General features: G+C 41.9%; 2 protein-coding genes across 3 annotated transcripts in view; one reads left to right on the plus strand and one right to left on the minus strand.

The window, feature by feature from the left end:
- Positions 1 to 1,017: 1,017 nt before the first annotated feature.
- Positions 1,018 to 19,411, minus strand: SMIM3 (small integral membrane protein 3). 2 transcript variants are annotated; one of them, XM_027607120.2, is made up of 2 exons: positions 17,176 to 19,411; positions 1,018 to 2,384 (listed from the first exon to the last, which is right to left on the minus strand). In XM_027607120.2, the coding sequence occupies exon 2, from the start codon at positions 2,371 to 2,373 to the stop codon at positions 2,191 to 2,193; it is 183 nt and encodes a 60-aa protein (XP_027462921.1). In that variant the 5' UTR covers positions 2,374 to 2,384; positions 17,176 to 19,411; the 3' UTR covers positions 1,018 to 2,190. The 2 variants fall into 2 exon arrangements, with proteins under 2 accessions (XP_027462921.1, XP_027462922.1); XM_027607121.1 differs by lacking the exon at positions 17,176 to 19,411 and adding an exon at positions 16,722 to 16,951.
- Positions 19,412 to 40,162: 20,751 nt separating this feature from the next.
- Positions 40,163 to 72,089, plus strand: part of DCTN4 (dynactin subunit 4) — a 32,779-nt gene continuing 852 nt past the window's right edge. Inside the window, exons 1-13 of the mRNA XM_027606260.2 lie at positions 40,163 to 40,342; positions 42,776 to 42,846; positions 45,017 to 45,195; positions 53,017 to 53,060; positions 54,023 to 54,130; positions 55,691 to 55,764; positions 55,993 to 56,105; positions 56,401 to 56,510; positions 62,829 to 62,902; positions 64,866 to 64,920; positions 65,932 to 66,039; positions 67,505 to 67,602; positions 70,301 to 72,089. The exon at positions 70,301 to 72,089 is cut by the window's right edge and continues 852 nt beyond it. Coding sequence (XP_027462061.1) covers positions 40,208 to 40,342; positions 42,776 to 42,846; positions 45,017 to 45,195; positions 53,017 to 53,060; positions 54,023 to 54,130; positions 55,691 to 55,764; positions 55,993 to 56,105; positions 56,401 to 56,510; positions 62,829 to 62,902; positions 64,866 to 64,920; positions 65,932 to 66,039; positions 67,505 to 67,602; positions 70,301 to 70,514 — 1,383 coding nt within the window. The 5' untranslated portion in view covers positions 40,163 to 40,207 and the 3' untranslated portion in view covers positions 70,515 to 72,089. The remainder of the gene's footprint in view (positions 40,343 to 42,775; positions 42,847 to 45,016; positions 45,196 to 53,016; positions 53,061 to 54,022; positions 54,131 to 55,690; positions 55,765 to 55,992; positions 56,106 to 56,400; positions 56,511 to 62,828; positions 62,903 to 64,865; positions 64,921 to 65,931; positions 66,040 to 67,504; positions 67,603 to 70,300) is intronic.

Genomic DNA, 72,089 nt, shown 5'->3' on the forward strand with positions numbered 1-72,089 from the left:
GGATCGACAATGGGACCGTGGATGTTTCGCACTCTGTCCCAGGCCCTGCTAGGTCCCACACGGAAGCCTCACATGTGTGCCTCTGATTGGCAAAACCTAAATCACGTCTGAATCTCTGACTATAGTTCAGTTAGGGAAATGTGGTGTTCACATTCATTGTAAGTTTTCACTTTCTAGCCTCTGTCGCCTAGGAAGGCATATTAGGGGAAAAGAAAAGAAAGAAGAAAAGAAAGAAAAGAAAAAAAAGAAAAGAAAAGAAAAGAAGAAAAGGAAAGCAAAGCAAAGCAAAAGTTGGGCTGGATGCTGAGCAAACCAATCAGAATCTTATCACATGTATCTACCCCCCTTGACCATTCTTCCCAAACCCTCCTCCCTTACCTCTAGACCACAGTCCTGTTCCTGGAAAGAGGTGTCCCTTCTGTCTCTGCTTCCTCTCCTCTGACTCATTCCTTAACTCACACAGTGTGATCGCATCCCCCTCATATCACTTCTTAGCACATGACCTTTTCCACCTCCTTGCTTTTTCTCCCCCCGCCCCAACCCGTCCCCCTTCCACTCCTATGTAGCGTCTGCCAAGTTCTGCATTCAGCACCTCACTGCCTCAGTCTGTGTACTCTGCCTGGGTGGTCCTGTCCACTTGTGTGGCATATCTACCGTATGCAGATGATCCCCCGAAGCGTAACTCCAGCCATAAAATCTTTCCCAAAGAACACACCCAGGTTTCCAGTTGCACCCTCAGAGTGCCCGCCTAAAGATCACAACCACCTCAAACTTGACACGTCTAATACAAATTTCATCGCTTACTTAGAAAATTTGTTCTTCCTTCTGCATCCTATGTGTATGCAAACTGCCCAACTACCCACTTGCCGAAGATAGAACCCCAAAGTCGACTGGATTCTTCTCTTTCCCTTTCAGTTCTTACATTCAAACGGTCTCTAAGGCCCATAAATTCAGTGGAATCCTTTTACCCGAGTTTCTGAGCTTAATAAGTGCTCTCTAAAGACCTCAGATATGTTCATTCTAGCACTTTATTGGAAATTGGTTGTATACATCAAAGAAGTCAGACCGAAGTTAAAGCATCACTTCCACACAATATTCTGATATCTGTGCTATCTTTTTACATAATTTAATACATCCCAAGATACTCCTGATTTTGGTCAAGGAGCTTGAGTGGTCCAGAAATCTCTCTCTATAAATATAGAGCATAGCATCTAAAATAACCATTGTTTTTGAGACAGTTCCAAAAGTCCTGGGAATATCTCTTAAAATCTGTAGCTTAGACTGGCTGCAGTGCTTGCTGGTGGGAGGGAATGAAGGGCTTACACTCACACCATGGAGCTGGTTACAGCGGGTGCTGGGGCAGGGGGCACAGAGCTCCTCGAGTGTGGGGCACACAAGTGGGTGGGGGTGGGGGTTGGAGATCCTGAAAGCTGCCCAGGCCACTCAGCCACCCTGTGTTTTCCAACATTGCTTGAGTGTCAAAGTGAGGAGACGCCAATGTAGAAAGAAGCCCATCACCCCAGGTCCCTTGGCATTGCCAAGAAATGGCGGAGCCTCCTCTAGATGGTTATAGGGCTAGACATTCTGGCACAGAGAAGGTTCTGGGAAGTCCCACCCATCTCCCTCCCCCTGCCACGCTCAATTCCCTCCAAATTACAAAGTTGAGGGAGTGGCACTGCAAAGAAAATGACTTTGAGCCAAAGTGCTGCGGGCCCCTTGGAATGAGGACAGGGTGCCTTTGCTTCGTTTGACCTGGGGGGCACTGGCGAAGGCTGCTCTGCCCCCAGCATCTTCGTCGCCCCCTTGAAGGCCAACATCAGCAATTAGGTGCTTTGGTTCTTCTAAGCTTCTCAGCATTTAGCAATAACACCTGCGTAACTGCTCACAATCACCAACAGCTTTAACCTCCACCAAGTCATCGGTTCTTGCAACCCTCTGAGGTAGGAAGGGCAGGGATCATGATCCCCATTTAAAAGGGAAGGAACCTGGAACCCAGAGAATTAGGTCCCTTGCCTGAACTCACACAGCTGGCTGGCGGCAAAACCCAAACAAGAACCCCAATCTCCTCTCACATGGCAGGCTCCAGGGTCCACACTCCAAAGCCCCTCCTGCTGCTTTTCCGAGAAGGAAGAGGTTGGGGGAGGAGACACCGTCCACATCACTCCCTTGCCCCTCTTAGGAGATCTGATCTCAGACGGCTCCATGGAGGACGGGATGAGTCCGCATGCGATAGATAATGACCGCAGTGGCCGGGCACAGCAACAGGGAGGTCATGATGACAATGGTGGCCAGGATGATGAGGACAATGACCCAGATATCCAGGATGTGCTTGGGGAGCGTGGCTTCCATCGGGACCTGGCTGACGGCGTCCATGCTGCTTCACTCTGCGACAGACAGGAAAGAGGAAGTGACTATCTTGCACCCTCTCCGGGAGTCAGAAGCTTGGGTCACGTACCACCTCTGTGCTCTTCAGGTTACCTGACCAATACGAATAATGGGCTCACTTACCGAGGGCTTCCTCCGTGCCGGGCCCCATGCTAGGCACTTTCTGTGTATTAACTCACTTAGCCCTCCCTTCAACCACCACCTCCATGAGGCGGGGACTATTACTGTCAGCCTTTTGTATTTCTTGGACTTTATCTTCAGTTATTTCCATTTTACAGATGAGGACTCTAAAGCCTTTACAGATGTAGTTAATTTGCCCAAGGAAGTGAAGCCAGATGCATGGGACTCCAGAGCCTCCGTGTTTAACTATGGAACTATCACACTACCAGTCTGGCCCCTCATCTGTTAATTTGTCTTTGGTCCTGTTCCCTTCTCCCATTCTCCTGGCAACTAAACCTACTCTTTTCTGTGGAGAACCCACCTATTCTGTGTGGTTTAGCGAAGGCGCTCACCTGAGCACAAGGGTAGATATGTGCTCTAGGATTGGCCATCACCAATCATAGCCTCAATTCAGGGCTGGGCAAGTGAGCCCGGCCGAGGCAGCCCAAGTCCTCCCAGCGCTTTTATGCACAAGCTGTTGGTTAAGATGATTCTTTCTGCTGGGGACTGCTAAACCAAAAGGATGTGAGTCTGGAAAGGACAGGCAGGGTGCTGTCTCACCCACGTGTAGACAGCCCCTCTTAGAGATGGAAGGAGAAATGGAGGCTTCAGGACCCGAACCCCATGCGGTCTGACGCCATCTACAATCCTGGACACCCCAGACACAGAAACGAGTAATTCCCTGCCTTTAAGCCGGAGTCAGCGTGGCTTCTCCCACTTAACACCCAAGAGTTCTGATGGATAAGAGGTAAATCGGTTGTTCCCAAACTTTTTCAATTCACAGCACCCTTAGTGTTTTAGTAATTTTTTTCACAGCTCTGCGGGCCCAAAGAAATACTTGGCAGTTCCATTTATTATGGAGTTAGCTTCAAACAAGTCAGTAAGCATTTATGTCCTAACAGAGTAGTAGCTGCTTGAAAAAAAATCATACAAATTGAAAAAAAATATTTTTATTTCATTCTTCACCAGTTACTTACTAATGGGACGTGGGCAGTGGGCAGCCACTGCACCACTTTGCAGACTCTGGGGTCAGATTCGACAATGCCATGCCCACTGCCCACTGCCCGTTCATTTGTGCATAGCACCTGCTGCATCCTGGCAGCCACCAAAAACTCAGCTTCACGAAATAGAGCATCGCCAAAGGGAATGAAGTAAGGTTAACGTTAACCTGTAAACTTTCTCAAGCTAGTTGTTTGCACAGTGTCTGAGGGATGTCAAAAATGTTACAGATCCTGCAGCACCCATACACTTTTCCAATGAGTTCACTGTGGCTCCCAGGGCTCAGCGTACAACTTGGGAACCGAACCACAGACCTAACCCATTCCCTGCCCAGAGGGCACAAGGCTGGAACAAACACTCTCCTGTGGTTCCTTCTAGGTCTGAGATCTGAGATCTGTATTTCTGTGATTCTAGGTCCCAGACAAAATTTCCAACTCTAGTCCAATGCCTTGCTTTGTCCTAATCAACACCTTTTTCTTTCTAATGCCCTTAGCTCCATGCCCACTCTTGCCCCACTAAGTAAGCTGCTGACGGCCACATCCAAGGCAAAGCCCCCAAGATATACACACAAGGATGCTCATTTCTGCATTGTTTGTTACAGCAACCAATGCAACAAGTGTCCATAACAGTACTATAGCATATACCCATATATTGGTACACCATTCACTCATTTAACAAATATTTAGTGCTTGCTATTCACCAAGTATTGTTCCAAGTGTGTTACAAATATTAACGTATTTAATAGTTACTAAAAAGAATGATGATCTACAGTGAGTTCTGAACATTTTAAGTGGGGGAAAGAAGTACAGTACAGAATAATATGCATAGGATTATTCCTCTGGCTCAGATTTTGTAGAATTAAGTAGACAGATGGGGGACAGTACATAAATGTAAAATCATTTATGAGCAGAATCCAAAGAAAGTGTTAAATAGTGATTACCTGGGGGCCAGACTAGGAGTGGGAGAAGCCTTTGCTTCTCATTCTTCATGTTTTCCTGCTGTTTGAATTTTCTAAACATGAGCATGTCTCATTTAATTTTCTGAAGTCCACTGGATTGAGGGGAAAATGGTCCAATAAAATTCAAGTATGAGCCTGATCAAGTGGTCACCAAATGCCCTATATTGTGCCAAGTGAAAACCATCTTAGGACAGTATTAAAAAACACTAATTTCTGGGTCCCATTACAGACTTACTGAATTAGACTCAAGAGGGGACAGGAGGAGACCGTCTTTCCCAATATGCAGCCAGCTTTGGGAACCCCCAGACCCACAGATCTCTAAGGCTGCTACGACTCTCTCCAGCACTGTGATTTGGCAACTGATTCCCAGGTGCTCTGCAGCCAGTCTGGTCAGACCTAGGCAAGGCCCAGGATGAAGGAGAAGCCTCTGGCAAGGCTCCCAAAGAGACCGGGATTATCAGGCTGGGGCGTGCCGAAGAGGGAGATAGGCTGGCCCTGCCTCAGCCCTAGAAATGTGATCCCTTACTCCCAAGGCCAAGCCTCAGAAGCATGAGTCACAGGAGCCATGCACTGCTAAGGAAGGACAGAGGTGGCAGAAATCATTCTTTGTGGTCTCCTGATTACATCAACAGCTAGCTTGCCCTGGGCCAAAAGAACCCCACGAAAGCCCTTTCTGGTAAACCCATTAACATCAAACAGTTTCCGTGACTCCAAATGCCAGGAATAATTTCCCTGGCTGACTTTCACATGGAAAACCTGTCATTTACAGGAACTCAGGCTTCAGGGCTCATTCACCATCACGAACCACAGAAGCTACACCAGCCTTATTTCACAGAGAGCAAAACAGAGGTCCGGAGGTCTTTTCCCACCTTCAACCCCACCTTCTTCCAGAATAATCATTCAAAGACATAAATCCAATCAACTCACTGCCTAAGCAACACAAAACAGAATAGAGCAAGTAGATGAATAAATGAAACTTTTTCTGGGTACTGCAATGCACTCTAGATTGTACTCTTTTGCACACGGTGTTATTTAAAACCCTGATCACAAAAGCAGATAAACACAGAGCTGCTCTAGAATGCCAGGGAGGAGGCAAAGGAGGGGCTTGGGGTCCCAGCCAGCGAGGCTGGATAAATATCCTTAGAGGTCCTAAGCACTAGAGATTAGGATGCTCACCCCCTTCCCATGTACAATTCAAACTAAAAGCAATACTAAACCGTAACACATAAGACTAATTTTCCCAGGTGCTATTTTGGTGTCCCTGCTTAGCACAGCCTGTTCGCTTGGTATAGCACAGCTGTTCAGCTTTCCCTTAACCCCTTGGGCTCCTCAAAACACAGTCTGAAAACCACAGGTTGTGATGTTCTCCATGGGTCCTCTCAGCACCACTACTGTTCCAGGGCTCTAAGGCTGGCCATGAACGTGACCAGGTGTGCGAGCGCACAGGGAGCTCTCACTCCTTGTTTCAACCTTCTCAGTCTTCAAACGTGTCCCCTCCGACGGGCTGTTCCTTCCCATGGAATGCCTCTCCCCACCGTGAAAGGAAAGTTGTGTCCCCAAAATAAGAACTACGTAAAGCATATGTTCAGCATCTTCAATGGCACGGTGGAAAGTTTTCCTTGAAAAAAAGCAAGACTCAGGCTTCTGCTAGCTGACTTCTGTTCGACCTCTATCTGGCATCCGGGTGCATGGCTCCTTGTGAGTACATAAAACCCTGTTTCTTGGCACATCTAATTAATCACCACAGATCAAGCTGCTTGTCATTTGCTTTGCAGATACACTACTTATTGTTTCTGATTAATGGGTCATGTCAGACTGTGGCCCAAACCATTCATATCACAGATTTAACCTTATCACAGATAAAAGTGTGATGTTTTTATGACCACGGGAGGTAAAACAGCAGTCAGGCCTAAACTCCGGTTAATTTAAACTGGCATACTTTATCTCCTGATGACCTCGTTAAATGAATAAATAAATGCCGACATATGTTCTATATAAGTTTGTCTAAGAAGCTGTGTTAACACCACTCTGAGCTGACAAGCAAAAAAGCCACTGGTATCGTCAGCCACTGATGCCATGTGGGCCCTACACCACCAGCCCTGTGAGAGGCCAGTTTTCATAAGCAACTGAAAATCTTTTTAGGGAAAAAAAAAAAAAGAATCATTGTTCCAGCCAATTCTATCATATGGCAAATTTTCTAGCACCACCAAAAAACATATATAAATTTCAGAAGTTAAAATTTCCTGCAAGTCAATAGTTTTAGAATAATTGAATTCCAGGTGACCAATCTGTGCTACCTATCCGCCTTTCAATCATGAGAATCACTCCCTAGTAAGAGGCTTTCACCCTCTGACAAAGTAATCTTGGTTTTGGTTGAGCACCATCAGGACAAGTAACTCTCTCCAGGATGTTCGTTTGTTTGTTCGTTCGTTCATTCATTCAAGTACTTGCTATATACAAGATACTCCCTTAGGAATTACTGTTATTTACTCAGAAGATATAACTCACTTCCACGAAGCACAGAGAAGTACCCCTCCTCTTATTTCCTCAAAAACAGGATCACACAAGCCAGCATCTAACAAATACCAAGTGCTAAGTACTGTGCGAGGCCTCGTCCCACACATTAACTTACTTAACCTTCACAATAATCGTGGATTGGATATATTATTTTACAGGTGTGGAAATGAAAGCCAAGGGAGGTTAACTGGCTAGTGATTATAAAGCTAAGTAACTGACATTCAAACTCAGGTCTCCTGACCCTATGCTCATCTCCAAAGTCTCCACACAGACCCAGGAGTAAGATCATGGAATATGCCAGATCCATAGCTCTGTCCTAAGTCCAGGTCAGACTCATTGCTTTTGGCCAAAGGCACTCTGGATTTAGAGAATTAAGAAAAGATATGCAGTCTATAACTAGAGATACCAAAAGACAAAATGATTTTTAATTTTTCTGAACCGAATTTCAGAATTATAAGGAGAAATAGATGAAGCCACAGTTACAGTGGGGGAGTTCAACACAACTCTCTTAAATACTGATAGAACAAAAAGTGTTTTAAAATCAGCTAAGGACATAGAAGAGTTCTTAAATTAATAGTTTTCTATAATGTATGACTTCAAATAGAAAGTAGCAAAACTAATTAAATATAAAAAGTTAACATTTAAATTATTTCCTCTGGGAATAATTTTTATATATTAATATATATAATATTAAATTGAATATTTAATATATAATGGGAATATATATTGTGCTATATTTCACATATATATAGAATTCTCAATTATGTAGTAATATATATTCATTTAATGGTATTGGAAGAAAATAACTGAGGATAATTACATGAGAATAAAGGGAAGCACAATATACAGCATTTAAAAAACAAGTTCAGGGCGCCTGGGTGGCTCAGTCGTTAAGCATCTGCCTTCGGCTCAGGTCATGATCCCAGGGTCCTGGGATCGAGCCCTGCATCGGGCTCCCCACTCAGCGGGAAGCCTGCTTCTCCCTCTCCCACTCCCCCTGCTTGTGTTCCTGCTCTCGCTGTGTCTCTCTCTGTCAAATAAATAAATAAAATCTTAAAAAAAAACTTCAAAGCAGAATAGTTTTAGTGTAAGAACAAATAGTTTTTAGAACTGATTTCAAATGTTAAGTCATTTGACCTAACTCACAAAACAGAAAGTTGGCTCTAGTATGCTCCCGTCAGAACTATAAAGAGGATATTTCTATAAAGCAATTGTGGTAAGTAGTACTCTAAGATGACCCCCATAATCTCTGTTCCCTGGTGCTACCCCTGGGATTAGGTTAGGTCACATAACAAATGTGACGGGATTTTGCAGATGTAGTTAAGGTTCCAGATCCCCTGACTTTAAAGTAAACAAAAAGAGCATCCTGGGTGGGCCTGACCTAAGCAGGTGAAAGTTTTTTAAAAGAGGGCTGAAGCTTTCCCTGAGGTCAAAGACACTGCTCTGCTGGCCTTGAGTTGCAAGAAACAAACCTGCCAACAACCTGAATGAGCTTGCAGGCAGAGTCTTTCCTAATTGATCCTCCAGATGCAAATGTAACTTGGCTGATACCTTGACTGAAGTTTTGTAAGGACCCAGCGAGGTTGTGTTTGAACCCAGGGAAACTGTGAGATCAGTGAATGTATTTTTAAGCCAACAAATCTGTGCTAATTTCTTACGGCAGCAGCAGAAAACTAAATCAGCAATACTATTTCGTCCTGGGTTTGTTCTGTGGAGAAGAAATCCCTACAAAGTAACGGCATTCTAGACATCTACATAGAATTTAGACACTATCTAGCTTAAACCATACAGCCTCCCTCCCATTTTACAGGTGAAGGAAATGACTTGCCCAAGGTCACACAGCGGGTTAAGGGCAGGACTGAGGGGAGAACTCGAGCCTCCTGATCTGCACGCCCTTTTCAAATGCCATCACTCTCCTGTTTGAGATGGGAGCCGGGAGAAAGTAAGGAGTCCGGTTGGAGAAGGCAGCAGGAGGGACAGGCTTCTTGATTCTACCTATTTACTGTGTAAAAGCCACTGGGGGCCTTGAGGCCCAGAGCCCGAGGCCACATCACAGTAGGTGGGACAGGTGAGATGGTTTTCCAGGGCCACACACACACCCTTCAACCAAAAATAAGTCCTGTCAGAATCACTGGAGAATTCAGTTCCATCCCTTTGGCTCAAGGCCCGAATGCAAATGACTCTAGAGAAGAAGGTTAGTGGCGAAGACTGTAACTTAGCATCCCTCATCGTGAGACTGACAGGGAAGAGGAAGAGACACTGGCATCTGACTGGGTTGTGGGGGATCCCACAAGGTGGGGCAAAGCGCCACATGTCTGGGATGAAGGACTGGACACCGTGCCTGGCTTCCAGCTCTGCCGAGGCCTGGACTTTAGCCAGCACAGCGCCTTCTCCTCACAGAACGCACCCCCTCTCTACTCAGTGGCAGGGGCACTGAATACATGTTGCTTAACTCAAACCCCACCCTCCCTCCATCTCCCCCCCCCGCCCCGCCAAGCTCCTGAATGCTGGTCGGGAGAGGGGAGTGCATGGGAACGGAGGGAATACTTGGAAACAGGGGGGAAGTCTCCCCTCTAAAGCGTTAAGAGCGAGCCCCAGCTCAGAGGACAGCTGGTTGGGTTTCAGTGTGGTTCCACCACTTTCTAGCTGACCTATCTTGGGTAAGTTATCAAACTTCCTAATGCTTCCTAATGCTTGGGTAAGTTATCAAACTTCCTAATGCTTCCAAACTTCCTTCAGCTTCCTCAGCTGAAAACAAAAACAAAATGGGCAAATAATAGTATCTGCCTTGTAAGGTTAGTAGAATTCCATGGGAGGATCACACATAGTACTGGGCAGTATTCTGACACCCGACGGGCACTCCACGACTGTTCATTCCATGATCAGTAATTCCCGGCCGTAGGGATCACGCACCTGAGCAAATAGCCTCCCCCCCGACAACCAGTTAGAATTTTAGTATCCCTGATTTGGCACATGTCTTCACTTTATCAACAAAGATGACAGAGGCTTAATCTAAATTAATGAATTTTTTTTTAATCAACCAATGACATGGTTGATCAACCTGACAGATTCCTCCAGTCTGAGCATGAAACAGGTGGCGTAGCAACACGGACAGCGCTGTGATTCACACTGGGCATCGAGGAGTGGGGGCAGAGATGGAGATGTTTGCCCCTAAGAAGCTCACCCTCTTCTGCAGGAAAAAGACATCACGGAGCATTGCTAGTTGCAATACAAGGCAGGGCACTCCTAGATTGAAGGTGCAAACCACGTGCTCTCGGAGAAGAGGAAGTGGAAAGAGAGAGACTGCAGGTAAGACAATCGTGATCTGAATCCTGCTCTCCAGCCTCATCAGAAGTGTGACTCGGGGCAAGTTACTTAAAACCTCTAAACCTCAGTCTTCTCATCTTTAAAATAAGGACACTAAGAGCACTATATTGCACCCTACTTTTGTGAGGATAAAGCGAGACAATAGGTATATAGTCCTGAAACATAACAGATGCTCCAAACAATATTCGTCTTCATTCCTTTGTTCTTGTCTAAGTAAAACACAACACTTTAAAAAGAAGGGGGACTTTGATATAGGCTTTGAAGAGAAGTAGGTGTTCAAAAGGAAAAAAATAAAGGGAAAGGCAGGATGAGTAGAATAGATACATCAACGAAGCCCCGAGGTGGTGAGATACAGTGTGTGCCCGGGCATCTGTAGTCCTTGTGGCTCTGGCAAGAGGCTTACCCTTTCTAAGCTTCCGTTTCATCTGTAAAATGGAAACAGGACTACTTCACTGGGATGCCATGGGGTCTGAATGAGCTAAGGCACACAGAGCACTTACTGCGGACCATGCCTGATACACAGTAAGGACTTCATCCATGTTAAACTGAGCTGGGGGACATAGCCCAGCTCCTAAATTCAGAGCGTTCAGAGGCCCCACCATTATTTGGGGCGCCATGACTGCTCCGAGGCTGATCTAGGAAAGCGCAAGGATAGTTGCATCCACACAGAGAGCCTTTGAGAGTCTGTCCTGCCTTTGATCTCCCACAGGAAAAGCACACCCTGCACATGTGAGCTGCAGCTAGCAGATGACTTTTGAGGGATTGTCCGTGGTTATCCAACCGGTTTTACCACCAAGGAGCTCACTGAGGAAGAAGGCAATAAAAGAAATGACTTCCTGCTGGCTGGCAGGCTTAATTATCCCCAAGTGGGAGAGAAAGCAGACAGAGGCAGGTGGCTTCCTGCAGGTGTGGCCTGGCACGGAGGCCAGAGAGGGGGCAGTGAGCCCAGCTCTGAGTCACCGGCGCAGGGGCCATCTCTTTGGGCGACCTGCCAAATGGGGAGAATGAGGCTGACTGTTCCCACCCAGGGAGCAGACTCGGGGCCTTACCAGCATCACTCCGCTGATAGGACCCCTTCTTAAGGCTCTACCCTCAGAAGGAGCTGGTGCAATCATCTGAGAAGAATGGAGCATCGAGGCCAGACAGAGAAAGCAAGTGAAGTCCTGAGAAGAGGCCCCACTGGCCCCTTTCTAGCCTGGGGTAGCTAATGTCCTGATCAGACTTTTGTGCTTGTTGTTCCCTCTTCTTAGAATGCTCTTCCCCGCAGATCTTGCTTTTCAACAACCACTGTCTCAGTGTCCAGGACCTCAACTTAAATGTCACCTCTTTGGAAAAGCCTTTCCAGAATCACCTTGTTAAATCACCACCCTCATCCAGCCGCCATTCTCTATCTCAGACCTTGTTTTAATGTCTTCAGACACTTTTCACAAACTAAAATTAGCTTGTTTGTTTGTGTGTGTATGTGTTTTTTCTGGCCACCTTTGCCCACTCAAATGCAAGCACAAGGAGAGCAGAAGGCTTGCCTCCTGTTCCCGGCCATACCCCCAGCACAGCTCTTGGGCCCTGGCACACAGGACGGCCCCAATAAACCCAAGATGCATGAGGGAATGAATACAGACAGACGGGAGGACTTCAGATGTGAGCTTAGTTGGAACTTAGCTGTCCAGAAAGGATCCTCGCCCCATGATCTTAAAAGTCAGAATCCCATCTCTAAAACAAAATGCATCCTCTGACTTGATCATTTTCTGGGCTCTCTGTACATTCAGGGAGGATTATGAGGGCCTCCGCCTTTCCCAGACTAGCCTGTACATACCAGGCAGAGGAGAGAGGTGCACTGACCTTTCAGAATAACGTTCTCTAGGATTACCTGCGCTCCAGAGCTGGGCATTGAGGTGAGTGTAGGGGTGGGGGAGTTGCTGTCCACAGTAGGAACATTTCCTTCTCTGTTCTCAGAATGGACAGCTGATAAAAAGGGAGGGGATTTCCCAGGCCTTACTGCGGGTGAGACCATCCCCACCTCCCATTCACCCTCAGAGACAGTTCTCTTCCCCTTCTGTAATAGCCTCAAGCATTTACCAAGCCAAGCCATCTCACTAGGGACCTCTGTTCCAAAGACAGGGGCCAGAGGAAGGGACGGGCAGGACTTACAACTATCAAAAATGTGAAATGAATCAAATCAGAGGACTTTGTCCAATCACCCGAGGTCCCCGAGGAGGGCTCTGTTCTCATTTTACCCCAGTTGGCTTCCGTCTCCATCAAAATTCTTAACAGTCTAAAGACGTGTTCTCTGTCTGAGTTTCCGTCTGCTATTCTGTGGCTGGAAAAATGGAAAAACACCAGGATATTTCAAAGAGATCAGAAAACAGCCAGAACTATTCAAGACTGCACGTACCCATCAGACCCAGCCAGTCACAGAGTCTTAGAAACCAACAGGGAGCCAGCAGAGAAGCCCTGGCCAAATCCACAGCATCCTGCTTAAGCCTCTACCATCCATCACGGTTATTTGCCAGTGACTAAGAGCCTGCTGTGTGCTGGGCCAACAAACGAGACTCTCCATGGTGGTGGGCTGGTGGGGTGGGGGTACGGTTAGTGATAGAGCTGCAAGGGCACCAGAGTGGTGTGAATCCCCTACCAAGCTATGTGATCGGGAACAAGTCAATCTCCAAAAATGCATACAGCAGGCAGAACAGCGGCCCCTCAAAGATGTCCATGGTCCTGGTCTCTGGAACTGTGACTATGAAAAAGGAAGCATGACTCAGAGGGCAGAGTCATGAAAACAGAGGTGAAGACTCTGCAGATATGATTTAAAGACTTTGAGATCAGATTATCTTGGACCACCAAGTGGATCCAGTCTAATCGCATGAGTCCTTAAAAGTGATGAGGAAGGCAGGAGGGTCAGAGAAATATCGCATGAGAAGCACCTGACTCACCATCGCTTGCTTTGGAGACGGAGGAAACCGGCTACGAGCCAAGGAGTGCAGAGGCCTGCAGAAGCAGGGAATGGCCCCCAGCCGACAGCCAGAGAGGAAACAGTGACCTTGGTCCTACAGCCACAGGAACTGAATTCTGCCAACAACTCAAATTAGCAGGGAACAAATCCTCCCCTAAAGACTCCAGAAAGAAACTCAGCCTACTGATGCCTTTTCTTCTAGAAGGACCCATACCAGACTTCTGACCTGTAGAACTGTAATACAATAAATCTGATTTTTCTGAAGCCGCTAAATTGGTGGTAATTTGTTACAACATTAGAAAATGACCACACTGTGTGATCCTGAGTAAGTCCCTCCTTCAAATTGGGCCTCCTTCTCCTTTCCACCCAATTGGAAAGGGTGGTCAAGGTGATCTCCAAGTCTCACTCTGCTCCCCTGACATCCTTCCTCCCCTAGAGCCCTGCCCCAAGTCCAGGATGGTCTTGGGTAGAAGGCCATTAAAGAAAAAAATAGAAAGGAGCAAGGGGTGGAGAAGAAGAATCTTTAAAAAGCCCCTAGGTGTTTCCTAAAATGCCACCCAAGGATGCTCAAAAAAAAAAAAAAAAAAAAAAAAGTCTTCCTGTTTTGCCATTTGTTACTTCCTAGACCATCCCCCAGAGGAATGAAGTGGAAAATCTGGGAGAGCAAGAAACAAAGCTTCACGATCAATTGGCAGAAGCTGTCCAGAGCACTGAGTTAAGGATTCCCTAGCCTTGCAGAGATTGCAAGGTGCAAAGTCCTGATTATCAATGTCTGCCTGGGGCAGGGACTGGTGCCAGGTATGCCACAAATAGGTCAGCAGTACTTGAAACTGATTTGGGGAGTTCAGTTTTCTGTTTTCCTTCTCCCTCCTCCATTTCATTCTCTCTGATCCTATGTAGTTGGTCACCAGCAATCCGCATGTCCAATCAGCCAATCACAGTCCAAATCAATAAAATAAAGAAACTAGAGCTATGCACCATGAAGCAATGTAAAGTACACAGTGTAGTTGTTGAATCTGGTTGGCTGTTGTCCACCATGCTAGCCAGGGATAGTTCTGGCCTGTTCCCCTTCCTGGCTACCTCTGAGCTTTTCTCTTGGATGTACACCATTCTGTTTCCCTAGTGAGGCAGAAAGATACTAGGGTCCCTAGTGATTTATTAGTCCAGTGGCTGTCAAATTCTTACTTACCGTCCCCTAGGTCACCCTGCGAGTAACTGACAGAAACAAGATCTAATAACCCAGATCCCCATAATTCCAGTGCGGTTCAGAGCGCAGGCCCTGAAACCAAACCGCCTGGGTGCAAACTGCAGCTTCCTGTGATCACGGGTGAGTTCCCCACTCTCTTTGAACCTCAGTCTCCTCAACTATAAAATGCACAGAATGGTGGTCCCTACCTCATAAGATGGTGGTAAAGACTAAATGAATTAACACATGTAAAATGCTTAGAATAATCCCTGGCTCGTGGTCAGCACTCAGTAAATGTCAAGTACGGTTTGTTTTTTTTGTTTTGTTTTTTTTTTTGGTAGGCTCAACATGGGGCTTGAACTCATGACCCTGAGATCAAGACCTAAGCTGAGATCAAGAGTCGCAGGCTGAGCTGACTGAGCCACCCAGGTGCCCCTCAAGTATGATCATTATTACATCATTTGGCTTGTCTGGCCCATCGGGGCAGGTGTCTGCAAGCCGTGGTAATACCAGCATTTACTCCCATAAACTGTGAGTGTGCGTACACATGTCCATCTTTGATTCCACTGCCAATAGCGGCAGTGTGAGACCAATCAAGATAAAGATTCTCTTTCCTTGGAGACATTTCCTTTATTTGTAGATTTTAAACCACAGTGAAGAAACAGAAGCACTTTTTTTTTTTTTAAACAAGGATCAGCATACAGCTAGGGAGGCACCTGAAACTGAGACTGCCACTTACCCCGTTGGCCTGTCACACCTGCGCCCCGTACGTGACCCAACCACATAAGGCCCCCAAGCTCTCTAATTTGGTGTATGTCTCAAACACCTCACCCCAGCTCTGTGATTCTTAGGCTATGCCAGCGACTGGGAATCCCCAAACCTTTCATGCAGGGGAGCCCATGGTTCTGACGCCCTGAGAGGTCACTGTTTAGAACATTTGATGGAGCATGACTTGTGACCTCCATGGCATGACTCATAACCCCAGGTCGGCTGGAAATGTGAGGTCCCTGGTGCAGTGAAGTGCTTCTCCTCAGCTTTTTTGGACCTTGCTGCAGAAGTACAGATGTCCTGAGGCTCAGCTGGGCTATCTTGCCTGCGCTCAAGGGACTGCTGGCTGCCCTGCAGAACCCAAAGGGCACATCCCGCTCAGCCGGAGGTGCCCGTCTGTTCCATCCCCACTTCATTTTACAGATGTAGAGAGCGAGGTCAAGATGGGGAAAATGCCTCATCAAGGTAACTCCGAGTGTCTCCTGACTTCCAGAGAATTGTCCTTCCCACCCCCACCCTTATCCCCAACCCCCATTCAGGCATTTGCAAGCCTTCCCACTTCCCCACAGCCGTGGTACCACAGGTACTCAAGGAATCTTTGAGACCTCAACGTCTGAGCAGCTTTCACTACCATGGCCGAGAGCTTTGAGGAATCTATAGAGAAGCGGGAGACTCCTGAGCGCACCCCACCCCCCCACCGCGTGCCAACAGGATCAAGGCCAGTCAGGAAGAAAGGGCGGAGCTGTAGGAACAAGAGTCCAACCTGGCCACTCAGATAGCAACCTCCCACAGGTGTGCAGGTTTTTACGGCTTACACCGCCCCTTCTTCCACGCGTGAACAGTACTGAGCACCTATTTGCCAGGCGCTGGGCCAAGGGCTGAGGAGGCCTCGGAGATGAGGCTTGGACAGACGGTCTTTATCCTCACGGAAGTTGTGGAGGGGTGGGGAGAGCAGGGGTGCAACGACTGGAACAACCAAGTCCAAAGTAAACAGGTGGGCTGGGGCGGAGAAGGAGGAGGGGGCAGGAGGGGGAGGAGGAGAGGAGGGGGCAGGAGGGGGAGGGGAGCCCTTGGAAGGAAGGCTTCTCTCCATGATACTCTGCACACCCGCTCTCTCAGCACGCCAAGGATATTTTCTCCCTTTCACAGATGGAGAAACAGGGCCGGGAGACAGGATGGGGAAACTGCTGGTGCCGGACCAAGGGAACCCACACCCCACTTCAAACTCTTGGCGCCTCCACGCGGGGCTGGGCTCACCCACGCGAGCTGCGGCTCCCACGAGGCCCCAGATCGGCCGAGGAGGTGGCTGCAACTTCGGGGCTGAGAGAAGCAGAAAAGGGGAACGCAGAAGTGATGACGGGGGAGGAAAGGGGCAGAAGAGGGGGAAGGAGAGGAGGACAGCTGGGAGGACGCTGGGCTAGGGACCACAGGAGAACGGAGCCCCACGCGCGACACCCGATGGCCCCACTCACCCGGGGATCTGCAGAGCGGCTTCGCAGGAAAGCCCGCGGCCCCCGCCGCAGCCGGATCGCGCCGGGTCTGCGGGAGGCTCGGGCCAAAGGACGGCTCGAGCGCTTTCCCCGGCTCGCGGGGGGCGGCCCAGCCCCGGGGTCACGGCGCGGCACGTGCCGGGACCTCGGAGCCCAAGGCGGCGGGAGCGCGCGGGAGTGGCCGGGACGCGCGGCTCGGCCCCCGGGCTGCGCTCGGCGGCGCTGGAATGCGCGGCCGCCAGGGACCGCCCCCGGAAAACCCGGGCCCCCGGCCTCCGCCGCCGCCCCGCCCCCGCCCCCCCCGCGGCCGCCCCCGCCCCGGGGAGAAGCCGGGGGGAGAAATCTCGGGGACCCGGCTTCCCCGCGGGCCTCCCGCGCCGCGCTCGCGTGCAGGGCGGCGCGATCGCTTCGGCCGTCGGATCCCCGCTCTCCTTACCGTGAACCGGGAGGCTCGGGCTGACCGAAAACGCGTCTTCCAAATTCCTTTCCGGCCGAAGTGTGGCCGATGGGTTTGGGAGGAGGGGCCGAGACTCTCAGCTCCTGCTTGGCAGTGCACTGAGTGTAGGATCCTTGACAAGCGGCTTCGCGAAAGTGAGGCTAGTAACACCTGTGTCCCAGCCCTGCTGTGAGGACGGACTTAGACGCCAGTGTGAAGCTGGTTGGTTGTCTGCCGTGACACGCCTCTGAGCATCCTGTTCATTCTTGTGACAACAGTGAAATGGCCCGATCCAGGGTGCTCATGAGCCCAGCAGAGCTGGCTTCTGAGAGGACTCCACGCCCTGCCAGTTCCCGGCCCAGCTTCCACGCAGGACAACGCAGCTGTGCGATCCCCTGCCGCCTCTGGGATGCACCAGGGACAGGGACCCACAGTTTTTAATTCAGCTGTCGAGCGCTCTTCAGTCTTGCTCTAAAAAACAGGAGCTCAGGCCTTGACCATCAGTGTGACCTTGAGGAGTCTTGGAGCCCAGTTGTGTGTCAGTTTCTTCCTTTGCCCAGTAGATTTAGTAAGAACTATACTGCCTTCCCAGGCCTAAATCCGATATGGTGTGGGGGCTGACCTTACCCCCTACTGTCTTCTCTGAGTCGGGGATGAGGTCAGCAGAAATGACGTCTAAATCATCACTACCAGATGCCAGGGTTTTTTAGAGGGGAAACAATGAGGATGAAAGGAATTGATATGAGAAATGATTTGACAAAAATTCTAGGAAATGTCACCCAACATGTTTTCATCAAAAGAGACGTGTGGAATCTTAAAAACAAACAAGTACCACACAATTCTGAATAGTTTAATAGAAAACTCTCAGTAGAAAAAAACAAAAACAAAAAAGCTAAAGGAGGACAATCTCAATTTAATACAAAGTGTTCCCTGGTTAGTGGAAGGAGTAGGGTAGTACTCTGGATGGACACCTGGTAACTCCGTGCCCGGTGTGAATGCTGGCTTCCATCTGGGAGAACGCAGAACCCCAGGGCTGCAGCCCGCACTAGCAAAATTCAGTCTGCCTTTCTCGGTTCACAGTCTGTCAGTGTCTCTTTAATAATGATTTGCCCTGGCACCCAAAAAGCGAGCCAAAAGAGAAAATTGAACAATAACCCAGGAAACGTACTACATTAGCTCTGTCTCAGCTGGGTTGATTTTGCTGAGAGGACTTTGGAAGAGAGGAATAATGGATGCTGTGTTGGGGTAGGAGGAGGGGAAAAAAATAGCCAATTTCAGTACCAAGCTTTGTTACAGCAAAACCCAGGGAATGACTTAGATTTCACTTCCTTGGTCCTCAATTACAAGTACTCCAAAGGGAAAACCATTAAGAGTTCAAAATAATAATAATAATACAGGAGATCCCCCTGATAGTGGGGGGGAATTTGAATCAAAGAAGTTGTAGCCTAACAGCATTCTACCAAAATACTGCCTACAGGGGGCCCCCACTAGAACACAATTCATCTCAGAAACCCTCTCACTGAATCACACATATGCAAGAATTTTCTTCTTTCATATATTTTTCACTTGCACAAGTACATTTATTTAGTTTGGGAAAATAATGTGGTATATTGGATTGGTAGTCAGGAAGCCAAAATTCTAAGTCTAAGTAGCTAAATGATCATTAATGCCTCAGTTCCTCACTTGCAAAATAGTAAAATGAAACCTATTCCTTCTGTCTGATACAATTTTTTTTTTGTCTGATACAATTATTGTGTGTAAAGATTTCATTCGTGTATTTCTTTATTCAGAATTATTCATTGAAAGTCTCATACATGTTCTAGGTACCAAGGAAGACAAATTCTTTTTCTTTATTGTTTGACATCTAGTGGGGGAAATGTTCATCATAAATAAGCAAACAAAAAAGCAAAGTGGTATCAGTTCGTGAAACCGCGAAGAATATAAAATGAGATGATGTAATAGAGTGATGGAGCACATTTTATGTTTGATCATGGAGATTGTAGTAGTTTGAATTTCCTGAAATTTTTGTATTATCAATGATTATATTACTCTTTAATATATCAACTTAAATGTAATTTCCAAGGTCTTTCATTACACTCTAAGAATTTAGACTGATATTAAATTATTGCCTGGATAATTTGTAAGGAAGGTAGAACACAAAAACATTGATCACCAAGCATGGTATGCATGCACGCACACACACACACGCACACGCATGCACACGCACACACACACGCACTCCTTTGCCTCCTACTTTTATATGTTTGAGAGTGGATAAACCCTTGGGGTATATTAATGTATACGTTCGATTTTGCCAGTTTAAGAAATGCAAATGGGATGTGTGTGGCCATAACAGGTTTTACAGCGTTTGCTTTGCTGGTCTGCTAAATGTTTTCATCCTTCAACCATGCTCAGTTACTTGCCTACAGTTACATACCTGAGGACATAGAAGGTAGTTACATTGCTTAAAAGATGTAATTTATGTGCTAAGAGAGTAGATCTTAATGTTCTCCCCACAAAAAAAGAAGAGATAGCCATGGGATGGGATGGAGGTGGTAGCTAATACCATGGCAGTAATCATTTTGCTATTTATAAATGTATCATATTAACATGTTGTACACCTTAGACTCGTACAATGTTAAGCGTCAAAATATGTTGATAAAGCAGGAAGAAAGAGAAATGGGAAGGATCCCATTTTATTCAATACGATGAATACTAAAAAAATCTTTTTTAAAATACACAAAATAAGATATGAACAAATGTATGAACATACCATTCTTCAAAAAGAAAAATCTAGTCTAACAATGCCAGTTCTCTTCAAATAAATGTATAAATCTAAAAAACATTGTAACTTATATGGGCCATTGAGACTATCTTAAGAATTGAAGTAGTAAAGAAATATAAATATAGAATAAGATTATGAGTGCAAATTTGTTATCAAGGGAAAAAGAGCCATTTCATCTTGAAGTAAAAAACTGCTGGGGGTGGGTGGCTCAGTCGTTAAGCGTCTGCCTTCGGCTCAGGTCATGATCCCAGGGTCCCGGGATCGAGCCCCACATGGGGCTCCCTGCTCAGCGGGAAGCCTGCTTCTCCCTCTCCCACTCGCCCTGCTTGTGTTCCTGCTCTCGCTGTCTCTCTCTCTCTCAAATAAATAAATAAAAGCTAAAAAAAAAAACAAAACTGTGCCAGAATGTGAAAGACTAGCAAGAGACAAATTTGAATGGGTAGGTTGTAGAAGTTTGATGACAAGAAAACTTTGTTCCGTTGGTTTGTAATGCCTGCAAATAATGAGTCTAGAAGAAAACAATGAAATATGTTAAAATTTTGACAAAATTGGCTGTATTTTTAAAGATATTATTTGACTACCCTATGTTCCCCAGAAATGGACCTTGAGAGCTTGTGTGGAGGTTCTAGCAGGGGAGTGAAGCTTCTCATATATCCTTGATCCAAGAATGGTCCTTTTCTATGGGCGAAGGTCTTCTTCTTCCACTGCACTCAGCTTTGGGAGGAAGGCTCTAGGAGTGGTGTGGGAGGAAAGGGACAGCCCCATAGCCAGCCAGATCAGCCGAATCAACCCTGGCAATCAATGGGGTGATATGTTGCAGCCCGACTGCACTCATAGCCTCAGTTTCTTCTTAACAAGAGCTAGTGAGGGGCGCCTGGGTGGCTCGGTCGGTTAAGCGTCTGCCTTCAGCTCAGGTCATGACCCCGACATCCTGGGCTCAAGCCCCACATCTCTCTGGCTCCCTGCTCAGCGTGGAGTCGCTTCTCCCTCTGCCCCTCCCCCTGCTCATGCTTGCACTCTTTCTCCCTCTCTCTCAAATAAATAAAAAATCTTAAGAAAATAAGAGATAAAGTTATTTTTAATTTCTATATAATCTGCCCAAATAGCAGATATTATATATCAGCATAACTTTTCTGTGTTTTGTGCTTTGTCATGCCCTTGATTACTTAAAAACAAAACAACAGAAGTTCCTCATTTCTTAAATAGCTAAAGTTCCGTATAATGATGCCTATGGTTATGTCTATTTAGTACTAGTATATTGTCAATCTGATTAACAGGCAGCCAAGCTACAACCATTCATCGTTCCCAGGCATCTCTGCTTCTGTCTTAAGCTAAGGATGATTCTTCTCTGAAAATTCTTTTTAACATTACCTTCCCAGGATCAGTTCAATAGTTTATAAAAATGTAATGGGTTTTTACCTATCAAAGCATCTTTGGTGCTTCCTAGATAGCTAAAATACCATGGGTCACCTTGTAACCCATGATGTGTCATTCACAATCAGGAGGGATAGTAGGTAGAATTAGTTAGGTATGTTTGAAATGCTCCCTATGTCTTAATTGGCTCACTACTGCTATAGGATTCACATTATATACCAAATCCACAAAATGGGATAAGCTGTCCAATCAAAAAAGTACATTCTAACTTCCCCATGTTTATTTTTAAAAGTAAATTTGTCTGGGGGGGGGTGACTGGGTGGCTCAGTCAGTTGAGCGTCTAATTCTTGATTTCGGCTCAGGTCGTGATCTCAGGGTTGTGAGATTGAGCACCTTGTTGGGCTCCGTGCTGGGCATGCAGCCTGCTTAGGATTCTCTCTCTCCTTCTCTCCGCCCCTCTGCATCGCTGAAAAAAAATAAAAAATAAAAAAGATTTGTCTATGTACCCATGTCCACAGTACACTCTTGAGGAAACACTGACAAAAACCATAACCCAGTAGGCTTTTACTCTCCTCTATTCTGATATGGTTGTCTAGCCTAATAAGTTAACAGAGGCTTCAGTCTAATCAACATGTAGTTTTTGCTTTCTTTACATGTTTACCTGAAGTCCTCTGCTACATACTGAAGCATCCTCAACAAAGGACAGGCCCAGAAACTTGGTGAGAAAGATTGTACCAGGCACTCTTAACTGGAATAGATTTAAAGGGTCAGGCTTCTCACGATGTAATTGGACAAATCTGTTACCAAACAAAGCCATCTAAGGAGTTTTATATTTGAGAAAAAATTTCATTTAATTGGCTATGATCATGTAGCCATTATGGAACAAGAGTTGTACTTCCTGTGTGTACAGTGACCTCCCAGGAGACTGGTCTGGTGAGCCTATTTCATGGCTCACAGGGTCCCAACATTATGCTGGTAAGATAGTGAGAAAGTTCACTTGCTGGCAGATCACCAACCTTAGCAAATATTGGGGACCTTGAGAAAGGATGAAGTCTCTTACTTTTAGGGACTGCAAGTAGAGCCTGATAGAGATTCTTTTTAGCTTTGGTTTTCTGTTATTGGAAAAATGAGCAAAGACATTAATCATTAAATAATTAAAATATTAACACTAGAAAACATCCACTCAATACAAAAGAAAGTGGCAAAGAAGGAATAAAATAAAAAAATACATATGAGATATAAAAAACAAAAAATGAAATGACAGATGTAAATTCAACTCTACTGATGATAATATTAAGTGTGAATGAGTGACACAGTCCAATCAAAAGGCAGAGATTTTCGACTAGATTAAATAAAAACAGAATCCAACTATATGCTATGACACTTCCGATTCAAAGACCCAAATAGATTGAAAGTAAAAGGACAGAAAAGATATATGACTCAAAGCTAACAGCAACCATAAGAAGGCTGGAGTGGCTGTATTACTAACAGGAAACAAATAAACTTTTAAACAAAATGTTACCAGAAACAAGGAGGCACATTTTGTAATGATAAAAGCGACAATCCATGAGGAAATTATAAACATATATGCACCCAGCAACACACACACACACACACACACACACACACACACACACCATAAAGGCTGATAGAATTGAGGGGAGAAAGAGACAATGTGATAATAATTTTCAGAGACTCTCATACCTCAATATCAATATTGGCTAGAACAACTGGACAGAAGATTAACAGGGAAATAGAAGAATTGAACAGCATTATACACAAGATCCAAAAGGCAAATCTACCCAATGACAAAAGAATACCCATTCTTCTCATGTGCACACAGAATGTTAGACCAGATTTCAGGCCATGACGTAAGTCTCAATAAATTTAAGTTGACTGAAATCTTACCAAGCATGTTCTCTAATCAGGACAGGATGTGATTGGAAATGAATAACAAAAAGAAACTTGGGATATTAACAAATATGTGGAAATTAAACAGCATACTACTAAATAACCAGTATATCAAAGAAGAAATCACAAAAGAAATTAGAAAATGCTTTAAGATGCATGAAAATGAAGACATAACATACAATAGCCTATGGAATGCAACTAAGGCAGCAGATAGAGGGAAATGTATAGGTTTAAATACCTACATTAAAAAAGAAGAAAGATCTCACATAAACTACCTAAACTACCCCTTAAGACACTGGAAAAAGAAGGGCAAACTAAACCAAAAGGAAGAGAAGGAAGGAAATGATAAGAATTAGAATGGATATTAATGACATAGAGGATAGCACAAAAATTAAGAAAAATCAATGAAACCAAAAGTTGCTTCTTTGAAAAGATCAACAAGATTGACAAAGTTGTAGCTATACTAAACAAGAAAAACAGAAAAGCAAATGTCTAGGGTCAGGAATAGAAGAGGGGGCATTACTACTGACCTTTCAGAAATAAAAAGAATTACAAGGAAACACCATGAGCAACTCTTTGCCAACAAATTAGGTAACTTAGATGGAATAGACAAATTCCCAGAAAAACATAAACTACCCAAACTGACTGGAGGAGGAACAGAAAAATCCGAATAGACCCATAACAAGTAAAGAGATTGAATTGGTAATCCAAATGTATGATCTCTCTCTCTATAGATAGATAGATAGATAAATATCAGAAAACAAACAAACAAACAAAACCTCTAAAAAGGAAAGCCCAGGACCAGATGTTTCACTAGTGATTTCTAAGAAATAATAAGGAAGAATTAATACCACTTCTTCACAAACTCTTCCAACGAACATAAGAGAAATGAATACTTCCCCAACTCATTCTATGAGGCCAGTATTACCTCAATACCAAAACAAGACAAAGACAGCACAAGAAAACTACAGACGAGTGTTTCTTATAGTCATAAAAATCCTCAACAAACTACCAACAAATTTAATTCAGAAATAAATAAAAAAGATTGTATACCATGAGCAGGTGGGATTTACCCCAGGAATGCAAGTTTGGTTTAACATACAAAAATCAATTATGTAATATACCACATCAAGAGAACAAAGGATAAAAATGACATGATCATCTCAATAGACACAGATTCAATGTAATTTCTATCAAAAATTCCAATTGCCTTTTTTTTTCAGAGATGGACAAGCTTATAAATTAAATTCATATAGAAATGTAAAGGATCATAAGTAGCCCAAACAATCTTAAAAGGAACAAAGTTGGAGGATTCTACTTTCCAATTTCAAAACTTACAGAACTACAATAATCAACAGTGTAGTACTGGAATAATGATAGGCACATAGATCAATGGGAAAATAATTGAGAATCCAGAAGTAAACCCTCACATTTATGGCCAATTGATTTTTGAGAAGCTGCCAAAACAATTAAGTGGGGAAAGAACAGTCTCTTCAACAAAAGGTGCGGGGATGACTGGATATCCAAGTGTCACAGAATAAAGAATAGATCACACCATACATAAAAATAAACTCAAAATGGATCAAAGACATAAATGAAAGAGTTAAAATTGTAAAACTCTTAGAAGAAAACAGGACTAAAACTTCATGACCAAACAGTGGAATATTACTCAGAAATTTAAAAAAAAATGAAGTACTGATGCACACTTCAACATGAACCTTGAAAACAGTATGCTAGGGGCACCTGGGTGGCTCAGTCGGTTAAGCGTCTGACTCTCGATTTGGCTCAGGTCATGATCTCAAGGTCATGAGATGGAGCCCCATGTCGGGCTCCATGCTGGGAGTGGAGCCTGCTTGAGATTCTCTCTCATTCTCCCTCCTCTGCCCCTGCCCCATCTCTCTTCTCTCCTCTCTTTCTCTCTCTCCCTCTCTAAAAAAAAAAAGAAAGAGAAAGAAAGAAAGAAAGAAAGAAAGAAAGAAAGAAAGAAAGAAAGAAAGAAAGAAAGAAAGAAAGAAAAGAAAGAAAAAAGAAAAGAAAGAAAACAGTATGCTAAGTAGAGGAAGCAAGGCACAAAGGACCATGTATTATATATTCCATTTATGTGAAATATCAAAAACAGGCAAATCAGTAGAGATGGAAAGAAGATTAGTGATATCCTAGGGCTGGGGTTGTGAGGAGGGATGGAGAGTAATATCTAGAGTGTGGATTTCTCTCTGGGGTAATGAAAATCTTCTGAAATTGATTGTGATGATCTTTGCACAACCCTGTGAACATACTAAAAGCAGTGGACTGTATACTTGAATGAATTGTCTGCTATGGGATTTATCTCTCCATCAAGGTGAGAATATATCTTTGGAAGGATAGTGGGTATTGAAAACTCAAGCCTAGTTCTTTGTGAAGTCTCCAAACAGAAGTTCATTCTCTTGGCTGCGGTAGCAGTTCAGCAGCATATGCTCCACATTTGCTGACTAAATAACCCCCGAATATAATGAAATCAGCCATTTTTATGATGATAGATAATTTTTGAAGTTTGTGACCATAGAGGTGGAGTGATAAGAAAAATTATCCAGAGCTTGGAAACAAACCAAAAGGATAACTAGATGTCTTGTTAACATCAAACAAGATCACAGCTTCACAAGCCTGCCTAGACACCGCCTGACTCTCTCGGAATGCATACTTTTGTTTCATTTACTGTTTACTGTTAATTAACCATCCGGACATTTTACAGCTCCGTAAAATTAGATGCTAACTTGTAGGAAGTTTGACAAGGTACAGATTTGTTTGTTTGGTTTGTCCAGTAGAGATGCAAATGATTTCTATCTGTTAGCAAAGATGGCCCTAAAAGTTGTATGTTTTTATTGCCTTCGAGGGCGTTAGCCAATTTTGCATCTAACTCATCAATCTTATTGCAGCATGCTTTCTCATCCTGCCAGTTCCTTCACTAGACACCTAAGTAAAACTTTGATGCATACTCACTCTAATATGTATAAAAATTATATTTTAAACATTTTCAAAATTATACTTTGAGAAACAATTTGGAGAGAACACTGCGCTGGGAACACATCCCGGACTCCTTAAACTCATGCCATCCTTCCCAAATGCCCCAAATCCCTGAGCAAAAGGAGGTGTGTGCTCATGTAGTTTAGAGATTTTAAAAACTGAGTTTGAATGCTGATTCTGGCAGTGACTAACTATGTGACTCTGGGCCAAGTATTTAATGTCTATGAGCCCCAGTGTTCCCTTCTACAAAATTGTGAACGGCACTGCCTTCCTCAAGGGGTTTTAGTTAGGATGAAGTAGGATCAAGTGAAATCATGAATGCAAAAGAGCCTGTGACTGGTAAGCATTACCTATCTGTATACATAATATATATGGAGCATATATGCATGTATGGTTTTTTCTGGGCCCTGACGTAGATGTTTTATTGCCCTCTAGAGCATTAACTAATTTTGCATCTGATTCAACAGTCTTGTTGGACTCTTTTCCATCTTATTGGTTGACTAAATACTAGTGTCAATTCTTCCCTTCCTGCATTTTCAATAAATTAAGACACTGCACATCCAAAATTATAAGGGAAAATTAAAGATCATTTAAGCAAACCCCTCTTTTACATATGGGGAAACTAAGGTGAGGCTCAGGAAGACTGAGCAGCTTCCCAAGGTCACCAGCTGGTCATTGTCAAAGCCAAAATATCAGCCCAGGACTGTCTGACTACAGAGCCAAAAGTCTATGTCACTGCACTAACAGTTTGGGGTAGGGTCTGATTTTATCAAGGCCCTCTGTTCAGAGATTGCAATTGGTTGCAATGTTTTCCTTTCTATCACCAGCACCTGGTGCAGAATAATGCTGTCTGTGGGGTGAATCAATGACAGGATGTGGAGAGGAAGATGAGAGGTCAACAAAGACTTCTCTTTCTGGTTCTGAGGTTGTGCCTAAAGGCAGTTGGATGCTTGAAAACTTACTGTATTAGTCATGGCTCTCCAAAGAAACAGAACCAGTTGGATGGTGTGTGTGTGTATGTGTGTGTGTGTGTGTGTGTATGTGTGTGTGATGAGCTCCCTAACAGTGGAGGTATGCAAGCAGAGAGATATTGCAGAAGACTCCATTGGAATGGTGGGGGGCTGGTGAGTCAGGGTAAGTGAGTGCACCATGGGCATGATGGAACTATCCTTTCAAAGCTAAGACTCAGGATCTTAAGATCAGTTTTACAGTTTTGAGTTACAAGCATATCCATGCAGGATAATCCACCTTGTTCCACTTAGGGAAATGTCCAGCTCAGACATCAGTTTCCTGCTTACAGGTCCCTCAACAGCTCAGTCCTTCCCCAAAAGTCAGGTACTGGGCAGCAGGACTCCTGAGATGACTGTTCTCTCCCCTCTCTCCTTGGAACAATTCCCAAGTCCTTGAGCAAATGCCATCTTACTCTTTGAGGAAGCCCCACTACTTGCTAACTTTCAAAAGAAATGTGCCTTTAACCTAAAAACTAGATGCAGGAATTTTTATTTTTATTTTAATTACAACCTATTTTATCATAGTCGAAAGACCTCATTGAACTAGTGATGAGGCAAGAAGGTAAAATGATGGGATTTTCCAAACCTGTGGCATTTGAGATGAAAACAAGTTGCTGAGCAGACAGGAAGGAAGAAATGGAGACAGGAGGCTTCCACATAACAGCTTTCAGGTGGAGTGATGGTCACGTGGTCTCATGAGCGTGGTTATAATTATCTGTATTCACTCTCATGGCTTAATTCCAAAGTGCTCAATTATCACTGTCATGTAGCTGAGAGGGAAGAGAATTCCTATTCCTGGCTGATATCATAGTCCAGCCAGTATAATTTTTTAAAGATTTATTTATTTATTTTAGAGAGAGAGCATGAGTGGGAGGTGTGGAGGGAGAGGGAGAGAGAATCCCAAGCAGACTCTGTGCTAAATGTGGAGCCCCATGTTGGGTTCAATCTCACAACCCTGAGATCACAACCTGAGCCGAAACCAAGAGCTGGATGCTTAACTGACTATACCACCCAGGTGCCCCCAGCCAGTATAATTTTTGAAGTAAACTGTGGTCTTAAGGAAAAAAAATCGGGGCGCCTGTGTGGCTCAGTGGGTTAAGTGTCTGCCTTTGGCTCAGGTCATGATCCCAGGGTCCTGGAATCGAGCCCTGAGTAGGGCTCTGGCTCAGTAGGGAGCTTGCTTCTCCCTCTCTCCCTCTCACTCAAATAAATAAATAAATAAACAAAATCTTAAAAAGGAAGAAAGAGAAAAATATAAAATAAAAGACTTTGCCTTTATTTTTTTCCAAAAAGATTAAAGAACACTTCTTCAGCATTTGCCATGTAGCAAGGGTTTTACATGCATCACACCGCTGAGTCCTTGCAGCCATTCTGTGGTGCAAGTGTTATTAACCTCCATGTTACACATGGGAAAACAGAGACCCAAAGGGGACATGCTGACTTGTCTAAGATTACTCAGCCAGGAAGTGGTGGCAGGACCGTTCCTAATGTCTCGCAGCTGACTGCCTCCTACTGAGTTCAGCCCTCCCCGAGCCCACGCCTCTGTTGTCTGCTCCATGAGAAGGGGTAATTCCTGCCCTAGCTGCTGCACGATGCATGAGCAGTCAGACCATTAGCTGCATGACTATGAGAGAGGGTGGAGGACAGGAATTGGGAGAATCAAGAGGAAAAATCGTTTTGAAACCTAAACAGTGCTACTGAATTTTAGGGAGTATTGGTAACTATTGCTCAGTTTATTTTTTTGTCTTTAACCCTGAATTCTCCTTTCAGTTTTTATTTATTTTATATTTACTTAAGTAGTCACTGTACCCAACGTGGGGCTCGAACTCATGACCCCGAGATCAAGAGTCAATGGTCTTCCGACTGAGCCAGCCAGGCACCCCTACTTGTTTACTTTAAATATGCGTGTAAGTTGTACTTGTCCCTCTGGAATCTCCCTCCACACACGCCTCCCTCCTGCGATGTGCATGGGAGGTTCGTCTGTACAGGCTGTAGCCCACATCCACTGGACACTGTCAATGCCCTGACCTCCCCCACTTCAGTTCTCCCCGGGCTCTCAGCTGCCGGCACCAGCCTCTTTGTGGCTGAGGGCTTTTCCCACACGAGCCCAGCCTGCCAGCCTGGCAATCCCAAAGTACCAAGGAATTCACACGCATCCCCAGGAGCAGCCCTCAGCCAAAGATGTGGGTAGAGGCATAAACACCTGACTCCTTCACCCTTCGGTGGAGATGTTTTGAGGTGTGTGTTTACGTTGTCCCCCAGAGTTTCTCTGTGGGACTAAAGCTCCAGTCACCCACCCGGACTGCCCGTTTAACAACCCAGCCTTACTGGTCGCCTCGCCTTCCCTGTATCAGTTCCTCACTCTACTAGTGTTCCCTGAGCCTCTCCACAGATGATTTCACTTAAACCCTCATCTTATAGTCTGCTTTGGAGGGAAAACAAGAGGAGATAGGTTTCCTTGATGTCTGACCTCCTGTTGGGTTCAGCTAAGGGGCACGTGGCAGCAGGAGATAAGGCATTTTGCATTCTACCTTCTGCCCTAGGGATGCCAATGCTCGGCTCTGTCCTGGACCCAAAGGTCCCAGCTCCTGTCAGGGGGCCCTCTTCACATTGCCCTGACTCCAGGTTCCAGTAAGTGCTCCCTCCCGTTAGCCCTCCAGACCTCAGGCCATAAACGGCACCCTGCGTTTACTAGCCCTGGGGTGCTGCAGTACTCCTTGTGATTACACTCCACTACACTCCCACTTTTCAACAAAAATACGAACTCAAAAAGATGCGTGCCCTGCCGTGTTCATTGCAGCATCATATACAATAGCCAAGATATGGAAACCTAAGTGTCCATCGATGGATGAATGGATAAAGAAATTGGGGTGTGTATACAATGGATATTATTCAGCCATAAAACAAATGAAGTCTTGTCATTCGTGGCAACAAGGATGGACCTCACGGGCTTTGTGAAGTGAAGTAAGTCAGACGGAGGGAGACAATTGCCTTATGATCTCTTCACTTACAGATATGTCCTGGAATGTCCTACAGGCAGAATCAAAAAACAAACACAAAAACAGAAAAGCTTCCCTGTGAGGGCAGAAAGATTCTCAGATGAAACACTGACAGCTCAAAATCTAAAAGGGCTCCCCAGAAATGAATTGGAAGCGGCAACCAAGAGGCACAGAGAGGAGTGGGGGCAAGACTGGAAATCCCAATCATCCAAACATAATAAAAGAAATCAACTTGGTGCTCATTAGGTAAGCTAGAGATCCAGTTTCACTCCAGACAAACCGCTTCCTCTGTCTGAACCTGTTTTTCCACGTGTAAATGAAGGAATTAGACTAAACTTGGTGGCCTGATAACAAATACTAGCAATGTAATATGTTCTATGCTGTACCCACTTTAACTTTCATTCACTTGTTTTACTTTCACAGCAAAGGATAAAGCTTGTTTGGAAGAGCCCTTGACACCATTCCAAAGGGGCTGGGCTCTCCCACACCAGCGTCCCCTTCTCAGCCCGCGCTGGAGCTCTGAGGATCTGATCACTGTGTTTAGCAACGGACTGGCTCTTTCTCTGGGCCTCTTGTGAAATATACTTTCCTGTGTGGTAACCATCATGCTTTGTGATTTGGAACAAAGTAAACTAGAGACCAGACAAGTTGGTTTCATCCCCTTCTTTTAAACATAAAAGCATCTGATCCTTTCTGTGACGTTTTTATTTTGACCTCAGTAAGAAGAAACAGATCGTCTTGATAAAGAAATAAACTCCCAGTGGCTGAATTCAGCCAAACCATGAAATGGATTATTCTCGGACCCAACATGGGCCTCTGTGATGCATGACTCCAAACCACCCTTCATATGGCAGTCTGTGTGCATGACATGCCCGAGTTGGACATCAGGACATCCTGTAGGCTCTACCTTCAAAATATAGTCAGAATTTCTGGTCCATGGCACGGTCACATCCCACCTGGATTACTGCAGTAATCTCCAAACTGACCCCTTGCTTATATCTTTGTCTTTCTATAGTTCATCCTCAAAATAGCATCCAGAGTGACCCTTGTAAAATGTAAGCTAGACCATGTCACTGCTCTGCTTGCAATCCTGCAATGGCTCCCTACTGCCTTCAGAGCAAAAATACAATGTCCTTAAAATGCCCTTCAAGACCCTACATGAGCTGAACCCCCCACCTTACCTCTGAGACTTCATTTCCTAAACCTCTCCCCCTTCCTCACTCTTTAACAGCCCCCCTGCTTCCTTGCTATTCCTCAGTTATAGAGACTTTGCCATCCTCTGCTTGGAAGCCTCTTCCCCCAGATAGCCACCAGCCTACTTCCTACCTCCTTCAAATATTTGCTCAAATCCAGTCTTCTCACCAGGCCTACCCTGACCACTCTATCTAAAACTGCAATCTGCCTCCCTTCCCCTATTTTTCTTTCTTCTTTTTAAAGATTTTATTTATTTATTTGACAAAGAGAGAGAGCATAAGCAGGGGGAATGGCAGGCAGAGGGAGAGGGAGAAGCAGGCTCCCCACTGAGCGGACAGCCTGACATGGGGCTCAATCCCAGACCCTGGGATCATGACCTGAGCCGAAGGCAGATGCTTAACCAACTGAGCCACCCAGGCATCCCCCACCCCGACCCATTTCTTTCTTTACCTTCTAAAAGAAGGAATTGCTCAAAGTTCAAAAAGAATTTTTTTTTAAATTCATTGACTTCTATCCGCCAGCAAGTTCTAGATGGTTGAAGGTAGTATTCATCCACTCACCAAATGCCTATTGAGTGCCTCCTGTGTGTCAGGCACTGAGTTAGGCTAAAATTCAATCTTCGATTCTATTTTAGTCAAGTCAACAATCAATACACTGGTGGGTCTTCTAGAAGCCAGGTTTGGAGTTAAGTGGTGAACAGTGTAGAGATGGAGGTCCAGCCAAGTATAGTGAAGGCAATAAACTTGGAATGAAGACCTGTGTTCAAACCCGAGCTTTATCTCTAACTTCCTCTGGGGTCTTCCCAAGTCCCTTCCCTTTTCTGGGTTGGCTTTAGTTCATCTTTACAGTAAGGAGAGTGGACTAAATAATCTTTAAGGTCACTTCTGGCTCTACTGTTCCATGCTTTTACCCTTATTTCATGAGAGCTAATGTGAGTTCCCAGGAGTGAGTCGGCAAACAAGTGGGAGGAGGAAATGAGTGGAGTGCATGGCCATGAGCTGTCTGTCCCTTATGAGCCAGCACTTCAGGGGCCAGAGGTCTGTCTTAAGCACCAGCAGCAGTTGGGTAACAGCTGCAGTGGTTAGCCGGTGGTCGCCCTGTGCATCCTCTAGCTGAAAGAGGACACCCAGCTCATGTCTCTGCATCCTCAGGAGAGCACAGAGGAAGTGTTCCATGGGGCCACAGAAGTGACATCAGCTTTCCATTGGTCTACTAAGACCAGAGAAGGGAGAGTGTGGAGGACAGGCTTTGCTTTGGCTTGAGTGTGCTTGGGAAAATCCCGTGGAAGCCAAAGGGAGAGCACGCTAGAGATGTGAAACTCCCATGCCTCAAATGGGAAGGATGCCATCCCAGCAAACTTCCAAGGCAAAATTGAACAGACTGTCCATTAGTATCCCACTTACTCTTACATTTGCTTTCTTCCTTCTTTTTTTTTTTTTTAAGATTTTATTTGAGAGGGAGAGACAGAGAGACAGAGAGAGCAGGAGAGAGAGAGAGAGGACACGCACGAGCAGTGGGGAGGGGCAGAGGGAGAGGGAGAAGCAGGCTCCCCAGGGAGCCTGAGGCAGACGCTTAACCGACTGAGCCACCCAGGCGCCCCTTCTTGTTTTTTAAGTGTTGTTAGAGGAGCAGCTGGTTTCTTACTCAGCTGCGGATATGAATTAACAGATGCAGCATGAAGCTGGGAAGTTCATTTATGAAATGAGAAAACATAATACTGTGGCACCTGGGTGGCTCAGTCAGTTAAGCGTCTGCCTTTGGCTCGGGTCATGATCCCAGGGTCCTGGGATTGAGCCCTGCCTCAGGCTCCCTGCTTCTCCTTCTCCCTCTGCCCCTTCCCCACCCACCCCTGCTGCTTGTGCTCTCTCTCATTCTCTCTCTCTCCCACTCTCACTCTATCTCAAATAAATAAAATCTTTTTAAAAAAAAGAGAGAAAAGAAAATGGAATACTGTACCAGGAATCAGAAAACCTGGGGCATATTTCTTTAACTCTCTGGATCTCATTTTCACCATCTGAAAGATGCAGGGATTAAAGTGGGATCTTTCTGGTATGTGATGATTATAAGTCATCCAGTCTACTACACCAGGATGCTATCATAGGCGGGAGACAGCAAACTCCAACCCATGCCTGCTGCCTGTTTCTGTGAAGTCTGCAGGCACCACTGAGGCAGGCTGGCACTGTAAGCCTTGGCAACCAAGCCAGGCGTCCTCCTGTGCCCCTCTTTCCCTCACTGCTTCCAAGGCCTGCCTCCCAGGCCAGGAAGGCCTGTGCCTTACTGCTGCCCGGGGCCCATGCTGGTAGGGATTCTGCTACTGGTGACTGCCAGTCACTGAGCAGAGGAATCTCAGTCTGCCCCAGTTGAGACGGCCAGGCTCTCTTGGGAGGAGAGAAGGGCGCGCCCAGATACAGGTCACTGGGGAAGAAAGTTAAACTGAACAGGAAGGCAATCTCTCTCTCCTGTACCCCTTTACCCCACCCCCTTGCCACGGGCCATTCTCCCTCTTTGCTGGGAGAAAGTCTCCGAGTTGGGGCAACGTGTGCCCAACATCCTGCAATGGACAATCCAGAGAGATGGAACAGAAATTTTCTCTCTTGTTATATAGCTACATAATATCCTTGATTTTACCTCTTGGCCTGCGAAGCCCAAAATATTTGTGATCTGGCCCTTTACAGAACAAGTTTGCCAACCCATGAGCTATAGGGTAATCTGTAAGATGGTGGAGTATGGAGTTAGGTGACCTGGGTTCATCCACAATCCCATTGGCATGACCTTGGGCAAGGTCCTTAACTTCTCTGAGCCTGTTTCCTCACCTGTAAGACTGAGTTCATAGTGATAGCAACTGCCGCATGTATATGTATGTTAGATGACTCGCGAACAATAACCCATCAGGCAACGTGAGCAGATTTAGCAATTTGTGCATGCGATAAATAGTCCCAGATGTATGTCATCAAACAGAATTTACTGAGTCCCTATTCTGGGCCAGGCCCTTTGCCAGGCCATGGTCTGGAAGGAAAGACAGATTTGCTGAGAAAACAAAGACAATACAGTATGTCAGTTGCTCTAACAGGACACAGCTGTGGGACAAAGGCGAGTGTGTCCAAGTCCCTCTTTGTAGGTTCAGACAAGGTTTCACTGATGAAATGAACCTTGAACTGGCAAGCAGATGAAGGTTTTATCTGGCGGAGGGAACTGCACGTACAGAGGCATGATGGCTTACATGAATTGCACATTTTTGTTGGTGGCTCAGCAAGAGTTAGATAGGCCTTGAGTCTAAGTAGGAGGTGTTTGGAAGATGAGGCTGAAGAGGTAGGCAGGCCCCAGGGTCTGGGGGGCCTTATATGCTATCCCAAGAGTTTTGGGGTGTCTCCTGTAGGTGTTGGAGAGCCACTGGAGAAAGCTGAATAACAAAAAAGGATCAAGATCAAAACAGGGCTTCCAGAAACATCGCTCTGGCTCAGTGTGGAGAGCAAACCGAGGAGCAGTCAGGAGGCTGCGATACACTCAAGAAAAAACTGGTGAAACCGAATGAAGGCAGTGGGCAATGAGAAGGAAGAGAGGCAGGTGGCTGGGCTGTGCAGGAGGCAGGACTGAAAGGCAAGAGCCGCCCAGGAAGTCCCCAGGTTTTTGGCTGGGGCAGCTAGGTGAAAGTAAGAACATAGCTACAATAGCAGAGGTGGGAGATGGGGCAAGGTAATTCGCTCTGGAAAAACAATTCCGAGTTGAGTCTGTGGCCACGCTCCCAGAGTGAAGACACAGCAGCAGCCCTCCGCCCGGTTTCCGCTGCGGAAATAAGCCAGAGCCAGCACCGCCACCACATTTCCCAGGCAGCGCCCTTCAGGGGGCCCAGGAGGGGTCTGAAGAAACAGGGGACCTTTCTCTTCTCCCTCTGTTCACTTACTATGGCTTTTAGGTGAGTGTGCAGATTCAATGCAGGGACACCTGTGGTTAAGGCAGTCTTCTAGCAGGAAACCCAAACGAGAAGGGTGACCCAGGCAGATGGCCAGCACCGGTTCAGACTAGCCCTCCAGGATTCTTACGTTGCGGAGGACCCTGAGCCTTTGATGTGGGGGCTCAATTTCAGGCCCTCTCTGAAAGATCTCGTCTGACCAAAGTGTGACTAACTCCAGTTTTTTTTTAGTTGTTATTGTGAATTTACTCTGAAGGATTCTTTAGAGAAAGGAAAACCCTTTTGGGTTTTTCATATTTGGAATAATCAGGGACCATTTCTTATATGTGCCTCGTCCTTCATAGTTTACAAAGTGCTTGCTCAGTCACGGTGATTTGCTATTCACCTCAAAACAGGGACTATTCTTTCCATTCTATGCGTTATAAAACAAGTCTTGGAGGTGAAAATGGCTTTTTCAAGATCCCATAGCTAGAAAGCGTAAAATTATTCACCCATATTTGATAATATTCCATGTTGGCAAAACAATGGGGAAATGGGAGTTTCGGATACCAATGGTGAGAGTATAAACTGGTCTGGTCTTTTCACGAGGGCTCCCTGCCAATCAGTATTAAGTGTGGTTACCAGTTACCTGGCAGCTGGGTCCCTATCTTAACTTCAACTCCCCTTAGACAACAGAGCTTGCAGGCAGGGAGCTAGCTGGAAAAAGTCATCCAGTTGAAAGGAAGGTCAGTACAAGGGCACGTTATCAAGCTGGGTCACCACTGCATGCAACTAGGGCTTGATCCTGCTGGTACCTCTAAAGATACACCGAGAATGTCTAGGAGAAAGAAGAAAGGGGCATTTATTCACAGATTCCCACCCTACATTGGTCAATGATTGTCCCATAGAATGTTCACTCTTTCACACCTGCAGCTTTGCCAAGTGGATTCCCAGAGGGATCCTAAGGAGGTATTCATGTAGTAATCATACAGTTCAAAGTAAAAAGGTCTGGGGAGGACCTGGGCCCGGGGACTGGAGTTGGCCCTGGGACACAGATCTCCAAAGTGAGGACTAATTTTCAGAGTCTGACAGGTAAGGCTCTGTGGAACCGGAATCATGGAGAATAGAATCCAGCTCCCGAAGGTGTGGAGAGAGGCCCGGCAAGAGATAGGCAGGATGCCTTAGTTTTCTGCCATTGGAGACTTTCCATATTCCATAGCACAGGGGGCAGAAAACATCTGATAACCTGCAAGGCAGTGCTACCAATGCTCAGAAAGCACAGAGACAAGGCCTGCCATGCTCAGGCCTGGGGCCAAAGACAGAAAGTTAAACAAGTGATTATGAAAAAACAGCGGTTCTCCAATTTTGTGGGCATGAGACTCATCTGGAAGCTTAATAGAGATTTAGATTTCTGGGCCTCACCCCCCCAAAATTCTAATTTGGGTCTTTTTATTATTTTTTTAAGATTTTATATATTTATTTGTCAGAGAGAGATCAAGCCCAAGCAGGGAGAGGGGCAGGCAGAGGGAGCGGCGGGCAGAGAGAGAAGAAGGCTGCTTGCCAAGCAAGGAGCCGATGCTGGACTCCGTCCCAGGACCCTGGGATCATGACCTGAGCGGAAGGCAGACGCTTAAAAACTGAGCCACCCAGGCATCCCTTAATTTGGGTCTTGATAAGGGCCTGGAATCTGCATTTATAACAGTAATTCTCTGTGTAGGTGATCCAGGGCCTCACTTGAGAAACACTGCCCTAGGGCCTAGACTCAGCCCTTTAAGGACAGGAACTGTCTCATTTATCTCTGATTCCCTCCCCAGTACCTGCCACATAGGGACCAGATAATTGGCCATTGAATTGAATTTTTCAAAAGCAGTGCTCCAAAAGGTATGTTTCATGTGGAGTCAGCTTAAGTCTGTAGCCTCTCTCTACCTGCAGGCTCTGGGCAACAAGCGCATACATAGACAAGTGGGATTCCATCAAACTAAAAACCTTTTGCATAGCAGGAGCGCCTGGGTGGCTCAGTCAATTAACTATCTGCCTTCGGCTCAGGTCATGAAGCCAGGATCCTGGGATGGAGCCCTGCATCCAGCTTGGGGAGCCTGCTTCTCCCTCTCCCTCTGCTGCTCCCCATTTGTGCTCTCTCGCTCTCTGTCAAATAAATAAAATAAAATCTTAAAAAAATAAAAAATAAAAACTTTTTGCATAGCAAAAGAAACAATCAACAGAATGACAAGGTAACTTACAGAATGGAAGAAAATATTTGCAAATCATATATTTGATAAGGGGTTAATATCCAAAATATATAGCAAAATAAATAAATAAATACCCCAATTTAAAAATGGGCAAAGGACCTGAATAGATAGGTCTCTAAAGAAAACACAAATGAGGGGCGCCTGGGTGGCTCAGTCGGTTGGTTAAGCGACTGCCTTAGCTCGGGTCATGATCTCAGGGTCCTGAGATTGAGCCCCTCATCGGGCTCCCTGCTCCGCGGGAAGCTTGCTTCTCCCTCTCCCACTCCCCCTGCTTGTGTTCCCTCTCTCGCTGTGTCTCTGTCAAGTAAATAAATAAAATCTTTAAAAAACAAAAACACAAATGACTACCAGATATATGAAAAGGTGCTTGACATCACTAATCATCAGGGAAATGCAAATCAAAATCATAATGGGACGCCTGGGTGGCTCAGTCCTTAAGCGTCTGCCTTCAGGCTCAGGTCATGATCCCAGAGTCCTGGGATTGAGCCCAGCATCGGGCTCCCTGCTCGGCGGGAAGCCTGCTTCTCCCTCCCTGACTCCCCCTGCTTGTGTTCCTGCTCTCGCTGTGTCTCTCTCTGTCAAATAAATAAATAAAATCTTAAAACAAACAAACAAACAAACCACAATGAGCTATCACCTCACACTTGTTAAAACGGCCATTATCAGATAAAAGATAACAAGTGTTGTCAAGGATGTGGAGAGAAAAGAGAACTGTTGTACACTGTTGAGGGAATGTAAACTGGTACAGCCTCTACAGAAAGCAATATGGAGGTTCCTCAAAAAATTAAAAATAAAACTATCTTATGATTCAGTCGTTCCACTTCTGGGTCTATAGCCAAAAGAAATGAAATCAGAATCTTAAAGAGATAGCTGCACTCCCATGATCATTTCAGCATTATTCACAATAGCCAAGATATGGAAACAATGTAAATGTCAGCAGATGAATAAAGAAAATGTGATATATAAGTATTTACACAATAACTGAAATATAAATGTAATATAAACATAAATATATAAATATATATCTCCTGCCATTTGTAGCAACAGGATGAACCTGGAGGACAGTATGCTAAGCGAAATAAGCCAGACCCAGAAAGATAATATTGCATTATCTCACTTATATATGGATTCCAAAATAGTCAAACTCATAGAAGCATAGAGAATGGTTGTTGCCAAGGTCTGGGGGGAGGAAGAAATGAAGAAATGTTGGTCAAGGGGTACAAAATTTCAGTTACACAGATGAATAACTTCTGGAGATTTAATGTGTAACAATGTGACCATAATTAACAATATTGTATATTATATCCTTGAAATTTGCTAAGAGGGTAGATCTTAAGTGTTCTCATCAGAAAAAAGAAAAGAAAGAAAGAGAAAAAAGAAAGAAAATGGTAACTATGTGAGGTGATGGATATGTTAATTAGCTTGAGTTCATTATTTCACAATGTATATCAAATCATCAAGGTGTTCACCTTAAATATATATAATTTTAAGTTGTCAATTATACCTCAATAAAGCTGGGGGAAATATGCTAGAGGCAGTATGCATAGGAGTAATGCATGCAAGCTCTGGAGTCAGACAACACAGGGTTCTGCTGCTATTTATGAAATCTTAGACAAATCATTGTAATTCTCTGAGCCTCAGTTTCCCTCGGTGCAAAATAAAAGATAGGACCTGCCTTTTGGAGTTTTTGTGAAAATTAAATGAGACATGTAAAGTTTTGTCACAGCGCCTTACATTCAATAATTATTCAATAGATGTTAGCTACTATTAATATTCAGTTCCATTTCTTTTCAATCACCAACTCCAATGTCAGACAGGTAAACAATACATTAGTACAATGAGAGGAGCACAGAACTGGGGGCAGGTAACCTGGGCTCCAGTCTCTGCTAGGCCGGTTCTAAGTGGTCATTTTATATATCTAAGCCTTAGTTTATGCACTAGAAAAAATGTAAATGACATCTAGCAACACTGTTCACGCAATGATTTCATTCCTCCATTAACCAATACTTATTGAACGCCCACAATACAGGCTCAGTCCTAATTCTAAGTACTCGAAACCTGGAAATGAACGAGACATGGCTTCTGTGTGGAGGAACTCACAGTCTTAAGAAATTTGAAACGAGATAATGTCTGTGAAAATTTCCTACAGGTCAGCGACCAAACAGCCAAAAGAAAGTGCTGGTGTGACTCTTAACTTCCCAGTTCCCAAGGCACTCTGTCCCTGAGACCCTCCATCTACCCATCTACCTTCTGGAAGTCGGCCTGGAAGGTGAGGGCAGGAGAGGCAGTTGTAAATAAAACAGAAGAGCCGCCTTTCTTTCTGGAAGAAACAAAGAAAAGGAGAGCACTGGCCTGTCTGGATGTGATCTGTGATTGCGTACTTAATGATAGGAAAGGTCGGACTTCGTCCAGGTAACAAACGCTCACTGAGACGCTGGGGGTGAAAGCGGGGATCCCCAGCTGCGCACGCGCACTGTGACTCTCGGCCCGCGCCAGACCCCACCAGGTCGGAAACCTTACGCAAAGTCTCCGACGAAAGACGTAGGAAAAGCGGTGAGGCAAACGCAGGCTCTAGGATCACGTGACGCGGCGAGAGCGTCGTTGACTCCTCCCCCTCCAAGATGGCGTCCTTGCTGCAATCGGAGCGGGTTCTCTACCTAGTCCAGGGAGAAAAGAAGGTTCGGGCCCCGCTGTCGCAGCTTTATTTCTGCCGCTATTGTAGCGAGCTACGGTCGCTGGAATGTGTGTCTCACGAGGTAATGCAGTCGTCCCGTGAAAAATGTGTATATGTTGGGGGAGAGGGGGGAAGGGTTCGTCCTAGTCACCGCGACGGGCGGGTAGTCATTTTCCTGGCTTGCTGATTGGTTATGTCTCTCGTCACTCAGATTTGCTGTTTGATTTAATTTGCTTATAATTTGTCATTTGGAAAGAAGGAGCGGCCTTGGGTGGGGCGGAGCGGATCTTTTGGTTCTAGAGCGCTCTCGGATTGGACAAACCTGACTTTACGGACCCTGGCGGTCTCCTGGGGTGTTTGGTAATTGGGTGGGTTATTCAGGTCACTTGAGGGGCGAGATACTGTCTTTCCACGACTGATTGTAGGGTGGAGCCGATAGGCATTTTCATTCATGCCCCTCCCATCCTGGAAGTTCTGCCTCTACTTTGGCCAGAAACTGGGCGTTGCTGTGTTTTCTGGCTCAGGCCAAGGCCTGCAGCAGGGAAGAGGTTGGGTTGGGGCGAGTTGGGTGAAAAGCGCTTAGAATAAGGTCTGTGGTGAATAAGCTCAAGGCGCTTCTCCAGAGGGTATGGTGCTGTCCTTCGCAGGCACAAGTGAGCGTTGGACGTCGGATTGCTCAGAACGTAAAACGCCCCACCGCATCAAACAAACAAAAAAACAAATAACAAAATCCCCAAACTTCTACAGCACTTGGCACATCTTGTTGTTCATTCCGTAAGCTTTGGGTTTTAAAAGACGAGAAAAACATAAATCCTGCTGTTGAGTGACTCAGTCTAGTTAAGGAAAAGCTGCTGGTAACAGTTGCTGCTTATTCAGTGCTTTCTATATGCCATGTGGTTTATGTAAACTCCTTTAATCATCCTACAGGCCAATAGAATGGATATTAGTTTTAAAAAAATGTAATTAAAGCAACAGACAGTGTTTGCCCTAGGTCACACAACCAAAACTTTGGGGGTGGCAGGGAGAACCAAGATTTGAAACTCAACAGCAGCCTTTCAAATCAGGATTTGAAACATGATTCAGAGAACTTCATTGAAAATCCCTGCACTGTTAAAAATGCATATGAAAATGTGTCCTATACTGTAAGCCATTTTACACATTATTATCAATAACAATTTTATTGGGTGTATTTTTCATAATATTAAGAATAGTCACAGAAAGCAGTTAAGTAATAAAACAAGAAAAAATCAATGCCATATAATATACACGATATTTCTTGTATTTTTTTCTCTATTAGCATTTTCTCTGTTTGTATCTCTTTAGCAGGTCCTTTGTCTTTTTAGATGCTTTCCTGTTCCAGCTCCACTTCCACCTCCAGAATATGTTGGAATAGATTCCCACTTGATGGTCATTAGAGAGCTCAGTCTCCATGATTTCTAAGGATATCTTGAGCTAGGACATTCTGTCTTACTGCACCTTTTACAGACTCATGTGTACCTCCACCTGTGAAGTGGAGGCCATTTAGGGTTTGGGGAAGGATGAGGCTGGTGAGGGCTGGAGGAGTCCAGAAAGTTCTAATGGAGAACCTGGGATTGGAGCTGCACATGAAGGGACAGGCAGAATTTGAAAAGAGCCACAAGAAGGAACAAATTATAGTTTGCCTTTTATGATGAGTAAGTGCAAATATTAGTTAGCAATACTGTGTTTTATGTTCCTGGAGATTATTTGAGCAGCGACTTTATTTTTTCAAAGGTGGTCCTGTGTATAGCAGATGATGAAAAAAGAAGCCAGTTTCTCTCATAGTATTTGTATTCATTTAAATCTGTCTTTACATCTGTAGGTGACTAGAGTTCTAGAATTGTCAAATAGAATCTACCTACATTAAAGAAAATAATTATTCAGAGCTTAAAAAATACAGTGGATTTAATTTTCTTCTGTGTTTTTGAGTTAAATACAATAAGACTTGCTAGTTTAGTAGTTTAATTTGCCATTTAAAAATCTCTAATCAGTTGGCTAAAGCTGATTTTGTAAATGTTAATTTATGCTTTTGTGAACATGTAATACTTTGGTAATGAGAAAACTTTTAAAGTCTCCCTTAACAATTTAAATGTGGTCAAGTTATTACAGTCCATTAAAGCTAAACAGTATAAAAGGATGGAAGGGTATTTGATCACAGCTTCACAAATTGGGTTATTTTATTAGTGTTCATTAGATTATCATAGAGTTCTTCTTTTCCATAGGCAACTTTTAACACATTATTACATAAAATCCTGATGAAAGTAAACAGGTAAGATCAGAAAGGAAAAATGGAAGGGTTTTAGGAAATACAGAGGATAAGAAAAAGCATGGTTGAAGAATAAACCCTAAGCTGAAAACAGTCTAGGTTCTTTGGCATATCAGTGGTCTCTCACCCTCTGCTGCATTATATTTTAGAATTCACTGTTTGGAGTAGATGTATATACAGGCTAGACTGAGTGCCTTTTCCTCTGATTTTTGATTTCTTGTTTCTTTCTAGGTGGACTCCCATTATTGTCCCAGTTGCTTAGAAAATATGCCATCGGCTGAAGCCAAACTAAAAAAGAATAGGTAAGATTGGGATCCGTTTTTTTTCTGTTTTCCTCAACTATTTTTTTACTAGCTGGTAAGAAAACACACGGAAAGTAACTCACATTTTTAACTAGCTTGTTTTCATTTTTTAGATGAAGTGTCCTTTGATTTTTTTAAATTAATTTTCTATTTTAGAACAGTTTTAGACCTAAGAATTATTGTGAGGATGGCATAGAGAGGTCTGTGTACCCCATACGTCGTCTCCCCTATTGTTAACATCTTGTATCAGTATAGTCTATTTGTCTCAATTAATGAACAACATTGATACCTTATTATTAAATAAATGCTTTATTTTATTCGGGTTTCCTCAGTTTTTCCCTAATCTCCTTTTTCTGTTCCTGGATTCTATTTAGGATACCCATGTTATATTTAATACTCATGTCTCTTTAGGCTTCTCTTGTTGTGACATTTTCTTAAACTTTCCTTGGTTGTGAGGACCTTAAAAGTTTTGAGGAGTACTAGTAAGATATTTTGTATAATATCCCTCAATTGGAATTTATCTGATGTTTTTCTCATCAGCTGGGGAATGTGTTATGGGGAGGAAGACAGCAGAGGTAAAGTGCATCTTTCATTACATCCCACCAAGGGTACATACTGTCAGTGGAACTTATCACTGTTGATGTTAGCCTTGATGACCTGGCTTGAGCTAGTGTTTGTCAGGTTTCTCCAATATAGAGTCACTCATTTTTCTCTTTTTTTAATACTGTACTCTTTGGAAAGAAAACACTCTCATAGCCGACACTTAAATAGTGGGGAGTTATGTTCCCCCTCCATGAGGGTTCTCTACTTAAATTATTTGGAATTCTTTTGAATGGGAGATTTTTCTCCTCCCTTATTTATTTATTTAATCATTTATTTAAAGCGTGAATATTGATTTTATACCCTAGGATATAATCCAGTACCACTTTATTTCTTTGCTCAGGTTGTTCCAGCTTTGGCCATCGGGAGCTCTTTTGGTAGACTCCTGTATCCCTTTGACGTACCCTCATTGTTGCGTGGGTTGTGGGGTGGGTGGGGGGCGCTGTTCATTCATTTGAGCATTTTCTTATTTTTTGGTCCTACAAGATACTCCAGGCTCATCCCAGGACTCGGCCTCAGTCCTTGAATTAGCCATTTCTCCAGGGAGCCCTGGTTCCTTTTATTGGAAAATGGTATTAAAAACCAAGATCTGGGTAGTAGGTGTGCTCATTGTCACTGGGTGCCATTTGGTTTTTAGCTTAGCGTGTAAGTCCTTTGCTACCAATCATACCCTTACACCTCCATGGATGTGAACCACCATGACTTTTCTTTCCTGAACCCGAGAAATAGCTCCTAATAAGCCAGACACTGTTTCTTTTTGTGCTCTCCACACATTAATTTCATCATTTAATCCTTAAACTATAAGTGAGCAGTGAACAGTGGGTAGATACCATTATTATCCTTATACGAGGATGTTAAGGCAAAATATCGCAGATAATTAGAGTCGTAGCACAGAGCTTCAGGGTAAGTCCAGGGCTAAGAGTGAAATCTTGATAATCTCAGATGGTGAAAAAGTTACAAGCAACAAGGCACAGGGGCCCCGAAAGGGGAAATGTTGGCTGAGCATTAGGAAGAGTAGTGCCTAAGGAGAGAACAGAAAGCCCCGAAAAGGCACTGCTCCTCAACTGTTGCAGTTTGATAGCATCGTTTGGTTTCTGTGTCAGCTCTCTGGCACAGCAAACAAGCAGTTATTTTCCAAACCCAATTTCACAGCGTATTATATTATTGCCTCTAAGGTTTTCATTGTGCAGCTGCTCTGTCCTGTCTGAAGGCATAAGCGGTGACCTCTCTCTTTCTCAGAAATCTTTATGGTCTGTACAAGCCTAAATAGAGTCTGAAATAGTTAAATCCAGACTGTTTAACAGTGATGTTCTCTGGAGTAGGATTGGGTCAGGCTCTAATTTCTTCAGGAACTTTGGTGATGATTGCATTTTTAAAAAAAGTAAATGAACATACAATACCTTTTAAATTTTAAAACAAGATTTTAATACTTTTTTAATTTCTTTTTAGTTGAGAGACAGTCCTCCCTTATAGTTCCCTCTTGAATTCCTAACACCTAGAACAGTGTGTGGCACATAGCAGTTGCTTGATGAATATTTGTGTAATGAGTAACAGTGGTGTTGTGTTATAGGTGTGCCAACTGCTTTGACTGTCCCGGCTGTATGCACACTCTCTCTACTCGGGCAACAAGCATCTCCACACAACTTCCAGATGACCCTGCCAAGACCACCATGAAGAAAGCCTACTACCTGGCCTGTGGATTTTGTCGCTGGACATCTAGAGATGTAGGCATGGCAGACAAATCTGTGGGTGAGTCAGGCGGACTTCAACATGAGATTTTGTGAAATTGGTAGTGTTAAAATTGCCCACAGATGATTATTTCTGTTACGTGTTGGAAGGCAGGAGCTAAACTCAGAAGTAAATCTTCTGTGTTTCCAAATTCTCACATTTATGGACTATAATGTTTCATCTAAGACTGGGTAAACTATTTAGTTTTCTTAGAGTTGGTAAAATAGCATTGGTAAATCTGACACTTTTTTAGAATCAAAATGTTAATGCTCTTCATAAAACATAAACACTTCTGATGATGAAAGACACCATGAACAAATTTAAAAGATAAAAGTGACAAACTAAGAAAAATATTTGGGTCATATATAACAGGCTAAAGATAAATAACCAAAAATGAAGAACCCTTATAAATCAAGAAAGAAGCCCCAAAGAAAAACTAGGCAAAAGATAAGAAGAGCTGCTCTCAGAAGTGGAAATAAAAATGATCAATAACCAAAATGTGTACATGGAAGGGCTCACAGTCGGGTTAAAATGATCTTTATCTTGATTCCAAACTCCTCCAAACCTTGCAGATTCCATGGAAAGACCTTAACCTTTCATAAAGTTACAACTCAAGTTTGTGTTTCCCTCCCCTGACATTTTTTAGTCCTTTTTTTTTTTTTTTTAAAGACACATTTATTCAGCGTCATGATCAGACTATTACATTTAACAATCAACAGTATGGGTGCAAAAAAAAAAAAAAAAACTACATTAAAATTCTTCGTTGGAATGCTTTACACTTTCCACAGAACTAAAATAACCTGTTACACAGTTAGTCACAAATACAGTCCTCGATTTTTTGCCCATACACATGAGTATTGTCTAAAACATGTCTTCTTTGTAGCAGCTAGGCCCTGCCACCACTGTGCTTGGCTGAGTTCACAAATCTGTTGTAACCTGTAGCTTCCCTGTCCCTTCTCTGGCTCTCCTCTCCTGCTGAGCTTTGTTTCCTGGCAGTGATTAAAACCTTCTGCCACTGCCGTAGCTACTGCTGCTGCTGGAACCACCACAGCCACCTTGGTTTCGTGGTTTGGCAAAGTGTTGGCCTCCACCACCATAGGGGCCGGAGCTTCTGCCTCCAAAATTTCCTCCTTTCATGGGTCCAAAATTTGAGGATTGATTGTTGTAATTGCCAAAACCATTATAGCTTCCGCCACCTCCAGGGTTGCTTCCATCATGACCAAATCCATTATAGCCATCCCCACGGCCACCATATCCACCACCACCTCGACTGCCACCAGAGCCACCTCGACCACGGAAGTTCCCTCCACGACCAAAGTTGTCATTCCCACCAAAACCACCTCCACGACCACCACCAAAGTTTCCAGAACCACTTCGACCTCTTTGGCTGGATGAAGCACTAGCCATCTCCTGCTTAGATAGGGCTTTCCTTACTTCACAGTTGTGGCCATTCACAGTATGGTATTTTTGAATGACAATCTTGTCTACAGAGTCACAAGTCATCAAATGTTACAAAAGCAAAACCTCTCTTTTTGCCACTGCCTCGGTCAGTCATGATTTCGATCACTTCAATTTTTCCCATACTGTTCAAAATAATCTCTTAGGTGATATTCTTCAGTGTCGTCTTTAATGCCACCCAACAAAAATCTTTTTCACAGTTAAGTGGGCACCAGGTCTTTGAGAATCTTCTCTTGAGACAGCCCTCTTTGGTTCCACAACCCTTCCATCCACCTTGTGTGGCCTTGCATTCATTAGCCCTTTGTTTTTATTTCGACTCTTTCTTTGAGTATCCATAAATTGCCTTGTATGATTAATACAAATTAAAACTTCATTGATTTGGCAAATTTTTTAGATCTGGTAATAATCAAGTGTTGGCAAGAGTATGGAAAAATAGTTCTTTCATCTACTACCACCTTGGAGAGCAGTTTGATAATTATTAAAATTTTATTTGTATTATTTTATTTTTAAAGTATATTTATTTATTTATTTATTTATTTGAGAGAGAGAGAGAGAGAGACCACGAGTGGGAGGGGCAAAGGAAGAGAGAATCTCAAGCAGACTCCATGCTGAGTGTGGAGCCCAACTTGGGGCTCGATCTCACAACTGAGATCACGACCTGAGCCGAAACCAAGAGTAAGACACTTAACTGACTACACCACCCAGACACCCCCCATTTTTTTTTTTTTTCCAAACTTGGGGCTTGAACTCATGACCCTAAGATCAAGACTCAAGCTGAGATCAAGAGTTGGACGCTTAACTGATGAGCTGCCCGGGTGCTCCAAAGTGCCCTTATTTATATTTGTTTTTATTTTAACAAAATGAATGGCATTTTATTTATTTATTTTAATTCTAGTAGAGTTAACATACAGTGTTACATTCGTTTCAAGTGTACACTACAGTGACTCAACAATTCTGTACATTACTCGGTGTTCATCATGAAAGTGTACTCTTAAAAACCCCTTCACCGTTTATTGAAAATAAATTGCTTTTATCCTTCTGCCCAGCATTTCCATATCCAGATATCCTGGAGCATTAAACACATGCTCAAAGACACATGTATTTACATAAAATGTTTAACAGTAAAACAGAAAAATTGTGTGTGTGTTTTGACCTAAAGACCACCTAAGGCACTAACTACCTTTCCATCATTTGAGCATTTCAGGGTGGAGATTGCACTTACCTTTATTAAAGGAAACTTCCTTTATTTATTTATTTCTTAAATAGTTTATTTAAGAAACAAAACAAATGAACAAAGAAAAGAAGAGACAAAGAAAAACAGATTCTTAACTATAGAGAACAAACTGATGGTTTCCAGAGAGCAGGTAAGTGGGGGGATGGGGGAAATAGGTGAAGGGGATTAAGAGTACACTTATTTGAGCACTGAGTAATGCATAGAATTGTTGAAACTATATTGTATACCTGCAACAAATATAACACTGTACATTGGTTATACTGGAATTTAAAAAGTAAGTTTTTAGAAAGTCCCACAACGAAAAAAAAGAGTACACTGATTGTGATAAGCACTGAGTAATGTATAGAATTGTTTGGGGTTTTTTTTTTAATTGTTGAATCACTATATTGTACACTTGCATCTAACACTGTATGTTAAAATAAAAGCATATTCATGATAAAAAATAATAAAATACATAAAAATAAAATGTTTAAAAATAGATCTTAGTAACTATCTAGGGTGAATTCTCCAGCTTTGTCCTTCTTTAATATTATGTTGGCTATTCTTTTTTTTTTTTTTTAACATATAATGTATTATTTGTTTCAGAGGTACAGGTCTGTGATTCAGCAGTCTTATACAATTCACAGCACTCACCATAGCACATACCCTCCCCAATGTCTATCACCCAGCCACCCCATCCCACCCACGCCCCACCACTCCAGCAATCCTCAGTTTGTTTCTTGAGATTAAGAGTCTCTTATGGTTTGTCTCCCTCTCTGATTTTGTCTTGTTTCATGTTTTTCCTCTCTTCCCCTATGATCCTCTGCCTTGTTTCTCAAATTCCACATATCAGTGAGATCATATGATACTTGTCTTTCTCTGATTGACTTATTTCACTTAGGATAATACCCTCTAGTTCTTTTTTTTTTTAATACCCTCTAGTTCTATCCATGTCGTTGCAAATGGCAAGATTTCATTTTCTGATGGCTGCCTAATATTCCATTGTATATATATATATCACATCTTTATCCATTCATCTTCGATGGACATCTAGGCTCTTTCCATAGTTTGGCTCTTGTGGACATTGCTGCTATAAATGTTGGGGTGCACGTGCCCCTTCAGATCACTACATTTGTATCTTTGGGGTAAATACCCAGTAGTGCAAATGCTGGGTTGTAGGGTAGCTCTATTTTCAACTTTTTGAGGAACCTCCATACTGTTTTCCAGAGTGGCTGCACCAGCTTGCATTCCCACCAACAGTGTAGGAGGGTTCCCCTTTCTCCGCATCCTCGCCAACATCTGTCATTTCCTGACTTGTTAATTTTATCCATTCTGACTGGTGTGAGTTGGTAGCTCATTGTGGTTTTGATTTGTATTTCCCTGATGCCGAGATGTTGAGCACTTTTTCGTGTGTCTGTTGGCCATTTGTATGTCTTCTTTGCAGAAATGTCTGTTCATGTCTTCTGCCCATTTCTTGATTGGAGTATTTGTTCCTTGGGTGTCGAGTTTGATAAGTTCTTTATAGATTTTGGATACTAGCCCTTTATCTGATAGGTCATTGCAAATATCTTCTCCCATTCTTTCGGTTGTCTTTTGGCTTTGTTGACTGGGAAACTTCCTTTTTTTTTTCATTTCCGGTACTCCATGGTTAACATCAGAGAGTAGAAACTCTGTATAGTCAGTTCAAAGTCTTGAGTTGCTATTTATTTTTTATAAAAATAGTGGCATTGCTAACTCCCCATTGTCTTTTATCTTTCTGAAATTTTATTCAATTTTCTGAAACTTTTTAGACTTGGTAAGAATTCCCATCTTGGGGGGAATCTGAGTGGCTCGGTTGGGTGTCTGCCTGCAGCTCAGGTCATGATCTCAGGGTCCTGGGATCAAGCCCCACATTGGGCTCCCTGCTCAGTGGGGTGTCTGCTTCTCCCTCTCCCTCTCCGCCTCCCTCCTGCTTGTGCTATCTCTCTCTCTCAAATAAATAAATAAAATCTTTAAAATTTCATCTTACTAGTCTATGACGAAGCCCATAATGAACTCATTATGTCAGTTGACATAACTAAAATGAAGATGGACTTTAAGTAAAAACTTGTTATAGATGATTACACAATTTGGAAGTAAATATGGGTCAGGTTTCTTTAGATTCAACTCTCTTCCTAAAAATTTAATCCTTGGGGTGCCTGGGTGGCTCAGTCGTTGGGCGTCTGCCTTCGGCTCGGGTGGTGATCCTGGGGTCCTGGGATCGGGCCCTGCATCGGGCTCCCTGCTTGGCGGGAAGCCTGCTTCTCCCTCTCCCACTCCCCCTGCTTGTGTTCCTGCTCTCGCTCTCTTTCTGTCGAATAAATAAATAAAATCTTTTAAAAAAATAAAAATTTAATCCTTGAGTCTGTTGTGTTTGCTCTTTGGTTTAGAATGCTTGAGTTCTTGGTTGTTGCTCATTGGTGGATAGATATTTCCTGAAATGTGATTTTTATTAGAAAGAGTCTATAGCATCTTTAGATTGTCAGTAAATATTTGTGTGTTTTAATATCAGGGTAGCAAGTAAGTTGTTTGAATTTGCTTATGAATGTAAGTTAAATATGAAGAACAACCTCAAAGTGGCAGAGTATGTATGCCTCAGTGAGTTGAAGTGTATTTTTTTTGAAGTGTATTTTTCTATGTTTGTATTTTGTCTCTTATTGTCAAGGTAAAGAAACAAAGCCCAGAAGTCCGAATAGATTTCTCAGTGTTACTCTTAGGAGAATGTTTTATGCTTTTTGGATTATGAGCCATTAATGTTGGAGAATTTATATTTCAGAGCTTAAAACCTGTGTTTACTTCTAGAAATCTATCTTCTCTAGGGTATCTTGACAATAATAATTGAATACTGGGAGCTCTTAAAGAGTACAGATAATTTTTTCTTTCATGATGTCATTGGTGTCTGAGAAACTCTGAAACCACTTTAGAACTATTTGTTTATTTATAAGTAAGCCATTGTGTCTGTAATGTGCAAAGAAATGAGATCGTTATGTCTCCCAAATTGCTCTTCAGAATAAATTACCAGTTCTAAAGCAATTAGGTAAAACATCTAGATTTTTCAGAGTATTACAGCTGAAACATTTCTTTCGCATAATTATTTTTCATGATTGTCTTAAGTAAGGCAACCTTTAAAATATATCATACTAAAGGATATTGTTGTCATTTCTTGCAAGAAGGTGTGGTGTCATCTTCAACAAGCGTCCTTTTTGTTTTGAAAAAAGATTATTTTTACTTAAACAGATAATACACATTCATGTATTTATCACCCAGCTTCAGAAATTAAACATAACCAAAACAGTTTAAAAGCTCCTTGTGTAGCCTATCCCCACTAGATCCCCCTTCCTCAGCCTCCCAGAGAAGTATAATCATCCCAGTCCTGAATCCAGTGTTTATCGGTATCCATGCCTGTCTTTATACTCCTCCACATAGGAGAGTGTATAGTATGTAGCCACTAACAATGTTTTTTCAATATGAAACAAATGGAAATATACTGTATATGTATCCTACTACAGCTGTTCTCTATTGGCATTATGTTCCTGATATATAGCTGATTTATGCATGACTTACCACAGTTTACTTATTCAGTGTCTTCTTGATGGACATTTATTTAGGCCTTCATTTTTTTTTGCTTTTGACAACAGTGCTATTAGAAACATTCTTGTATGTTTTTCCTAAGTCCAAGACTTAAAGGTTTCTCTGCATAACTGAAAATAAAATTGCTTGTTTTAAGTTGTCCACATCTTTAGCTCTCCAAAATGGCTTACCAGTTTTTGCTCCCACTAGTAATTAAGAGTAGACTACCCGTTGCTCCAGATCCTTGGCTGCTCTAGTACTGTGGGACTTCTTTCAAATTTTTCCAAACTGATGGTTGTAAAATGGTATCTCATTATAGTTTACTTTTCTCCCTTTTTTTGGTTAGCTTTATTGAGATAGACAGTTGACCCTTGAACAAATGCAGAGGTTAGAGGTGTTGACCCCCCTCACTGTGCAGTCGAGAATCTGCGTGTAACTTTTGACTTCCCAAAAACTTAACTACTAATAGCTTACTGTTGACTGGAAGCCACACTGATAACATAAATAGTTGATGAACATATATTTTGTATGTTGTATGTATTGTATATTTGTAGTCTTATAATATCGTAAGCTAGAAAAGAAAAAAATACAGTTAAAAGCTTTATTGTATTTATTGAAAAAAATTCACCTATAAGTGGACTGTCACAGTTCAAACCCATGTTGTTCAAGAGTCAGCTGTATTCATTATGGTTTTAGCTTTCTGGAATAATCTTTTCCATTGTGATTTGTGCTGTTTGTTTCTTATGTAAGAAATTCTTCTCTGAATCAAGGTCATAGAACATCGAAATTGCACAGTATTCTAGATAAGATCAGGTTCTTAAGAGTCAGACTGCTTGAGTTTGAATTCCAGCTTTACCACTTAACTATCTGTGTGACTTTGGGCAAGTTATTTAACCTCTTTGAGCCTCAATTTCATTTGTAAAATGAGACTGAAAATAAGAATCCCCATGTCAGAGGGTTATTGTATAAAATGAAATGTAATACTTTTCAGATGCTTGGCACAGAAGCTATGCATGTGTTAATTGTGGTGGGGGTGGTTGTGTTTGTCACCGTCATTTTTTTTTTTAAAGATGATTTATTTGAGAGAGCGAGAATGAGAGAGTACATGAGAGGGGGGAGGGTTAAAGAGAGAAGCAGGCTCCTCGCTGAGCAGGGAGCCTGATGCGGGACTCGATTCCGGGACTCCAGGATCATGACCTGAGCTGAAGGCAGTCGCTTAACCAACTGAGCCACCCAGGTGCCCCTGTCACCATCATTATTTTTAATGAAAATTTCATTCTGAGTGTTCTGGTCTATATAACTCATAGGACTATTTCTTAGAAGTTCTATGATTTTGGGGTCCTGGGATCGAGCCCTGCATCGGGCTCCCTGCTCGGCGGGAAGCCTGCTTTTCCCTCTCACACTCCCCCTGCTTGTGTTCCCTTTCTCGTGTGTCTCTGTCAAATAAATAAATAAAATCTTAAAAAAAAAAACTATGATTTTTATGTTTTTAAGTTTCATTTTGTGGCCTGCAGATGACCTGTTTTTATGAAAATAAAAATACCAAATTATGAAAATTTGTTTAATGTCCTTTTGTTTTGCAGCTAGTGGTGGTTGGCAGGAACCTGAAAATCCTCACACGCAACGGGTAAGTAAAGCGTCATCAGAGAGAGGATGAACTAAGAAAAGATGGAGAAAAAGACTGAAGATCTTCCATTTTATCAGTGGATATGGCATATGCCAGAAATCTGTGATATGTATTTTGGTGTCTGTTACACAGAAAGTGCTTCTCATAAGACATTTAAGTCACAATGGCTGTATTTTCTAGTCTGGCTTGAGAAACCTAGCTGTAGCTTTAGTTCTGTAGTCAGGCTGTGCATCAGAAAAAGAAAACAGTATGTGTTTGTTTTTAGTGAAATAAGTTGTAAAATAATAAGCTTTTCCCATATATGGAAAAATACTTATTTTCAGACATAAAAGCTGTATATCTATACACAGGGTTTTTGTTTTAATGCGTGCAAAATGTAATCTCATACCCACGTCTGTAAGTGTGTAAGAAAGATATCTAAAAGGTAATTGCAGATACCTTTAGTGAGGGCAAGAGTGGACTTGGACACAAGAGACAGAAGAGAAGTATTGCTTTTTATTCTTTATGTTTAATATTGCTTGAAGTTTTCACAATTAACATGTATTGCTTTTAGAATTAAGACATTTTAAAAATGAAAATATATGAGTGGGGGAGAACACAGTACGAGATGTCAGATTCTTAGAAGTAGATAGGCCTGTGGCCGTGCAGAAAAAATGGGAGTAGTTGTAAGGGGAAATAAGTAATGAAGTAAAAGGGGGGTGAAAAGAGGGCATGAAATTTCCTAGCCTTTTCATTGCCCAGTTCTTCCCATTGTTAAACTTAAAGGTTCCATTTTAATATTGCAAATAATTCAGAGAAATGTAATGAAGAGAAATTCTCTTTGAAGAAAAGGGCAAATTTGCCTACCGTAGTCATTTGTCTTCTCTGTTCATTATGTGTCCAGTTAGTGTTGTTGATTAATCTTACATATTTCCTGTTAGCTTTTTCATGAAAACAATTACTGCATCTTTGATTTCTTACAGATGAACAAACTGATTGAATATTACCAGCAGCTTGCTCAGAAAGAGAAGGTTGAGCGAGATCGCAAGAAACTGGCACGGCGTAGAAACTATATGCCTTTGGCTTTTTCGGTGAGGACTTGGTACAAAAAGGAGTGTGCAGTTCATTGATCAAGACCTGTGTGCCTTGAGAACAGTGATCATTTCAGAAGGTGGCCACTGACCTTAGATTTCTGAATGATAGGTAGCAGAGGAAAATTTCTCAAATCATAGGTTTTTAAGTCCAGCAGTTAGGTTTTTGCCATATCATTTACTCTATTTGAGTTCTTTGAGTTTTAAGGACACTTGTGTTCCTTTTTGCATCACTGCCCTCTCTTTTCTGATTATTCCCCACGGCTAGTGTTTAATTTTGTAGGTACCACAGAACTCTTAATCGGAAAAGTCAGAAGAAGATGGGCAATTGTTAGATTTTATTCGTATCACCTATGTAGGCCACCTTTGACATTCTATAGTAATGGGTTCCCAGCTCAAATGATTATTTCTGGCACCTTCCTATAGTTCTCCAGGGTGAAGAACACTGACTCTTACACAGTGCCTTTTGCATGGTTAAATAAATAGTAATATGTGCCAGTGTCATTGATAGGAATTCTTTAAGGAAGTCATTCTCTACTAGTTTGTGTACTAGCAATCCAGAAGCAAAAGATTAGGATTTGGAGCTTTTGTTATTGTCCCCCAAGTTTTATTTGCTCTCATAGAACAATTTCTTTTCTGTATGCTTGCTTGGGGTCGAGCAGGTTGACATTGAATAAGTAACATTTATTGAAGGGCAGTGGTGTGTCAGGCACTGTTCTAATAAGGATTTTTCACATACATTATTTAATCCTCACAACAATCCTGTGGGGTAGATTGACAGTTGAAATGTAACTTGTCATACTGCTTCTGCATGAGAATTAGTTAAGCCATTGAAACCCTAAGCATTAGTGAGGTCCATATAAAAATACTTAGTTTAGAACTTAAAAACATTAAAATATGCAAAGCATGTACATTTACCAGAGACTTTAATGAAGTCTAAATGAAATTTTCAGAATAGCCCAGTGGTATAATCAGCATATGCACTAGTGTATGTAGGAGAGAAATTTGAATTAGAGGCATTATTCTTCTAGCTTCCCCTATAACCTGCCTGCTGTATGAGTTTGCTTCTGTCTTATGCTGCATTTTTTTGTCTCTGTTGCAACCTGCTGCTATTTGGGGGCCTACAGCAACACACTATTCATGTAGTGGTAAGTTCTCTTTTATGATTCTTGCTAACCTTGAAGAAGTTAGCAGATGATCACTGGTGTTCCAAGAAGACATTCATCATTTGCCTTAGACACTCCACATAGTTCTGGTCTAAGTCATAGCTTAGATATTTTTAGATTAATAGTTTTAAAAAAAATCACATTTAGTTCAGTTTTACTCTACTAATGTATTTCAGTCTCCATGTTTGGTGCTTTTGCTATTATTTTAAAAATAAGATGATATGGGGCTACAAATTACTTTCTTTAAAAGGAGCTTTAAATTAGCTTTTTTTTTTTTTTTTTTTTTTGCTTATTTCCCTGAGCTTCTCATGCTGTCCCACCCAAAAGTCTTTCTTTTGGTAAATAGGATGTATAAAAATGGGATTTGTAATTGGAATTTCTGAACTCTGTTTAGGACAAATATGGTCTTGGAACCAGGCTTCAGCGACCACGAGCTGGTGCCACCATCAGTACCCTTGCTGGACTGTCGTAAGTTTGGACATTGAATGGCTTTGAGGAGAAAAGCAGGTATCAAAATGAATTTTGAAGGAATGTGACATTAAACAATTGCTACTGGGGAAGAAGATTGTCATGCTTAGAAAAGACCTGAACAGAGAAAGAATATTCTGCAATAGAAGAATACTTCAGTTATTGATATCATAGACTTTGGAGATGATCAGGTGGACCTTTGAGAAATTAGTGCTTTTTATCTTTTAGCCTTAAAGAAGGAGAGGACCAGAAAGAGATAAAGATTGAGCCAGCTCAGGCTATAGACGAAGTGGAGCCTCTACCTGAAGATTACTATACAAGACCAGTAAACTTAACAGAGGGTAATATTTTTATATTATTTTGCTTTGTTTCTATTTTACATCTAATTTTGCTTTTGTTACTAATATGCCGTGAGTTTTGAGATATTTAAGGCATCATGGTTGTTAATAGTAAAATAAATCAAGTAACAAATGAAATAGATACAATCATTTGAAGAACTTTAAAATATCAAATTTCTCTGTTGTTGTTTTTTGAAGAACTATTCACAAAGGAAGTATTGTTTCATGTGATTATCTCATAAGTCTGATTTTGAGTGAGTCATTGTAAACTAAGCCTGGTTTCTGCCTTTCATGCTAGTGACCACCCTTCAGCAGCGCCTCTTGCAGCCTGACTTCCAGCCAGTCTGTGCTTCACAGCTCTATCCTCGTCACAAACATCTTCTGATCAAACGGTCCCTGCGCTGTCGGGTAATTATTCCATTCTGTAGAATTGTCATTTGTACCAGAGAAAAGCAGAAATAAATTAAACATTGGTGTCTGGCCAATATCGAAACTTCTGGAATGTAGTAAATATAAAATATGCTTATAGAGAATGTCCAGGCACCATTTTAAATGCTTTCAAGATAAAAATCCTCCCAACTGTGAGATGAAGGTACTGTTGTTACCCCTGTTCTAGAGATTTGGAAACTGAGGTACCTGAAGGTTAATAAGTTCAGAGCACTGACCCCTAAAAGAGTAGTGAAAGAATATATAACTTAAGCTGGGAGAGAGGAAACAAAGAGCAGTAATAAAATAATTTAAAAGGAAGCAAGAAAGAAGACACATCAGCAAAATCCAACCTCTATGAATTTATAAAACAAACAACTGAGTTTCTTCAATAAATACACTATAAAAGAAAACCAAAAGAAAATGGAAAAGAAACCTTTTAGATCAGTGCTATTCAGCAGAACTTTCTCTGATGATGGGAATGTTCTGTATATGCATAGTCCAACATGGTAGCCACTCACCACATGTCGCTATTGAGTACTTGAAATGTGACAGTGAGGCTGAGGTGCTAAGTCTTTCATTTTTATTAATTAAATAACCACATGTGACTAGTGGCTACCGTTAACAACCCAGCTGTAGATTAGAAGAGACCTGAGAGGCCTATCAACCAAACACAGTATGTAGACTTCATTAAATCCCAATTCAAACAAAACCTAAGAAGAAAGGGGCCAGGGAGGGAGGGAGGAAGGGAAGAAACTATGAAACCATTGGAGAAAGTTAAACACTAGCTGGATTTTTGATGCTATTACAAGAACTTTTCATGTTTTTAGGGATAATGATAATATTTATTTTTAAAAATATCTTCATCTTTTAGAGATGTATACCAGAATATTATGGATGAAATGACATGATGTCTGATGTTTATTTCAAAACAGGCATGGTGAATGGGTGAGAGTATAGATGAAACAAGATTGGCCATTGTTGCTAATGAAGTTGCTAATTGTTGAAGCTGGGTCACGTGTACCTAGGAGTTTCTGATACTATTCTGTATTTTGCATATGTTAGAAAATTGCTATAATGGAAAAGCTTTCTAAGAAAGAAGGAAAAGATACAGGCTTCTAGTTACGGACAGGAATAAAAGGCTCAGCATAGGAATATAGTTAATAATACGGTAATAGTGTTGTATGGTGACAGATGGTAGCTACACTTGTGAGCATAGCATATAGGGATGTTGAATCACTATGTTGTACACCTGAAGCTCATGTCACATTGTGTGTCAACTGTACTCAACAAATACTTTAAATAAAAAGGAAGGAAAAACCCACTTTTTAAGTAAAAAGACACATATAGATTAAAAGTAAGCAGATGGAAACAGATATACCATGCTAACACTACTCACTGGAGAGCAAGAAGAGTAGCTATAGTAGTTTCAGACAGAGCAGATTTCAAAGTAAAGAAAGTTAACCGAGATAAAGAAGGGCATCATATCATGCTAAAGGGGTTAATTTTCCAGGAAGACCATGCCTAACAATAGTGTCAAACTATGTGAGGCAAAAACTGATAGAGCTGCAGTAGATGAGAGAGAAAATAGATGAATTCACTATCATAGTTGGAGACTTCATTACGCCCTTCTCAGAAATGGACAGATCCAGCAGGTAGAAAATCAGTAAGGACATAGGTGAACTCAACACCATCAATCACTAGATAAAATTGACATTTGTAGACTGCTTCATCTAACAACGGAATACACATTTTTCTCAAGCTCACCTGGAGCATTCACCAAGGCAGTCTATGTTCTGAGCCATAAAAAACAAATAAAAAAAAAAAACCCTTAAATTTAAAAGAATAGAAATCATACAATTTCTACTCTCAGACCGCCATGGGAGAAAAGTAGAAAGTGTTCTAGAAAACGAGAAAGTCCCCAAGTATGTGCAGATTAAACAACACATTTCTGCTTGAATCCTGAAGCTGCTTCAGGATTCTTTCCCTCTACCCTTTCCCCTCCCCCCCTCCCCCCCACACTCACTCATTCACTCTAAAATAAATCTTAAAAAAAAAAAAAATTCAAGCAGAAATCAGTGAAATCGAAAATAGGAACTCAATTGAGAAAAATCAACAAAACCAAAAGTTGGTTCTTTGAAGACCAATAAAATTGATAAGCCTCTCTTCAGTCTAACTAGGAAAAAAAGAGGGCACATTTTACTAGTCAGAAATGAAAAAGGGGGCATCACTAGAGCGCCTATGAAAATTAAAAGGGTAATAAAGAAATACTGTGAACAACTTTATGCTCACAAATTTGATAACCTAGATAAAATGGACAATTTTTTTTGAAAGACCCATTCTGCCAAAATTCACACAAGAAGAAAAGTATGATCTGAATAGACATATATGTATTAAATAAGAAATTGAATCAATAATTATCTTCCAAAACAGAAAGCCCCATGCTCACATTTGTTCATTGGTGAATTCTACCACATATTTAATTATACCAATTCTTAGAATGTCTTTTAGAAGGTAGAAGCAAAGCGAATACTTCCTAATTCATTTTATGAGGCCAGCATTACCCTGGTATCAACAAGGCAAACATTACAAGAAAATTACAAAACAGTATCTCTCGTGAACATAGAAACTCCTCAACAAAATACTAACAAATCAAATCCAAAAAAGTATTAGAAGAATTATACACCATGACCAAGTGGGATTTATCCCTGGGATGCAAGGCTGGTTCAACATTTGAAAATCAATGTCATCCATCACATCAACAGACTAAAAAAAAAAAAAAATCACATGATCATATTGATAGGTGCAGAAAAGGCATTTGACAAAATCCAACACCCATTCATGATTAAAAAAAGGGGGGGGGACTCTCAAAAACAGGAATACAGAACTCTCTCAGCTTGATAAAGGCTATGTACAAAAAGAAAAGAGTGAAAAGGACATAAAACTGGTGGTTCAAATAGAAAGTATGTAGTGAGATAGATTTACAGCCGAATATCTCAGTATTTATGTAAATGCCAGTGAACTAAATGCTTGTTAAACAACTAAATAAGAAAACCAACAAAATGCCTACCCATTACATGCTAATCACAAGAAACAAAAACAATTCAGAAAGGTTGGAAGTGAAGATAGCTGGGGAAGATAGATTGTGTAAATACTAAATTTTTAAATGGAGGGATGATTCATGAAGAAATAATTCACAAAGAGGATGTAACAGTTCTATAATTGTATGCACTAAAAAATGTAGACTCAAAATATATAAACATTTGAGAATTTGGGGAAATTCAACATGCTTCTCTTGGTGACCTAGAGAATAAACATGTACCCAATATCTGCAGAATATACATTCTTTCCTAATACACACAGAACACTTATAAAAATTAACTGTGTACTGGTCATGAAGTTAGTCTCAACATTTTTCAAAAGATGACATTATTAGAATATACTTTTGATCATAATGCAATTAAGTTAGGAATCAGTCATTCTTGTACAGCAAAACTTATAGGACGTAACTAAGGCCATGCTTAGTAAATCTGTATATTAGAAAAGAAATAAAAGATTAGTGATTTCAGGAGATATTTTAAGTTAGGAAAAGAACAGCAAAGTAAGTACAAAGAAACTTGAAGGAAGAGGATACTAACGAATTAAGAACCACTGTAAAATACAAAAGAGTTGGGGCACCTGGGTGGCTCAGTCCTTAAGCATCTGCCTTCGGCTCAGGTCATGGTCCCAGGGTCCTGGGATCGAGCCCCGCATCGGGCTCCCTGCTCAGCGCGAGGCCTGCTTCTGCCTCTCCCACTGCCCCTGCTTGTGTTCCCTCTCTCGCTGTCTCTCTCTCTGTCAAATAAATAAATAAAATCTTAAAAAAAAAAAAAATAAATGAATAAATAAAAATAAAATACAAAAGAGCAATAAAACCAAAAGTCGATTCCTTTAAGAAGATTAATGATAGTAAATTTTAATATGTAAATTAACAAAACTTTATACAAGATTCATGTTGACTGTATAATTCACCATATTTACCAGAAGTAAATAAGCAGTTTCCTATTGATCCATCTGTCTTCAGCGTGGATAGGCCTTCACAAATACAAACCAAAATATGCAGATTATGGTACATCCACACAGTGAGTAGTACTATAACTCTAAAAAAGAATGTACTAATATGGCGTATATTTTTAAATGCAAAAAGCAGGGTGTGTGGCAAGTACACAACTTTTTGTGTAAGGAAGGGAGGGAGGGAAGGAAAATTAAAATGTGTGTATAAACATAAAAATTTTTTTCAATATGCATATATATAGATTAATAGACTTGGAACAGAATAGAGAAAGCAGAAACAGACTCATGGGTGTGAGGAAACTTGGTATTTACTAAATACAGCATTGCCGATCATTGGGGAAAGAATAGCCTATTAAATTTTGCTAGGTCAAATAATTACATGAAAATAAAATTGGATCTCTGTCTCACGCCATACACAAAAGTCAATTTCAGGAACATTAAAAACTATTTTTTTAAGATAATTTTTATTTATTTGAAGAATGCATGAGCAGGAGGGAGGGGCAGAGGGAGAGGGGGAGAAGCAGACTCCCCACTGAGCAGGGAGCCTGATGCGAGGTTCATTCCCAGGACCCTGAGATCGTGACCTGAGCCGAAGGCAGATGCTTAACTGACTGAGCCACCCAGGCACCCTGGAACATTAGAAACTTTAATGAGCACATATGAAGAGCAAAACTTCTAGAAGGAAACAAGAAAATCTTTGATTTCTGGGTAGGGGAGTATTCCATAAATAAGACAAATCAGCACGAACTATAGAGGACAATATTATATATTTGACACATTAAAACTTGCACCTGCACTCCAAAGAGCACCTGTCGTAATGCAAAGATAGGCCATAGCCTGAGAAAAGTAATTTGTAAGACATGTAATTAAGGGATTAGTGTCCAGAATATGTAAAGAACTTTAGCAAATTAGTAAGGAAAAGATGCCCCAGTCAGTATACGAATACCCAGTAAACAGTATCACAGAAGTCACGGCAGAGGAAATCCCAGTAGCCAATAAACATGAAAGATATTCCTACAATAGTCAGAGAAATGTCTGTTAAAACTACAGTGAGATACCATTTGATAGTTAACCAGATTAGCAAAAGTTAACACATGTGGGAAATGGCTGATATACAAGAATACTTAACTGATTGCTGCATTATTTATAGTAGCAGAATCAGGGAAACATCCTAGATATCCATCAGTTTGGGTTATGGTTGAATAAGTTTTACAGAAATGATTACAGTAAGATACAGAGGTAGCTCTCTGTGTGCTGGCATGGAATTCTAAGATAAGTAAAGCAAAGGGCAGAAGAGTATATAAAATACTCCCTTTTATGTTATTGGAAAAAAGACGATGTGTGTGTATACTTGTGTGTGCACAGGCTATTTGTGAGAAAACACACGAGATACTGGTTGGGCTCTGGGGAGGAGGACAAGGGGACAAGTAGTGGGTGCCTTTACACTGTTCCTGTTTTGTACTGTTGAGAGAGTTTTTTTTTAACCAGGTATATGTAGTATCCATTCAAGAAAGTAAAAAATTGTTACTGTATTTTCAAGCATGGGATCTGAAATCACACTACTTAGATTTAAATCCCAGCTTTGATTCTTTTTTTTTTTTTTTAAGATTATTTTAGAGAGAGCACGAGAGCGTGAGTGGGGGGCAGAGAGAGAGAGAATCTCAGACTCCCAGCTGAGCATGGAGCCTGACTCAGGGCTCAGTCTTATGATCCCAAGATCATGACCTGAGCCAAAACCAAGAGTTGGATGCTCAACTGACTGAGCCACCCAGGCGCCCTGACCCAGCTTTAATTCTTATTGGCTCTGTGGAGTTGTACAGACGACTTACCCTTCTTGTGCCCCATTTTCATCATGTGTAAGATGGGGACAATAATAGTTTTGGTACTTACACTAACCTTATAAAATCGATGTGATGTTTAAATCCACTTAAATTAAGGAGCACATGGTTCAACACACCTAGTATGTACTGAGTATGTGTCATTATTATTTCAGTAGTTATTAAGTACCACAAAGGTATAATAATACCTGATAATGTTCTTGCTTATGTCCAGAGATGTCCAAATCATCATCTTTTGCAAATTTTGGCAATCAGTGGCATACACAGTATTTCAAAACGTGTGGTATTGTAGCAGAATAAAACTGCAAAACTCGAGTCAATGCTGTCCTTCTGAATTTAGCAGCTCTGTGGATCCAGCAGAGTTTGTTATTTTCCTCTGATACACCATACTATATTTTTTTCTTTTTAGAAATGTGAACACAATTTGAGCAAGCCAGAATTTAATCCAACATCTATCAAATTCAAAATCCAACTGGTTGCTGTGTGAGTATTTTGGGATCAGTGTTTTTAGTTACTGTTCTTTGACTTTTTCAACACAAAATTATTTACTCTGGGCTTAAAAACAAAAGAAAAGAAAATCTACATCAGAATAATCTTGCTGTTTCTTCTGTTTAGGTTTCAAGTTATATACCATGAAGTTTAAAACAAATTATAAACCTAGAATCCAGGCTGTTTGCATCAGGGACACTGTGATGATGTGGTCTGAGGCAGTGATTGTTAGTTGATTATTGGACAGAGAGTCACTGGTCATTGATTACAAATTACAAAGAACCTGATTTTGGTAATGATCCAAAATATTAAAGTAAAAAATAAGCATAGCAAATCAAAGAGTATCCCTGCAACAGTGTTCGTATTATGTTCTGATAACAGTCATTGAGTGGGATAAAAGTGATTATTAGTGTTAATTCACTGAGACTTGTCAATAGAAGGGAATTTTGTGTACAAAAACCACCTATCAAAAATATTTTGAAAAACTAGGAAAATATTGTCTTGACTTCAGGGCAAGAAATGCTTAGAGGGAACTAAGTAAGGCAGGAAACCCAGAAACCACTAAAGAAGAAAATAGACAGCTGGCCCTTAGCAAAAAAAAACCAACAAACATGAGTTGTAGTATATATATACACATATATTTGACAACAGAATCTTAGGACAGACAATAGAGCAGGAAAGAATATTTGCTACTCCATGACAGATAAAAATTCAATGTCCCTGGAAGACATAATTCCCACAGATTGGAAAGATAAAAATGTAAGTGGGACAAAGGATTTGAACTGGCAGCTTATAGAAGAGGAATTTCAAATGGTCAGTGAATACATGGAAAGATGCTGAGACTTGATAGGAAAAGTTTAAAATAATAAAGAGCATTTAGTGCTCGTGAGAATGTGGGGAAACATATTTGCATACATTGTTGGTAGGCTTGTGGATTGCTAGAGTCTTTTTGGAGAGTGGTCTGGAATATCAAGACAAAATTACAGAGGCTAAACCAGCAGTACTATTTAGGAATCTATTCTGTTGAAACAAAACCACCAATATCTAAAGATACCTATGTAAGGATGTGTATTGGAACATTTTAATGGCAAAAAGCTAAAAACAATTTCAGTGTCAAGCTGATGAACCATTAACAAATAGTTGATTAAATTGAGGTACATTCAGGTTGTAGAATATTGTGCAGCAATTAAAAATAAGTCCTTCCAGCAGTCAAAAATGTTGAGAAATGCTGGTCTGTTGACTTTGGAGGAAAGAACAGGTATATAAACACTAAGCTGAGATTTGACCCTGGGTGATTTTGAGTTCAGACTAAGCACATGTGAGTATAGTGTTCTATTGTCTTAACTTAGAGAGGCAGCAAAACAGTGGTTAAGGGGAAGGACCCTGGAGCTACACTGTCTGAGTTTGAATCCTGGCCACTCACCAGCAAGTTACTTCTCCCAAGCCGAGTTTCTTCATCTCTGTAATGGGAGTGATAATAACACCTGTCTCGTGCAGTCACAGTGAAAATGACATAAGTTAAATTTAAAGTGTTGAAAACATTGCCTGACACATAGTGCTTTATAAAAGTGATAAGTATGTGGTAGTGTGTTTCCACTTCTGCAGTGTGTTACTAAGTCAGTTATGGGTCCTGTAACCTGTTGCCTTTTAGATTTACAGAAATGAATAAAATCTCAAAAAAAATGTATCTAGCAAATGTATAAGGAAGATACCTAACCGTGATGCACATAGATATATAGGCTCTAAATAGAAGTGTACATACGATTTCAGAAAGAACTCATTACCAGTTGGTTTCATGTCTTAAGTTCTTACTATGATGGTATGATTCTTTAAAATTCTTTTTCTGTGACATGTTCTAATTAACTTGAAGAAATCTTCACTGAAATCACTTTAAAAAAAGTAACAATAATTTTAAGTGACTTCAATGAACATTAATGTATTTTTTATTCACACACAGCAATTATATCCCAGAAGTGAGAATCATGTCAATTCCCAACCTTCGCTACATGAAGGTTAGTACTTTGCTTATTAACTGGAAGATAAAGGATTGATCAGAGATGTGTGTGTATGTGTATGTGGGTGGCTGTGTGTATTTAGAATCAGATTCAGGAGCAAGGGATAGAAAAGAAAGTTTGAAATCATTAAGGGATTGGGATTTTTAACTTCTTTAAGCTGGGATTTTTGGCAACAGCATCTTTGACATACATTTAAAAGGAGCAGCGTGCACATTATATAAAGATGGAATCATGGGTGGGGAAAGAAAGAAGATGTTTTACCCCACAGACATCTTTAGCTCTTCTCCAGCCAGGAGACTCTCCACATCCCATGTCTGTGCGTGTATCAGATACCAGGAGTGAACAGGATTTCTTCTTTACCACAGCCCCTCTCTTCCTTGAGTTCCTTATCTATGCCCTCTCATCCCCTCCATGAGTTGTAGAATATTCTGCAACAGTCCCTTTTGTTGTTTCCTTTCATGCTGCTTATGAAAACATTTATGGAGTCCACGTTCATCTGAAAGATTTCGCTAATCTCGAAGTACCAAACAAGGGCAAATTATGGGTCAGGAAATCTTAAAAGTCTTTTAGAGTCCTGATGAATGATCTTTTTCTATGTCTGGCCACCCTGTGGCTCTCATACTTTTATTTGTGAGGACTTTCAGACTAAGCATACTAAGTTACTGCTCAGGAGTCCTTACGTGGAGGACTGGATGGAGCAAGAGTTGTAAACTTTAATCACTTGGATAATGTACAGTCCTCAGAATTTCTGAATCTGGTACCTGGCCCTTTCTATGGAATCTGCCCTATTTCCTCATGTAATTTCGGGAACTCCAGAGCATATATAGCCTAATCTATAAATATAGAATAGGAAGCCGTGAGCACTTTGAGAATGTAGTGATGTAGAGGTGTAGGTGGGTGTTACTGCTCAGGATTGATTTTGTGAAATGCTTAGTACAGCAACTAAGAAAGTGGACCTGGGTGGCAGTAGGTGGAACATGTCTGAGAAAGGCTTGTCCTGTTCCCCAGGAGAGCCAGGTCCTCCTGACGCTTACGAATCCAGTGGAAAACCTTACCCACGTGACACTGCTGGAGTGCGAGGAGGGGGACCCGGATAATATCAACAGCACTGCTAAGGTAGGAGCATTTTGCCTCATCCTGAGGGACCCTGACTTTTCCTGGAGGGGCCTGTTGACCTGGCTTAAAGGACTCCACGCTGTCTTCCATTTCCGCATCCAGGCAGTCATCATGTTCTTTTGATTTCACCTCCTGAATTTTTTTTTACTTTATGCACAATCACACTGCCACTGCCCTGTTTGAAGGTCTCATCCTTTCTTATCTGGACTGTGCCAGTAACGTCCTTGTTGACCTGTTTGGAATCTACCCCCACTTCCATTCCAGCCTATCGTCTGTCTTGGACACCAGAGTGATCTTTCTAAAATCTAACTTTGATCATGGCATACTGATCACTTGGCATCTCTCTGACTTAGGGAGGAAATCCAAATTCCTCGGCATAGCATGAGAGGTTCTCAGTGGTCCCCCCTCTATCTGTTCTTCCAGGATGACCTTCCCCCAGATCCCCAAATCTAGCATTCTCCGAATCATACATATTAATGCATATAATCCAAGCAGATGCAGTGCTTATGAGTTTTCATGCTGGAGAATTGCAGATGCTATTCTTTCTTCCTAGAATGCCATTCCCTGACATACGTACATACCCACACCTCTCTGTCTAACACATACTCAGGCTTCAAGACTCCTAGGAAATAACATGTCCTTTTAAACGCTGGTATGCTTCCTCTGGATGCCCTTCACTTACATACAGCGTGCATAGCACTAAATATTAAAAGAGGTGATTTTGACTTTCAGTAAATGTTAGTTGAATGATTAAAATGCGGCCTTTTCTCGTTTTGCTATTTGGTGATTCATCTAGTACTTGAAATTTTAGATCAAGAACTTTACTCAATGGGCAGTCTATTATTGACTCATAATTCAGCATGATACAACAAAAATTGATAGAAATGATGCCTATGTCTTTCATTAGCTATTATTCAGAGAATACTTATTAGTAGAGAATTTATTTATCCCCTTTTTCTTTTTTCCTTCTTTTTAATGATTTCACTTACTAGCATCACTTTCAAAGAGAGACGACACTCATCTCTCCTTGCTTTTTTTATTAACACTAATAACCTGTTCCCGTGAGACAGAAATAAGTGCCTGACATGTACACCCAGTTTGTAGACTTGCTGTCTTTCTCTTTATACCTCCCAGCCTCATTCATATCCATAATTATAAATGTGGTTGACATTGTTACCTGCTAACCTCTGACTTAGGAAAGTTGAGGCCTAGTAACAACGTAAGGCTTAGTCTGAAGAATGCTTAACTGTTCTTTGTTCTTGTACTTTTACTAGAAATGTCTGTGTTCCTAAACAGTAAGTTTTTAAACTCTGTAAAAGTGAAGTAATACTCTGTTTCTTGAAACTTGAAACTTCTATATGTTTAGGTTGGTGTTAGCATGAGAGGTTGTATTGTATTTTGTTGAATGAATGTCCTACAGCACACTGACCCATTCTGAGGCAACCCTCTCTGTTTTGCTCTCCAGGTGGTGGTGCCTCCCAAAGAGCTCATTTTAGCTGGCAAGGATGCAGCAGCGGAGTATGATGAGTTGGCAGAACCCCAGGACTTTCAGGATGATCCTGAGTGAGTGATCTCTTAGTGATCCCCCCGCAACATACCACAGTTGGCTAATATAGGAGGCCCACTTACAGATCCCAGTTTTTTTATCTTGATTTTTTAAGATGATTTTTTCTTCTTGTTTATAAAAATAATTACTGTAGAAATTTGCAGAATATATATAAAACTATGAAGAAGGAAAATAAAATCCCACCGCCAGAGATAAGCAGCATTAACATTTTGGTCTTTGTCCTTCCATATATTTCTTCTGTTGTTGGGATCGTTCTGTAAGCAGTTTCTAATCCTTGTTTCATTTTATTTTATTTTATTTATTTATTTTTTTTAAAGATTTTATTTATTTATTTGACAGAGAGAGAGAATGAGAGATAGAGAGCACAAGAGGGAAGAGGGTCAGAGGGAGAAACAGACTCCCTGCTGAGCAGGGAGCCCGATGCGGGACTCGATCCCGGGACTCCAGGATCATGACCTGAGCCGAAGGCAGTCGCTCAACCAACTGAGCCACCCAGGTGCCCCCTTGTTTCATTTTAAATAGTAAATATTTTCCCCTGTTAATAAAAATTTTCAAGAGCATTATAGTTGTGGACAGGATACAGTATTCTCTCCCTTTAGTTTTATCGTTGAATTTATCCACTTACCCCTCCCCACCTGCCCCTTGAGTAATAGATTTGACTCGCTCTTACCTAATAACTGAGAAGTAAAAAACCAAACCTCTCCCTGGATGAGGATACATCAGTCAGGATGCAGTCTAAAAAACTGCAACGGGGGGGCGCCTGGGTGGCTCAGTCATTAAGCATCTGCCTTCGGCTCAGGTCATGATCCCAGGGTCCTGGGATCGAGCCCCGCATCGGGCTCCCTACTCGGCAGGAAGCCTGCTTCTCCCTCTCCTGCTCCCCCTGCTTGTGTTCCCTCTCTCGCTGTGTCTTTCTCTGTTAAGTAAGTAAATAAAATCTTTAAATAAATAAAACTGCAATGGTACTTCCCCCTCCTGGGTGAAGAAGCATTGCTGGAGTGAGACCCACAGGAACCACACACACACAGGCAGCTCACAGGCAGGAGGAAGTCCCTTCCCTCTCCAGGTTTCTAGTCTCCTTTAGAGCCCCTCCATTTGACATTAGCCTGAGAGGGAGCTAGCCTACAAAGCAGAGAGACATGGACAGCAGAGTCCTGTGTCACAAAGCAAGATATAGAAGGTAGACTTGGAGCTGAAAAGAATAGCTTCATATACTGGCACAAGGAACATGTAAGGTCTTTTTAACAGAATGATCCAAAGCTCCCTCGGCAAAACATTGGAAAGAAGAAATAACATGGGATGGGTGGGAAAAACAAAGGGCAAAGATGCGTTTAGTGCAGTGATTGCCAAACTTGAGTTAATTCAGAAAGCACCAGGGCAGGTGTTTTGTTTTGTTCTGTAGAGTTCCAGGCCCCACCCCAGAGATTTCTCTTTGGCAGGTCTAGGGGTGCACCAGAAATCTGCGTTTTTTTTTTTTTTAAAGCTTCCCAGATATCAGTGGTTGCCTGGGAAATTAGGCTAGAAAGACACTAACTTTTTCCTTCTTACTATTTGTAACTGAGTTGTTGGTTTTTTTTTTTTAGTGAATCCTACAAATCAAGGGTTTAGTTATTTACTACAGTACAAAATGCATTATTGAGTTAATAACAATACAAAATACATTCTCTGTAATCCTTGCTTTATGTGGATCCTTAAATGACATGAATTCAGTATAGAAATTTGTTAAACCAAGGTCAGCTGCTGGAAAGATCATCTGAGATAGCAAATTCTAGACAGATTACATGACAGAGTAATAAAAAATTGAATTAATTATATTTCACATTGCACTTTTAGGACTTTCAGATATTTGGAAATTAATACTATATAATACTACGTAAATGTTTAAATCCAATAACTTTTCTTAGAGTATCATTTGAATCGTAGATCAAATTCTGTTTCATTGCCCTTTGACTTTTTGTTTGAAGCTAAGTTATTAAAGCACAAACTTCAAGTGCATGTCAGAGAAAATCAAAATGGAAATCTCAACTAAAGAGATTATTTTTCTATTCTAAAAATTTCTAATTTACAGAGCTTATTTACAAAAACACTAATTTTATTACGGTGTTCCAGAAATTCATGTAAAGTTCTGAGTTAATATCAGTCTGTATCCTATAGAAACATTACCACATGCACACAAAGATAAATGTAAAGGGATATTCACAGCACCATTGTTTATGACAGGAAAATTGGTAGTAACATCAGTATATACCAATTATGGTAAATCTATAATAGAATACTATGCAGCCATTAAGTAGAATGGAGAAGATCTATATAGACCAGTATGGAAAGGTGTTTGTGATAAACTGAGTGGAAAAAACCAAGTTAATAGAATAAATAGTGTGTTCCTTTTGTGTTGGTTAAAAAAGCAGAAAGGTGTAAACTCGTAGAAAAATATCTGGTAGGGTAAGAAACAAAGTGTTTGTAGTTTTTCTGTGTGCTGAAGGGGAAAATAAGGGAAGACTTATTTCTTCCCGTTTGAATTTTTTAGGACTGTATTTTACTTTTGTAACACTAAAAAGATAGATTGACATTTTGCTGAAAGAACTCTTTATTGCTAATAAGTGAGATGGTGGTCTTGTCATCAGATAAAATGTAAGTCTTAGTGGCTTGGCTGACTTGTGACCTGCTTAACACTGTACTTATTTTTTTCCATAGCATTATAGCCTTCAGAAAGGCCAACAAAGTGGGTATTTTCATCAAAGTGACACCACAACGTGAGGAGGGCGAAGTGACCGTGTGCTTTAAGATGAAGCATGATTTTAAAAACCTGGCAGCCCCCATCCGTCCCATTGAAGAAAGTGACCAGGGCACAGAAGTCATCTGGCTCACCCAGCATGTGGAACTCAGCTTGGGCCCACTTCTTCCTTAAAGGTGCCACTGGTGGGGCAAAGGACACCATGAGCCCACGTTAAAATGTGGAAGCCGCTGCTTCATTAAGCCTTGTCTGTAACAATGTACCCATGCACTACTGAATCCTATTCCTAGGAGGGTGGGGGCACTGGCAAGGCCTTAGGAACACAGGCTAACTGCTGTTCTCTTGCTCTCATTTTTGTTAATACCAGTAATCTCTCCCTCACTGAACCCTGCACGTCGAGTAACAACAGCATAGTTCCCTCCCAAGATAGGGGATGGCTGTTCTTTGGAGTGGCGTTAGATTTACCACCTGAGAAACTCTGACCATACACTATCTCCCAGTCTGATCTCAAAAAGGATCACAATCTCACAGATAAAATGATAACAAACCTGCTGTTAATGATCCAGCATCGGTCTCTGTACTGGCTGCTATCTGCGTTCCGTGTAGCTATATAATCTAGCAGTCTAAACATACCGCTTCACTTGCCGCCATGGCTCCCCTCTTGCTGAGGTTTCCATTGGACAGAAAAATAGAATTGTCACATTGTCTTTAGTTTTGTGGTGTTTGGAAAAACCCGTGAGATTCTTAAGTCGCTCCCATTTGCCCTCTTCTGAGTAAATACAGGATGCATATTTATCGGGTGCTTTTAAAATTTCTTTCTCATTAGAATATGGAACTTTTTCCTTTAAGAATTGGAGAAGCAAGCAATCACATGTCATGTCAAGGTGGTGGCGAATTCCATTCATTTTAAATGTTGCCACAATATCCAGGGGTTAACGCTGGTCATCTGGAGGTAGCCCTTCTGTGTCTTACTCCCTCCCCCTCCCCTCTGCTCTGCCTCTTTAACTCAATAAGTTGTTCTAAATACTTGGCACCTGGAAAGAGGCCAAAGAAAACTTAGTAGACAAGTTCACTTCTGGAATGCAGAAAACATTTTAAAGGTCAGATTTTTAGCATGATCCAAACTAATGTTCTTTCCATTGATTTGAAGGGGGAAATAGCAGTTACAATCTCTTGAATCCCAAACTGGATATTAACATAAAGAACCTTTCCCCTTCCTGAATTTAAGACTTTTATCATATGGTGTGTCGAATAAGGCCGTTTTGATTGTAAACCATAAAAAAGTTCATCTAGTACCCCAGAATACGTGCCTGACAGCACACATGCTGTTTTCTTTTGGTATCCTGGAGTTGGCTTGCTAACCTTAATTTCTGTGACGTTTTCTAAAATGAGACTTGACCAAGTAGACCACTGTCTGCACCACATTTTCTATAAATGTATTGTTAGCAAGCAGCCAACACATTTTTGGGGGAAAGAGAAATTTCCTGTTTATCCTGGTTTTGTTTTTAAGTTCAAGCCTTTAGTTTAAAAAAAATTAAGATGTGTAGTAATCTAGAATACAGACAGGACGTAATAACTTATTAGCTCCCTCTGGAAGATAAAAATATTTAGGAAGCCTTTGAAAACACTAAATTGTACTCGAAAGACACTAAATTGTACTCGAAAGAAAGATCTGACTTTATGAAACAGTGCTCCACAGAGTAATATATATGCTGCACTATAAGAAAAAAAATACACATATCTGTAATA

This window comes from Zalophus californianus, chromosome 5, assembly GCF_009762305.2.
Source record: "Zalophus californianus isolate mZalCal1 chromosome 5, mZalCal1.pri.v2, whole genome shotgun sequence".
Taxonomy (NCBI): Eukaryota; Metazoa; Chordata; class Mammalia; order Carnivora; family Otariidae; genus Zalophus; species Zalophus californianus.

Excerpts from the sequence above, each read along its gene's own strand:
- SMIM3 (XM_027607120.2), bottom strand. The coding sequence starts at position 2,373 with ATGGACGCCGTCAGCCAGGTCCCGATGGAAGCCACGCTCCCCAAGCAC.